The 72089-nt window shown below is 33.5% G+C and overlaps 3 protein-coding genes across 5 annotated transcripts in view; 2 read left to right on the forward strand and 1 right to left on the reverse strand.

Moving 5' to 3' along the window:
- Positions 1–5221: 5221 nt before the first annotated feature.
- Mmut (methylmalonyl-CoA mutase) lies at positions 5222–38709 on the reverse strand. Of its 2 annotated transcripts, none has more exons than XM_015487839.2 (13): positions 38560–38709; positions 34535–34958; positions 32922–33289; positions 29948–30105; positions 27831–28002; positions 24189–24437; positions 22681–22792; positions 21311–21426; positions 18381–18496; positions 16727–16858; positions 14639–14786; positions 9560–9727; positions 5222–5683 (listed from the first exon to the last, which is right to left on the reverse strand). In XM_015487839.2, the coding sequence occupies exons 2-13, from the start codon at positions 34917–34919 to the stop codon at positions 5555–5557; spliced, it is 2253 nt and encodes a 750-aa protein (XP_015343325.1). In that variant the 5' UTR covers positions 34920–34958; positions 38560–38709; the 3' UTR covers positions 5222–5554. The 2 variants fall into 2 exon arrangements, with proteins under 2 accessions (XP_015343325.1, XP_015343326.1); XM_015487840.2 differs by having other exon boundaries at positions 5639–9011.
- A 244-nt stretch (positions 38710–38953) lies between these two features.
- Cenpq (centromere protein Q) lies at positions 38954–57247 on the forward strand. The gene is made up of 10 exons (XM_048805731.1): positions 38954–39065; positions 45938–46042; positions 46781–46835; positions 48143–48263; positions 48848–48916; positions 51276–51405; positions 55075–55194; positions 55718–55795; positions 56602–56742; positions 57200–57247. The coding sequence occupies exons 1-10, from the start codon at positions 39027–39029 to the stop codon at positions 57245–57247; spliced, it is 906 nt and encodes a 301-aa protein (XP_048661688.1). The 5' UTR covers positions 38954–39026.
- Positions 57248–63793: 6546 nt separating this feature from the next.
- Positions 63794–72089, forward strand: part of Glyatl3 (glycine-N-acyltransferase like 3) — an 11922-nt gene continuing 3626 nt past the window's right edge. Inside the window, exons 1-4 of one of the 2 annotated variants that reach the window (XM_015487936.2) lie at positions 63794–63871; positions 67770–67877; positions 69609–69735; positions 71042–71168. In XM_015487936.2, the coding sequence (XP_015343422.2) occupies positions 63794–63871; positions 67770–67877; positions 69609–69735; positions 71042–71168 (440 nt within the window). Of the gene's footprint in view, positions 63872–66212; positions 66472–67769; positions 67878–69608; positions 69736–71041; positions 71169–72089 lie in introns of those variants that run through there. The other variant, XR_007348566.1, reaches the window with a different exon arrangement.

Below are 72089 nucleotides of genomic sequence, written 5' to 3' on the forward strand. Positions count from 1 at the left end.
AGAAGACCTCCCTTCCCTCATAGACATGGTGCTGTATTAGACTCAACTGTAACTGGTCTCATGGGAGGTCCCTACTGCAACAGTTACCTTCACTATCTGTGCAGAGAATTTCAGTTTTCAGTGCACAAATTCATAGCAGGTAACACACCTCTGTAAGATGGGGATATCAAGAATTATTTTCCAAATTTGCAGACAACTGCAACTCACAGACCTGGCACTGAGTGCCTTACTCTCCCTGATTCAGAGCTTATTCACCTGTGAATAGTGATGATTATACCCATCCCCAGGAGTTGCTGTGTGGATTAACTGAGATAACATATGCAGCTTGCTGAGTAAAATGTCTGGAACAGGACCACATTCAACAAACACCAGCTCCTGACTGTTAGGTCAGTGGGAAGCTCAAAGTCACATAGCTGGGAAGTGACAACACCAGGATTGGAATCCTGGCCTTTTCATGCCAAGTCTCGACTTTTTATACCTCATCCCCAACACTGGAAGAAAAACCTATAACAGATGACACCTATCAATGGGTAACATAGCAAAAAGACATAAGGACAGTGAACATTTTATAGTCAGAGGCAGAAATCATTTCAGGAAGATGAAAAGGCAAACGTGCATAGGTGCAGTCTGGACAAGAAACCATTCTGTCCCCTTGATATTCTTCACCATAATAATGGAATCCAGGATCTTCGACCCTAGGGAATATTATTTCTTTATAGCAACTTGACCTCATAAACTGGCAAAAAGAAGAGTTCAAAACTCTGTGGTAAAATGTTGAAGTTTCTTTATATAGAAGAGAATAACTGATTAATACACATGTGATCAATTCACACTTTGAAATGTTTTAATGTGCTGTGTGTTTTTATATCCCCAGCATATAATTCTTTCTAAGATAAACAGATGATACTCAACTAAAGGTTGGCCCTTATCAAAACTATAAAGTAGGAAAGTTTATCTTCCAAAGCACTCTACATTCCCTTCTTTCAAGTCCATTACCCTGGAAGCAAGGGTGGGGACCGTCATTCCGTGACCACCTTCAGGTGGTCAACTGTTGTGCCTAGTTTACATCAGTATCTGTTTCAATGCTCAGATACTGATATTATACATGTATATTAATTGCCCCATTTTTTCAGAGATGAGGAAATGCTCCCATAGTTTAAGTAACCTGTCTAAAGTAAAGGATGTGATCAATGATTATGCAGATTCCTCTACTTCAGTGCCCATGTAGGGTTCTCCCCTGAACTGTGTTCCATCAACATTAGGTATTTCTTTTAGCTCTGCACTATGGGCTCATTCACACCAGGATATTAAAGACAAGACACTATTTGAATTGATCCTCTTCAAAGATGTCTGTATTCTAAAAGAGACAAGTAGACACAATCTTAACTCAAAACAAAGGCTCTGATAGTAGAATTTGAGACAAGTTGGCAGGACTTCAGAGTACTGAGACAACTTGACTTCTCCTAGCCAAACAGTTCCCCTATTGTTGCACAAATTTAAGATAACTGAAGCCTGAGAGGAAGCTACATAGCAAATCAGACCCAGTTGGAATCCAGGCCTTCCAGAACTTTCAGCTCAGTTCAGTTCTCTTCTTTGTTATCAGTCACAAATACTCAAACACAGAGAGAAAAGCATTCTAAGCCAAATAAGCATTATTTCAAAATTATTATCATTATTATTGCCACTAGTGGTAGTTCAAATAACTGAGTTAAGGTTTTCATTCTTGAAGACAGGTAGAAACATCTCCTGCTATCAAGTTCATCTCCTCTTTGCCAAAGACAGCCCTAGATGATCTCAGGAAAGTAAGAACAGTAGAAGGTTAGCACCAGGAATGAAGAAGTTACCTTTGATAATTGAAGTGGCCATAGAAATCAAGTTCAATTTCTCTTCCCAATATCTTGTCAGTATATGAAAATAGCTATCATGTGTGACTCACTCCAGGCTTCCCTTTCTGGTTAAACCATCTTCAACCCTTTAAACAAAATTTCACTGCAGTAGTTCCTACAATCTTCATCAGCTTAACAACTTTCAACCAAACAGAGATTATTTTTTGTCCATAGATAGGTATAAAAATCTATACAAAATAAAATTTTCTGATTATGGAAGTAATATGTTCATTGTGGAAATTTTGAAAAGTTGGGAAAACAATATTTAAGGACATAAATGACATAATACATGTCAGTTACTTAGAAAAAAAAAAGCCTGGTACACAGTAAAGCTCAATATGTATTAGCTCAATGATTCATTGTGGGATAGGGAGAGGGAGCATGGGAGGAATAGACAAACTCTAGCTAGGGCAGAGGGGTTAGAGGGGAAGGGAGGGGGCACCAGGTTATAAATGATAGTAGAATGTTATGATCATTATTATCCAAAGTACAAGTATGAAGATATGAATTGATGTGAATATACTTTGTATACAAGCAGAGATATGAAAAATTGTGCTCTATATGTGTAAAAAGAATTGTAATGCATTCTGCTGTCATATATAAATAAAATGTTTTTAAAAAACCACTCAATATGTGTTAGCTGTTACAAATTGAACACAATTATTTTTCTATCACTCAGAAAGAGTTATTGTTACTTTTCTGGATGCTTTCTTTAAGTTTTCACAGCCACATAGGATTCTGTTTACTAAGAGAAATTCTGTGGGCTGGGGATGTGGCTCAAGCAGTAACACGCTCATCTGGCATGCATGCAGCCCGGGTTCGATCCTCAGCACGACATACAAACAAAGATGTTGTGTCTGCCAAAAACTAAAAAATAAATATTAAAAAAATTCTCTCTCTCTTTAAAAAAAATAAATTCTGTATCATCTTGTATGGAGAATGGAGGATAATAAATGAGATAAAGAAGGAAGAGGGGTCCAAACCAGCCTCATCTGGATTATCATGGGAAGAGTGAAACATTACCAGCAAAGCAAATGATAATGTCAAAAAGAGAGAAAAAAAATTCACAGGATCTATGTTTGGAGTGGGGTCTGGGAAGCAGGAGTGAGGTTAATGGGTGAGTTAGTATTAAGGTGATGGAATATGAATAGAAGTTTTGTTTGTTAACTTTTACTGAGCAATTACCATGAGCCAGGATCCCTGGGAAGCACTTCATGTATGTTAATTCATTTAACCCTTAAAGCAACCCTATTAGGTAGGTACTATAAAGAAAATCCAAAGTATGGGAAGCCGCTAATGAACTGTGGGAGTGTCTAAATCATCTCTAAGCAGGAAGTGTGTCCTTCTGAAAAAGGGAAATCAGTGCAGCAACTGAAGGAGATTGATGGGGAGGAAGGAGACATAGAAAAAGAGAGGAAGAGTAGAATAAAATTGACCAAATTACGATATGTACATATATGCATATACCACAGTGAATCTCACCTTTATATATATCTATAAAGCACTAATTAAAAAAAAAACATGAATAAGTGAAAAGACCAGTAGAGGAGAGGAAGGAAAAAAGGGGGAGGAAGGTGGGGAGGAAAAAAGGAAAGTATTGGGGACTGAAGTATAATCCATGCTTATATGATTATGTCAAAATGAACTCAAATATTATGTATAACAATAATGCACTAATAAAAACATAAAAAAATGAAGGAACTTAAAAAAAACATAATTAGCATCTATTAAAACTCACTTACTTGTAACATTGTTAGAAACATTTTGTTTGCCCTCTTTAAGTGACTTCATCTATTACAACTACATGTTCCATCCAAGTCCATTTACTCCTGAGCCAGTAGGGAAAAAGAGTTCAACAAACAGTGGCTATGATCATAGCAGTCTTTAGAATAAAGAAAAAGTTGTCTCCAACCTGTGTAAGAATGTAATCTGTGTAATGATGACTATCAGTTATGACTACCTCCAAAAAACCCACTCATGTATTGATTAACCCTAGGTGATACAGGGTTACTAATGACATAACATGAGATATTGTGAGAATGGGGAAAGAGAAAGGTCACAACAATTCATTCTGTAGTGTACACACACACACACACACACACACACACACACACACACACACACCCTTCTCCCAGCTAATCAATCAAACATGAATCTTAAAATGATGCTCAGAAGGAATTTTGTAGATGCAAGTAAAGTCCTTCCTGTGCTGACTTTAATCAAGAGATTAATTTGAGTGGGTCATTTGACTTTTATCAGATGATAAAAAGAGGGCAAGAACCTTTCCTGAACCCACACTGCAAACAGCAGATGGATTTACCTTTGCTCTCCTTTCCTGCCTACAGACAGCAAGCTTCAGCTTGTGCCCAGGATTCCAGCATGCTTCAGATCTTCCTTGTTTCCCTGCGAGTTTCAGGAAGCTCAGGCAGATTTCATATCTCCTAGCACACAACTGAACACAGAGAAACCAAATTATTCAATCAACTTACTGAGTAAACATGCATTTTTTATGAGAATTGATAAAATGGCATAGTGAGGATGTCACTGGACTTGAAGTATGATTGCTCATCTGTAAAAACGGAACAATAACCATGATTTAACACCTTTCTAATCACCAGGTTCTGAAAATTAAATAGTGTTACATAGTTTTTAATTTCCACAGAAATATAGCAATATTATAATACTTTCCAAAATACTGTTGAAATTGATTACAAAAATCTGCAGAAATTGATTACAAAACAATCACTGTTACTTTTCATCTTCACTTAATGTATAATGTTTCAACAACAAAAGATACCTTTCCTCCTTTAAAGAGTAAATCTTGTAATAGTGAACTACAGGTGTTTGGGGGCTATTTTTATTTTTTGCAATTTATCTTCAATGAGCAACTCTACACAGGTAGCATCATTAGGATCTGGAAAACTAATTTCTTTTTATATCATAGATCTACATTCACAGCTTACACCTCCATTCTTGAGAAACCACATTAACCACCCAAGCACTTTATCATTTAAGAATGTTCACAAACATCCAATCTCTTGGGACTTAAGTCACGCACAGCAAAAACAAAGTCATAAGTTCATGTTAAGGGAGAAGGTAACCCACCTTAAAGAAATATTCTGTCATTTGTTCCCTCTTTCAACCAGGGTCTAATATAATACTCAAATTGAGGTGATTCTAGTAGAATTTGGCTAAGGATTATCATAATCTATTTTCCAACATAAATAGTCTCCACTAATTTTTCTAAGATAAATGTGATTAATTTATTAATATGTGGGTTTTATTTTCTTATACTCAAGTAATATAATGATAAACTGAAGAAAAGGACTAGTCAGTTGTTTTCATAAGTTTAATTCTTAAAAGTAAAAAGCTACTAGATTAATAAAAAGCATTTCTAAATAATATATCACTACAATTTACTAAAATAATATCTCTGATAAAGTAGTATTACATACAATACTTGAAGGACAATACTTTTTTAAAAATTAATTTTTTTAATTTTTAAAGTGAAATTATACATACATACTTGTAGCATGACATCATGTTTATAAGTAAGATACTTTAACGCTTTCAAGGAAATTGGAATTAAATTGAAGACATGACTTTATTCTCTTCTTTGATCATAACTGAAAGAGTATTTTAGATAAAAGTTAAACAAGACCAAGATGTTACGCAGATTGTTGCTTCTTTTCCAAACATTTCTCAATATCATCAAGCACTTGAACGGCTGCCTTTGGAATTCGAGTTCCAGGACCAAATACATTGGAAACACCAATGTCATACAGAAATTCATAATCCTGTTGAAAGAATTTAATTAATAAAGAACGATTATTTACAATATGAAGGAAATAAAACAAAAAAATGACATGTTCCCTTTTTCTCTGTCCCCAGTGCCAAAAACTTTCTCAACTACTGCTGACATGTTGGGCTAAATAATTCTTTCTTGACTGGAGCTACTGCTAACAGCCAATAGCAACATCATCCAAACTCAACTCATGAAAAAAAAACAAAACACACTCTGCCTATGTACTGTTTGTGATCAGAAGTTGTATGGCTCCAACAAAGAACTTCTAAGCTTAAAACCATAATTTTCTCTCATCTAAATATTTATTATTTGGGTTAAATTTGTATATAGTTTTGAGTACCAAGACTGTTTATTTACTCCTAGGTATTTTGCAGCTAGTGAATGGTGGTAATTTGAACATGGTCTCAGGATGAAATCAGATTTTCCATAAATAAAGCTTTTCTATTTTGTTGCTTCAACTGTTTTTTACTTTAATGACAGTCAAAGTCTGGGTGTAAAGATTCCCAGGGCACATATGCTGCCCCAGATTTAAGGCTGTTTTAATATTATAACATTTATAACCATGATGTCAAGTTATGCTTTAAGGCACTGATCCTTATTTTATATGCAGGATGGTCTAGCTTGAGCTTATTGTTGTAGCCCTCCTTTTTAACAGCTCCCATTTCTACTCTTAAGTGATCAAAATTAGATAGTGAATTATGTGGTCCCCCAACTATTTTTCTGTCTTTATCGAATCAATATGAAATTCTTTTTTTTTTTTNCATGGTATATTTTATTTTTATTTTTGGGTACTGGAGATTGAACTCAGGGGCATTCAACCACTGAGCCACATCCCCAGCCCTATTTTGTATTTTATTTAGAGACAGGGTCTCAATGAGTTGCTTAGTACCTCACTGTTACTGAGGCTGGCTTTGAACTCGCAATCCTCCTTTCTCAGCCTCCTAGCTGCTGGGATTACAATGGGCGTGAGCCACCAGGCCTGGAATAATATTCTTGTAATATTATGATTTTCCAATGGCTTTTAACACATTCTGTTCAACCTGTGTCCTTCAAGTCTGTGAATTTCTGAGATCAGAGGTCATGTCCAATTATCTTTGTATCTCTAGCACTTGAGCAGGTGGTATAGTTTTAAGAACTCATAAGAAAAAAGAATGAAACCTGTTTAATAACAATCATCTCCAAATTGGGGACAGTCAAAAAATGGGTTATCTCCCTCTCTAGTTCATAACATTACTTCATGCCATTTGTCCTGACACCTGAATACTAGATTTGGAATGAAGTATTGAACTTGGAGAGACCCATGAAATGTTGCAACTGTAAGAGTTTCTAACTTACCAAAATCTTACATAAACCTTGTGAAATGTACCTTAATGAAGGAGCCAAATGGTAGCAACAAGCGAATGTAGATAAAGGGTATAGAGATGTTCTTTGTACCATTTTTATTTTTTGCCCCTTATCTGTTAGCTTTAAATTCTTTCTAAACAAATTTTTTTGCTTTGAAATACCCTCCACTTAGCTGGGACATGGGTTGTAAGTGAGCATGTTAGAATGCAAGTGAGCATCATGTGTTTGCTAAATTTGCCTAAAATACTTGTAGGCCACTACTCCTAAGATAGTTAGAAGATCTTGATTGTAGGAAACTACTAACAAGGAGAGGTCATATTTATTTAACTGCAAAAACTGGACACTCCACATTGACAGGGGATAACTGTTTGATCACCATAAATTAATAACCTTCTAATTTTAAAACTAAGTGATTTTAAACTTAATAATGGTACCATTTTATATATTCAATATGTTATATTTTGATAAGTGTTCTCCAAAGACCCATGTATTAAATCCAGTCCCTGGTACTGGTGGGAGACAGAGAAGCCTTTTAGGAGGAGGGGGCCTAGTGGAAGGTATTAGGTGGTGGTGGGGAGTGGGGGAATGTTTCTCTCCAAGATGTTTCTTCCTCTTTCTTTCATTTTACTGCCATGAGGGGAATGATTTCACTGCTCCATGTTCTCCCCAGCATGATGTTCAGCCTTGCCACAGACCTGAAACCAATAAAGCTAAGAGACTATGGACTGAAGCCTCCAAAATTTTGAGTCAAAATAAATCTTTTACTTTGCAAGTTGATTATCTCAGCTCTTTGTCACCATAATGGAAAAGTGACTAATATACTGTAAATATCTTATCTAAGAGCTTAATTATTATAGACTCCATAAATAAAAGCAAGATAAATAGAAATATAGAAATTGACCACGCAATATTCTTCTTTTATGTACGTGTACAAATATGCAACAAATCCCACTAAATGTATAATTATAATGCATAAGTAAAAATAAAAAAGAAAATTTAATTATTGTCTTCTATGTAAAAAACAATAGATGGAATTGTTCCATAAGTAGATAGCAATAAAGAATAAAAGCCCTTAGCTGGGCATGGTAGCACATGCCTATAATCCCAGCACTTTCACAGGCTAAGGAGGGAGGATCATTTGAGCCTACAAGTTTGAGACCAGTCTGGGCAACACAGTGAGAACTTGACTCAATAAAATAAGAAAAAGGAAAAAGAAAAAAAATGAATAATAGCACTTTATTTTCCCAAAAAGTATATTAGATTTATGAAAATAACAGGCAGGTGTGTTAATAGTTTTGTACTGACTATAACACCTTAAGAAATTTATTGTTAAAAATAAAATAAATAATATGTTGTTTCCTCCCTAGTCCCACATTATCACATACTCCACAACCTCATATATATATATGTACTTCTCATTTCATAAGTAGTATATGAATTCACTATTCTAAATTCTAAGTTGTAATGGAGGAAGAAAAATTGAGGAGCAGAAAACAAAGCCACATTCCACTGATAAAATTCTGCTTATAGTGGTGGGGCCTTTGTAGCATCTATAAATCATTTATTTAGAATAGCCTCATACAGTGTTTTTCTAACTTAATATTTTTTCCATTCTCAGTAACAAAGGAAAACCTGGCATAATCAGAAATTTGATTGAAAATAGAAGTTTTTTCTATCTTTTTTTTAAAAAAACATTTATTTTTTAGGTGTAGATGGAAAAAACATCTTAACTAATTATTTTAACCAATCAGAAATGTAATATGTGAAAGATGTCCTCCTACCCCATTAAAAATTAATTGATATACCTGATCATTACTTAACATCCATTTCTTCTTCCCTAAGGGGTCCCATTATTTTTTTTTTCCAAGTATCTAGTTCCTTCGCTATTCAGCCTATAATTTCCAGGACAAGCTGATTCCATATTTCTGTAGTAGGATCTTTTTGGCTCCAAGAAAACAGTACTTCAATCAAATCAGCTTAAATAATAAAAGAGATTTACAAGACAACATATTGAGATAGCTCTGAGGGAAGGCAACAATTAGGGTAGGAATATGGAGGAAATGGACAAAGTAGCTTTTCCACAATAGAAGCAAGTTAGCTACAGAACTCGCTCCATTAGGAAGAAATCCAAACTATGTCTCTGACTAGGGTTTGATATGTTCACCATGTATTTACCCTTCTTCTCCATTCCAGCGGTGATATTTGATTATTTTCATCAGCTCTTTCTCTATCACTGTTTATCAAATATGAAGCAGATATATGTCTATCCTAAATCATTGGTTTGCAAGGACATAGTTCTCTCACAGAATCTTTGTAAACTGTTGAATCACACACAAGGAGTTAAAAATATAGCTCAAAGAGAAAATAACATTACTCACTTTTTGGTCTTTGTAGAATTTACTTAGTGAAATTACCAGTAAATAATTTGGCTTTAAATCTACAAGAAATTTATCTTTAAAGCTACAAATAAGCTATCATTACTGAGGACTCTGATCATAGTACTAGAAAAATACACCAAAGATACCTGTGGTGGAATCACCCCTCCACACATGACAAGGATATCTGGCCGTCCAAGAGCATTAAGTTCTTTGATGAGTTCAGGAACTAGGGTTTTGTGACCAGCAGCCAGTGTGCTCACACCCACAGCATGTACATCTGCATCTACAGCCTGCTGGGCCACTTCACGGGGAGTCTAAACAATCAGAAAGTAAAGAGACAAGTCATCATTTATTCCTAGGCAATGACTAGAAAAAAAAACCTGTTGTAAAGGTGTTATGCTACTTAAGTCAATAAGTCAACATTCCAAGATTTCTATCATTAAAAATAGTAAAATGACTATCACTTCATATTTCATCATTCTCAAGTTACAAATACTGCTAAAGCTATTTAGGCAATAAACATCAATTCTGTATTTCCTTCTAGCATTAGAATTGATTAATTTTATCAAGTTATGCCAAAATACTGTTGCCCCCCAAAATCTTCAAGATAAAAAAGCTATAGCTCTCATTATAACTTTCATAACTGATCATTACTTAATATCCATTTCTTCTTCCCTAAGGGGTCCCATTATATATATATATATATGTGTGTGTGTATATATATATATATATATATATATATATATATATACATCTTTTTTTAATCTTTATTTTGTTTATTTTTATGTGATGCTGAGGATCAAACTCGGTGCCTCACATATGCTAGGCGACTGTTCTACCACTGAGCCCCAGCCCCAGCCCCTCATTATAACTTTTTAAAAGTATATAGGTGGTCTTAATTACCAATATTTATTGGGTTGCTATGCAACATAAGACAATATCTTGTGGCATCTATAAAGAAGTTAAAAACCAAACCAAAATGCTTTGTAAAAACAGGAACTTTGACCATTGAATGGGAAACAGTAACATTAGCAAGAGAAAAGACAGGAAACTCCAGACTTTTTTCTCCCATTGAGACACCAAATTAACAGTACTATATTGAATAATATAACACTTTTAGAAATTAAAGAAAAGGCTACAACACCTGGGTAAGTGCATAATGAAGAGAAGGGATGGCATCAACAAGGGTTTGTTTTTTGTGTCAATTAACTGTATTTAACCATTTTGGCATATGGGATTACAAAGATGGTTTTAAGTATTCAATTATGAATTGAGTTGCCCAAGCTCAGATCTTTCTCAGTACTAATCAGTTGATGACACTGCTTTGTTAATTCACATGTATTTAAATCATTTCATGTAAAAGGTAACTACAACTCTCACATTGGAAATGTACAAATTTGGAAATTCACAAATTACTGTACAATTATGGGACAAAAATATTCATCAGCCTGTGAATTTTCTGAGTTTGGCAAGATTTTTAGGCTCATAATTTTAGTGTAAAAACAAAAGATTCTAAACTCTCAGGTAATAGAGACACATGAGAGGACATTCCTAGGTAAATCACACAGCATGTAGGTAAAAAACTTGAGTCTGAGAAATATTAACAAGCAAAATTAAAACTTTTTTATTTTTCTTTTTGGTACTAGGGATTAAACCCCAGGGATGCTCTACCACTGAACTACACCACCAACCACCTTTATTATTATTATTATTATTTTGAAACAGGGTCTCGCTATGTTACCCAACCTGGTCTCAAACTTGCAATCCTCCTGCCTCACCCTTCTGAATCACTGGGATTACAGGCATGCCTAGAGTGAAATTATAATTCTTAAAAGAAAATGTACACATTCTTGCTATTCATTTCTTATAGGTATGAAATTTAATTAAGCATGATTACCATTGATATCATCCATATTACCAAAATACATTAGGTTAAAGTTCTATTTAAATAAATACAGTTCCATGCTTTCTGCTTATGTATATTAAACTGCATTTACATTTCCAGAAATTTAGATTTTTAATTCAAATAAAATATTGATTAAATCAGTCATCAGTGAACTATAGGTGACATATATGTTATATATGTTATGTTACCAAAATTTGTGATGTTAAAAGGCAAATTATGTTTTTATATATTAGAATAAAGGAAGAGTAAAAATGAAGTTTCTTCAAAATTTTCCTTTATATGTCAATAGCTGGCAACACCTGTTTTAAAAATATTTTAATCTTAGGGAAAAATATTTCCCCAAATGTAACTGCTAACTATTGAAAGTCTATTGTACTTGCTCAGTATTTAAAATAAATAAAAACCAAAGCAAAAGAGTAGGAAAATGTAAAGTTTAATCAAATAAAGCAAATATGTTTTAATTGAAAAGATCAGAATGGAAAAGAATTCAACTTTAAGAACAAACAAAAACAACTTATTTGAGGTCCTTAAGAAAAATCTGCATTGAATATATAAGATTAAACACATTTACATATTTATATAACAATACACTATAAGGATATATCTCTAGAAGTTTGGGCTAGTTCTTTACAGTTACAATTTCCTCTAGATTCTTGAGAGTGAAATTTAAGAATTCAAACAGAGAAAACTCTTCTTATGGGAGCTTATTCAAAGGCTGGGCCTCCTCAGGAAGGTTTACTTCTTTTAAATATTTATTTTTTAGTTGTAGTTGGACACCATACCTTTATTTTGTTTATTTGTTTTTATGTGGTGCTGAGGATCCATCCCAGGGCCTCACACGTGCTAGGTGAGCACTCTACCGCTGAGCCACAACCCCAGCCCAGGTTTACTTCTTTACTGAAGAAAATGTAAGGACTATTCTTCAGTCCTCAACTTAGATTACCTCACTGCAGTATGTAATAATGCTATATCCTTCCTCCTGAAACTGTTCTTTCTTAGTTTTTATTCCACTACTCATTCCATTTCCTTTCATTCCTTTGCTGACTTCTCCTCTACTTCCACTTAATGTCCTGGTTCTCCTTTCATATTGCTATACATACTCCTCATGAGACATTTCATCCATCACCATGGTTTTAAGCAGCATTTATACACTGATAAAAGTCTCAAAACCTTTGTTTCTAACAGGGGTCCCTCTATACTCTAGACATGTATATCTAACTTATATGGTCACTTTTATCTGAATAGTCCATAAATACTATAAACACAACATGTCCAAAATCAAATTTAGCCTCTATATTAGTTTCCTAAGGCTGCAGTAGGAAATTCACACAAATAGCATGAGTTAAAAACAATAGAAATCTCTCATAGTTCTGCAGACTAGGCCAAAATCAAGGTGTCAGCAAGACCATGTTCCCTACAAAAGGTTACAGAGAAGAATCCTTCCTTGCTTCTTCCTAACTTCTGTGGGCTGCCAGCAATCCTTAGATTTCTTGTTTTGTAGCTGCAGCATTCTAGTCTCTGTTTCTAATGTCTGTTTAAATCCCTAACAACTGTGATTTGGCAAAATCGGACTATAGATAAATGGTATTTATCATCTGATTTAGCAAAGAAGTCACATCATTGATCAACAAGAATAGTTCTAACATGAATTGACTAATTTTTTTTAACATTAGAGAGTAACAAATAAAACACAGACATGTATCAGAACTTCCCTTGTTTAAAAGTTATGTTAAATCATACTTTTTGAATACTAGAAGAATATTTCTCAAATTTGGGGGCTTTTCATAATAATAGCAAAAAATGATAAAACTTTAAATTAATTTGCATTTATTTACATTCCCTTCATCACGTTTATATAGCTAGATCATGAAGAAGACAATGAATTAATTCCTAATTTTTAATGTTTGCTGATTTCCATGATGTAAACATTCCAACCATAACCAGTTTTAGTCTATCAGCATGATGTTGCTGAATGCACAGCTCAGAAAAAATGCTCATTAGCTCACAATTATACAATATCTCCAATATGTGGACATGAGAGATTGAAATAGCCTCAAGAGCACATATAATAATAAAATATAGTAAGATAAATAGGAGGCAATATGTTTTGAGTACCTATCACCTTTACTTTTTTTATTTATTATTTTAGTTTTTGATACCTGGGATTGAGCCCAGGGGCACTTAACTACTGAGCTACACAACCAACCCTTTATTATATACTATTATTTAAAGACAGGGTTTCACAAAGTTGCTTAGGGCCTCACTAAGTTGCTTAGGCTGGCTTCAAACTCACAGTCCTCCTGCCTCAGCCTCTCGAGCCTGTGGGATTATAGGCATGCACCACCATGCCCCACTCACCTTTACTTTTAATATAATTTATTCAGCAATGTTAATGGCAATGTGAAACAACTGGTTTTCAAAATACCTACAAATTTAACTCCTGAATGCTTCACTAGTCAATGCTGGTTCTCTTAATACTGCCTATATATCTAAAAATACCCCATTATTACATTTTCTGCAAAATCTTTTAACTGTGACTTGATTTCTACTGTGATCCTGACATCACTTTAGTTAAGATTTCCATTGCTTCTCACTCATATTACTGGATATCTTAACTGGACTCCTTGTATCTTGCTGCAGCTCCTCTCATTCAACTTAAGAAAGTGATTTTACTAGAAAGTGAGCTTTCTAAAATACAAATTTGATTGTGCTCCTTACCCAAACATCTTTGAGATGAACCTTCTTACATTGCATAAAAGGATATTAATAATTTTCACCCCATCCCCAGAACTGCATTCTGATTTTACCTTTGCAGTTAGCTGAAGGTTTCATGCCTTCTTATTGCTCCCTCTCTCAGCTAAAGCTGACCCTCCTTTGTAGCATTGCCTTCCCTGCCTTGTTCTCTCAGCTTCTGAAAGGCCAGTGAGAGAGTAAGAAAGAAGAAAACCTTCTTATAGATTGAGCATACTCTTATGTTTTATGTCCTTTCAAAACACTTTCCACCATCCCTTGTTGGCTATCTTTCCAACAACATATAAGTCACCTCTCAAAGAGTACAATGAAATCTTTGAAAGTTATTTACAGTTTCCAAAGTCTAATAATAATTGTAATTCTGAACTGAAATTTAAGTATACAAAGTTAGAATTAATATGAATTTCATTTTAATTTTTCATAATTAGATTAAAGCATTCAATAATTAGAGGACTGGTTGAACAAGTTTTTTTATAACTTTAAAAACATCACATTGATCTATCATTTTCTACTTTTTAAATGAGACTTATAGCATACTATTTGAAACTGTCCCCACAATTTTTCATACCTGAAAAAGAGGGCCTATGTCCACATCAAAACCAAGATCAGCAAATCCTGTAGCAATAACTTTTGCTCCTCTGTCATGACCATCTTGTCCCATTTTTGCTACAAGAAGACGAGGTCTGCGACCTTCCCGTTCCATGAATTTATGAACTCTAACGAACATTTTAGAAGACAACAACAGTTAAGTATCAATTGACCAAAGGTGGGATATAGAAACTATAATTTATTCACAGTAAATGTTCATGAATCTTTGATCTCTTCACTTGTGTTTTCTTAATATCTTTATTTTACATTGAGATGGGTATTAAAGCCTGAAATGTTTACTATTTTCCTCTTAGAGGTGAAAGACAGCCTAGCCTGTAAGCCCATTACTCAGAGAATATCCAGTGAAGCCAGATGAAAAATGACAACTTTCGAATCTCTTCATCTGGTACCCTTCAGATTCCTTTACACAATAAGTGACCCACTAGTTTTAAATTATCTCTATCTTACCTCCCATTCACAACTATGAACTCTACAAAGCTGACTGCAATATAATTTTTTATAATAATGTTTCATCAAAATGACTGCTTTGTTAATATGACAAATTTAAGCAGAACATAAAAAATATTGCATTTATTCTGTTAATAGAAAAGAACTTTCCTTTTGATGACTTCCATATTGGTTGTTTTAATATCTTTGTAGTATATAAAAATTAATAGAAAGTTCCTAATAGGAAGCTTGTTACAAAGGTTCAGGACACCAATCCCTAAAAAATCCAGTTTTTACACTTGAGAAACATGATCACATTATTCCATATTTTCACTTCATGCTGTGACAGTGTCATTTACTGTCAGTTCAGTGAAGACTGATTTTAATTTATGCATAGATATTAACCAGATGTTTATTTTTAAATGGAAAAAATCAAGATTTTATAATTTTATTCTAGCAATTGAACAAATAACTTTAAGAAAACATGCAAGACTACTAAAGTAAACAGATTGAAAGCAAAATACCTGGAGAATATGAAGCAACATTAGTATTAATGATACAAACATCTGTTTGAAATGAGAACTCTTAAAGAAACTACAGTGAAAATTTAAGATATGATTAATTTTACTAAAACTAATATTAACAGTTTCAAAGTTCTTTTAATCTTTATTGATACTGAATATGTTATAAAATTACATATAATTATTCAAAATCATGCTCAGCTTAATGACCAGGACATATTCTGAGAAATGTATAGTTATGTGATTTTGTCACTGTGTGAACATCATAGAGCCTACTTAAAAAACTTAGATGGTGTAGCCTACTGCACACTTCGGCTCTATGGTAAATATAATGTATATTTACCATAGAGCCGAAGTGTGCAGTAGGCACATGTATGTATATTTACATACATAATGGAGAAAACATGATCTTAAATAAAGCACAAGAGAAAATGACATGATCAAGAGACTTTATAAATATAAGATATATGAGGCTTCTGCCAACATAACATAGCATATTCTTTTATAATAAACATATTTTATAAGTAGGAATACATTCTAAAATAACAATAAAAGCACAACAAACTAGTAACAGAGTTATTATCATCATTATTATGTATTGCTTATAACTATATGTTCTATACTTGTATTCAACTGTCAGCATATAGATTTATACCAGCATCACCACAAACATGAGTAATATGTTGTGCCTCATGTTACTATAGCTACGGCTACAACAAGATAAGGAGACAGAAATTTTTTAGCATCATTATGACCTTATGAAACTACCACTGCATATGTGGCCCACTGGCATTTTGCACTTTGGCACATGACTGTATAGTATATTTATAATTATATATTATGTATAATAAATTATATATCATATATAATTCATGAACTTTATATGGATTATATAATTATATCTTATATAATACATAAATATATATTTAATATTAATTAGTTTTATTAGAATTACAGTCTAATTACAGTCTAGTAGTAAAGTCAATTCAAACATTTTCCAAGTTGTATATGAAAAAACTAAGCTAAGGTCCCAGTAAATTCAAGGGAATTGGGTTAACAGAAAAGATGAACTTCTAGCTTAAAAAAATCTCACATTTTACCTATTGATAGCAGAAGTTATCTCTTTACTTTCTCCAAATTCTTGGCGATATGCTCCACTCACCATACGATCATTAGCTTTATGTTCACCAAATACCTTTTTCATAGCATCTGTGATTTCTCCAACTGTACATCTAAAATATTAAATGGAGGTTCCAGTAACATCATTACTTTGAAATAAATAGTTTACCTTAATACTATAATTAGACATATTCTATTTATCTAAGTAAAAATATGCTATCAAAAATTTAAACAAGAATGTTTTAAAGTATAATCAAAGCAGCTTTCCTGAGAATACATAGAAAAAGTGATTCTGAATGTCTATATGCATTGTAATCTCTTTTCAACATGTAACAAAAATTCACCTGAATGACTAAAAACTACAGACAAGTATCTGAAGATTACTGAATATATTACTACTTAAGAATACAAATGAACAAAAAGTAAGACTCCCCTCTTATTTTTTGATAAGTATATCTTTTTAAATATTTATTTTTTTAGTTATAATACCTTTATTTTCTTTTTATGTGCTGCTGAGGATCGAACCCAGTACCTCATGCATGCTCAGTGAGCGCTCTACCTCTGAGCCACAACCCCAGTCCTGATAAGTATATCTTTTAACATTTTTCAACAAAGAGAAGGTTGCTGGAGAATTTAGTAAGACCAGTTATACTATAGAAGAAACCAGAAAAAGTAGGCTAAGATGTTAACCTAAAATAAAGAGACCGGGAAATTTTAAAATGCACCTTACTGACTGCAGTGATGCATGCCTGCAATCCTAGAACTGAGGAGGCTGAGGCAGGAGGATTGCAAGTTTAAGTTCAGCCTCAGCAATTTATTGAGACCCTCAGAAACTTAGTGAGAATGAGGAAGTAGCTTAGTGCAAAGTACCCCTGGGTTAAATACCCAGTACCAAACAACAACAAAAACCAACTACTCTGTTTTTGAAACAATCCCTTTAGCAAGAAGAGAAAATGATTGGAATAGGGATTCAGGGAAAATGATTGGGACAGGGAAGATGGTTCTTCTGTTTCCTTCAGGATTAAGAATAATTCAAAATATATAGCATGACAATTGGTTTATTCAATTCTCAAAAAAATGTTACCCATATACCACCAAGGCCTGTCTAATGGGTTAAATATCAAGTTGGTTCACCTTGACAATATACTTGTAAGCATAGCAAATTTCAATCTACAAAGCTGTGAAATAGATTCTTTATAATAGCTTCAAATGTCCTGAGCCACAATGTAATATACAAGCATTAATATAACCAATTCACAGTATACTAATGTGGGACACAGTAACACTTACCTACAATCACAGCAACTCAGGAGGCTGAAGCAGGAGAATCACAAGTTCAAAGCTAGCCTGGGCAATTTAGCAAGAGTGTCTCAAAATACAAAATAAAAAGGGCTGGTGGTGTAGCTCAGAGGTACAGTGCCCCTGGGTTCAATCACCAGTATCACTACCCCAAAGTATATTAATGTTTCAAATGTACAGATATTTAAGGAAAAATAATAATTAAAGTTGTTATGTTTTCCATTATTTTCCTTTGAGCTTTCAGGTTTACAGGAAGAATATTTCACTTAAGTACATTCTGAAGAGGTAAAGTGATCAACTTTTAGTATTTCAAAAACTTGTAGTATATATCCTCACCTTGCACGAGCTGCATCCACTGCAAGAGCCAAAATATTTCCATCTCCGCTGGCTGCACACTGGGTTAGTGCAGCAAGACACCGTTCAGCCAAAGCTTGATCCCTGCTGGATTTGATCTTATAAAAAAGGTAAAAAAAAAAAAAAAGAGGAAAATTTACATCAACATGTAATAAAACAGATATTAGGGGCTGGGGTTGTGGCTCAAGTGGTAGCGCGCTCGTCTGGCATGCGCAAGGCACTGGGTTCGATCCTCAGCACCACATAAAAATAAAATAAAGATACTGTGTCCACCTAAAACTAAAAAATTAAAATTAAAAAAAAAACAGATATTAGGAGATTAGACCCTGACATATACAATATGAAATTTTCTGTAATCCTAACCTCAAAAATGAGAGAAGAAATAAAGAGAATAATATATAACCTAAGAAGTACATTCATTCATACAATTCATTCACTCAGGATCTCCTAAAATAGTACTAATTCAATACAATACTAACAAATCAGAAACAAACAGGGAAATACTACTGCTGATATAGCTACTTAGACTTTCCTAAAGTAGCAAGACATTGAAAACAAGTGCATCTTTTATAGAATTATTTCAACAGAATATTAAAGATTCATAGTAAGAAGGAAAGAAATAGATCAGAACTTAGAAAATATTTTAGTTAAATTTTAAGTTTCCTTTAGCTAATTAACAATATATTGGTAATAATACCTATACATATATTGCTGTTCTTTGTGTTTAAAATAATCCCAAGAGGTGACAGAAAGAGAGAGAAAGACAAACAATGTAAATTATGGTTAAAAACATTTCCAGTAGATCCTAGCTCTACTCTTCTCTGCCAACAATTTGCCAAAATGGTTACTCAAATTCAATGTTTTATAAGCTGTACCGTCTGAAAATAAGCCTAAAATATGATACTGTTCAAAACGCTGCCAAAAAATCATATAGAATCTATAATAAGAGGTGGGATGAAAAATTTACATTAGGGTATAGAAAAATTCCACTCCAAACTCTATGGAAATGCTCATTTTTCTATATATATTTTCATTTTATGTAATCTAATTTGCAAGCTTTTTCTATTATAAGGGAGGCAATATAGTAGTATGGTGTTTCTTGAATGGTGGTTTTAATCCATTGGATGATGATATAGAATTAGTGAACTATAATTAGAAAAGAAATAGAATAGAAAATATCTAAGTGGATGGCTCATAGTTTGAAAAAGTACTGTTTTGTAAAACTTTTATTTCAGTTATGAGCACATTCACATGAGTGTATGTAGACAGGCATGTAGGTGAAATGTACTTTCAACTGTGAGTCACGTTCCAAAAAGTTGGGATGACACTAGCATGGAGTTGAAAGCACAGGCATAGGAACAACATTTGGGTTCAAGTTCCAGTTCTGACATTTACTAGCTGATAGTATAAAAGAAAATTATTAACATCTCTTTATATCAATCTTCTGTCAAATTGGATTTATGAAAAAAAAAACAGTTCTGACAAGGATGAAATGAGAAAATGCATACCTAAAGCAATTCCTAGTATAGCACTGGCACTCAATAAATCTCAATTTTATGAAAGAAATTTAAGAATTAAGAATTTCATTAAGAATTAAGAATTTCATGGTTTTAGGAAACAAGAGCTTCTGCATTTACAGCCAGTATAACATATATATGAATTAACATCTTATCATTGGATCCCTGTAAAGTAATAAGTATAGTAAATACCTACAAAGCAAAATAATATAGAAAAACAACAGTCTAAGAAAAGAACTTAGCACAGTGTGTGGTACATATAAGGTGCTCAAAAAATGTTAACAATTATTGCACTATTGTCCTTACTGAATTTCTTTTTCTTACCAAAAATAAGGCTTATCATTGTTTATGATAAATGGAATCCCTCAAGCTTGAGGGTATAGAGTTAATAAGAACCTAAAGTACTGGGGAAGGAAAAAAGTTTTCTCTTAACAAAATAAATACTAAGACTTTGGAGATCACTGAAAATAAAATGGTACATGCTAAATAGGGTCTTTCTTAAAAATGATAAAATTATAAGAGTGAAAAATCATTGTTATTCCTGATTAGATTGAAAGTGTACGTGTAAACGATATCATTAAACACCTACCACTAACAATGAAAAAAATTTGACACCTACAATCATGCATTCAATATAACTGGGCAGTTTTAAATAACCAGAAGAAAAGGGAACAAAGAAAAATCATTGTGGGATTTTGTTTTGTGACTTAAAAATAGCAAGTAATTACAAATGCCAGAGATTAGGAGCTCCAGGTAGCTTGTTACAAGAGAAATACACAGGTTACAGCAGTAAAAATTAATGTTTTATCTATTTTGGTATTTTACATAATTTTACTTATCTCAATGAGGAACTGAAAATAAAAAGGATACGTAATCAAAATAAATATATAATACTCAAAATTAAGTTCATTATAAACTGTAGCATATCTATCGTTGGATTTTAATAATCAGAAAGCAAATCATTCTTTCATAGTAGTATCATAGTAGAAAGAAATTACAATGAAAAGCCCTAGATTCAAATATGGACTCTGAACTTTCTTTTCTTTTTTTTTTTACTTTTGAGTGATTTACATAATTATATAAGCCTCAGTTCTAATCAGTAAATTATGTAAGGTACAATTATTTTAGCGTGTTTTTAATACTAAAATATAAGTTTCACAGGGGCAAATATCATAGTTTAAAAATACTTGAGTTTCTGGTGTCAATAGACTTCAATTGAGTCTTGGCTGTTCATTTATCCCAATCAAGTTTCTTATCTTTAGTTTCTCTGTTGTTAAAAAGATAGGAGTAATACCCATCTCATGCAATTGTTGTGAAGATTAAAACAGGACAATGTAAGGAATTATCCAGCATCCAGAAAACAGAAAATACTTATAAAATAATAGCCATTCATACCTTTTTAAGTTTTTCAATCTGCGTCTTACGCACTGAAGTATTATCAATTGCCAGAACTTCTACAGATTCTTCTTTTTCCAACTGGTACTTATTTACTCCAACAATTACTTCAGAACCTATAAATTTCCAAAAGGAAAATAATATAGAGATTCTATTCACAAATAATTGCCTAACAATGATGCTGTAATTATCATGTATTTTCCATAACAATAAAAGTAATATTCCTAACTTTTAATGAAACTTCAGTATAGAACAGCAAATCTCAAATTTGGGGTGAAGGTGCACAGGGAAAGTACAGTTGCATATGAGAATTTCTATGAAGGAGGACTTTTATTTTCTCCCAAACTACATGCTTTTTCAGTGTTCCTGATAAGCCTTCTTACAACATTACAAAACATAAGTAATCAGAGCAGTTACCATGCAAGATTTAGAAGCTAGAGAATCAACACCCAACAGCTTTTCTAAATTTTCTTGGATTTTCTTACAGTAAATCACTTTCAAACATAAAATACAGCTGGGCATGGTGGCACACACCTGTAATCCCAGCAGCTCAGAAGGCTGAGTCAGCAGGAGGATCATGAGTTCAAAGACAGCTTCAGCAAAATGAGAGGCGCTAAGCAACTCAGTGAGACTCTGTCTCAATAAAATGTAAAATAGGGCTGGGGATGTGGCTCAGTGGTCAAGTGCCCTTGAGTTCAATCCCCAGTACCAAAACAGACAAACAAAATAAATAAATAAATAAAATACAAACACTTTTTACTATCTATAAGTGATTAATCAGAATTAAAAAGGCACCTCCTTACATGATAAAAAATATATTTTGCCTCAAATTAACAGATTATTATTCTTATCTAAACACATCTTAACATTCCTACCCTAGCTTATATTCTTTATTTCCTTCATAGCAATTAACACAATCTGTAATTACTGTTTTTACTTATTCATTTTCTCTTTCCCCAGAATGTAAGTTCTCTGGCACAGAGTTTAGATCTGGCCTGATCATAGTTGTATGCCCAGACACAGCAAATGCTTCAAACTTAACATGGTAAAAAGGATTCATAGATTGAATGAATGAATGAATATGCCAATATAGAACACAATAATCACTGATAGTGTAATCTTCAAAATGTTACACTCATCTATGTGTGTGTATATATATATATATATGGGTATACATTCATGGATACATATATATGCTTGCCTACATACATCTATGCAGGCACAAATACAAAAATATAAACATATATGGATATATAGAGAGATTTTTCTCAAAAATTATTTTTGTTTTATTAACTATATGTTATCATCAAACAAAAATTGGTATTTCTTGATACTGGATTTCATACACATACTCTTCCATTGTTTCTTACCAGAATCTATTCTAGCTTGTCTTCGGGCAGCACATTCTTCAATTCGAAGTTTAGGTAATCCCTCAGCTACAGCTTTGGCCATTCCACCCATTTCTTCAATTTCATTAATGAGCTAACAATAAGAAAAACAGAGTAATAAAACTAGAACACAATAAGAAAAATTTAAAGAACACAAATTAGCTCTGAGTGTTATTATATAATTACTAACAATACAATAAAATTATAAGCTGAAAGTCAATATCTCATAAGAAAGGAATTAAATAGCTAGCAAGGGAATTAATTAGAACTTGTGAGTTTAAAGTTTTCTGTTGAAAAGACAATAACAAAATAACAAGTATATTCTAAAGACAGAAAACTTCACTTTAATCTTGGGAGAAGACTAAAGTTTTCTGAGGAATCTCCATACTGCTTTCCATAGTTGTTGCACCAATTTGCAGTCCCACTGGCAATGTATAAGTGTACCTTTTTTCCCACATCCTTGCCAACATTATGAAGGGAAGGGAGGGAGAATGGGATTAGGAAAGATAGTAGAATGAATCAGACATAACTCTCCTATGTTCGTATATGAATACATGACCAGTGGAACTCCATATCATGTACAATCACAAGGATGGGATCCTAATTAGAGTAAGTTATACTTCATGTATGTATAATATGTCAAATGTACTGTCAAATTTTAAAACTTTTTTAAAAAATATTTATTTTTTAGTTTTAGGTAGACACAATATCTTTATTTTATATTTATGTTGTGCTGAGGATCGAACCCAGTGCCTCATGTGTGCTAGACGAGCACTCTACCACTGAGCCACAAATAGCCTCTAAAACTTTTTTAAAAAAGAAGTGCTTTAGAAAAACAGAAGCATGAGATTCAGGATTCAGAATACAACATAGAAGAAGTGAAAAAGTATTCTTAGCATAAAAGCAAGGAGAAGCCAAAGGACAACAATGATCAACATCTTAGAGAGAAACCACTTTAAATCAAATGAGAACATCAGAACACTTGGGAAGGAATTCGATAAGAGACAGGGAAAGTACTACAAATGAGCTAAAATACTAAACTATCATACTAAGAAAAGAATAAATGCTGTCTAATGTTTAAACATGACAAAATTAGAAGAAAGAGTCATGTATGACTTTAAAGTAGATAAAAACAAAAAGGACAACAAACAAAAGTATGAAGCATATGCCAAGAAATAGAAAAAAAATAAGTGAAAAGCTAATGACTGCTTTTTTTTTGGTAAAAGTTCTTTAACTTTAGCAGTCTTTTTAACTCTTTGAGTGAAATACTTTAACATAAAAACAAACATTTTTAAATTGTTTCAATTTTGAAAACTACAAAACAAAATCTGAATTTCCCCTTTTCTCACATTTTCTAAATCTTGATATAAGTTTAAAAATGATTAGATTTATAAGGCAAACAAAACTCCCAAGAACTTTGATACATAAATGTATCAGTCATTATAAATTTATAAATCTTGACAGCAAAGCTGCAAAGAGGAGAAACTGACCTTTAAGGCAGCATCATAAACATCATTTGTGAGAGATTCCATCATATATGAACCCCCCCAAGGATCAGCCACTTTAGGAATGCCAGATTCTTCTTGAATGATGATCTGTGTGTTTCTGGCAATTCGAGCACTTTTCACAGTTGGCAAACCCAAAGCTTCATCAAAAGAATTTGTGTGCAAAGACTGAGTCCCTCCAAACACAGCTGCCATTGCTTCTACTGCAGTTCGGATAATGTTATTGTAGGGATCCTAAAACATTTGGTAAGAAATAGAAACAACAAAATAAGGAAACAGTTGATAGATGTTGTGATTATAAAAGGATATAATTAAGCAGATATAATTAAGCTGCCCACTTTCTATGCCAATGTCCACATTAGGCTTCAAAATATCAAATAAACTTAAGACAAATTAGTGATTATTAGTGGAATTAGAATTAAAAACCAACTGTACAGTATACGCTCAGGAACTAAAGCATTGTGAAATATCAAACATTTGTTGTGCCCACTTTTATACTTCATAAATATTTGATAACAATATCATGTCTTTTCTCCTTAGATTTTATGAGCCCTCATCTCCTAATTCTCTGTCTTCCAATTATATTTTAAAAATCAAAGTATGGACCTCCTCGATACGCACAAAATAGACACTCAATACATGAATAACTAATTAAAACAAATAAAAAATGAATAATAAAATGAACAATGGACTATGGGGTATGAAATCTGGGTTAGAACTTACTATGTTCCTAATTATAATTTGAGAAACTCATTTTATTTCCCTGAACTTTAGTTTCCTTAGCTTATAAAGTAAGCAAATTGAGATAAAAAAGTATTGTTAAAATTTCTCCCAAACTCAAAATCTCTTTCTCCATTTTTATAAGGACCTGAAGTTATATTTCATATGGAACATATAAGCTGTAATTCATTTTTAAATTTATAAAAGCAATGGAACTTTAAAATTATAAATTACTTTTAAACGTATCAAAACACTTTATGTAAAATGAACATGTATAAAGACAAGATTATCTTTCAACTTTGTTTTCTAAATCCACTGTGGTTCACTTAATACCTACTTTAATGTTAATAATTCATTTTCCACTGTTTATAATTTTGTATCCTACTTTATTTCCCTGTTCCAAAATTTGAACTTCATTCAATTTTGGGGCAGGGGGGAGAGTGAGTGCCAGGGATTGAACCCATGAGCACTTAACCACTGAGCCTCATCTTCACCCCTTTTTAAATTTTTCATTTTGAGACAGGGTCTTACTAAGCTGCTTACGGTCTTGCTAAGTTTCTGAGACTAGCTTTGAACCCATGATCCTCTTGACTTAGCCTCCCTGAGCTGCTGAGATTACAAGTGTGCACCATTGAGCCTGGCTCCAAAATTTGTTCCTTAGTAGAACATTACATATTACATTTTCACTAAATTACTTAGTTTTCATTCTTCATATGAAAACTGCAATTTTACAGAATTTTTGTTTTTCATTACAATTATTGTTGTATGAAGTATTCACAATGAATTTATTTTCCTGGTTTTTTATTTTACTTCTAGGCTATTGTGTTTTATATTGTATGCTGTGCTTCATTTTTCACTTATTATTCTAGACTAAATTTGCACACTGTCAAGTTCCTATGTAATTTCAGTAATTTTAATTTTTTTTATATATGACAGTGGAATGCATATATTCTTATTACACATATAGAGCACAATTTTTCATATCTCTGGTTGTATACAACATACATTCACAACAATTCATGTCTTCATAGATGTATTTTGAATAATAATGATCATCATATTCCACCATCATTTCTAACCCCATGCCAAAAGGCATTTGAAAAAATACAGATATATGTAAATAGTACAAGTTTAAATAATATATAATTTATTATGGGAAAATAGGTATTCTCATATATTGTTGATGGAACTATATTTTGAATCTTTGGAGGGTAATTTGGTAATATTATGAAATAGTTGATAGATTTTAGTCATATTGTGCAAAAAAAATGCATTTTTACAAATACATGCATGCAACATTATTTGTGCAAAAAATTGCCAATTAAATGGCACTGTTTTTAAAAACATAACCACAACTACAGAACACTATACAATTATTTTGGAGAGAGGAATATTTTTACATATAGGTGTGAAGTAATACTTAGGAATATTGAATTTTACTTCAATCCCCATTTCCCCTCCCTTTTTGTCCCCTCTTCCCTCCTCTACTCTATTGATATTTTTTCTTTTGATTTTGAAAAATGATAAAATCTGATACCATATTACATTATGAATAATTATTTGAGGTTTTGAAATGTAGCCAAGGTTCCAAACTTGGCCCTTTTTGTACTCCTTATAAAAAATTGCAAATGTATGCATCTTAGAAGAGTCCATCCTGTAAATTTTTGGAATATATATGTCTCCATCAATGATATAAAGAATAGTTTTGTATTGTTTTTGTTTGTTTGTTTTGAGAGAGCGAGAGAGAGAGAGAGAGAAAGAGAGAGAATTTTATTTATTTTTTAGTTTTTCAGCAGACACAACATCTTTGTTTGTATGTGGTGCTGAGGATGGAACCCGGGCCGCATGCATGCCAGGCGAGCGCACTAACACTTGAGCCACATCCCCAGCCCAAAGAATAGTTTTAATAATAGTATTTAAGAAATGAATAATCTTTATAAATTACTTGCTCTTTATGTAATCATTAAACATTTATTCTCTGAGAGAAAAAAAGAGACAAGATTATGACCATAAAATTTTAGTGTAATAAAATAGAATTAAAATAAATAACCCCAGAGATAATAGTATTTAAATGGTCTGCTTGCTCTAATGCTTGCTTGAACACAGAGCTTTTATAAACAAAATGCATATATATAATATCAACTTTTAATTACTCAGTTTTATATTAAGACTCCTATTAAAACTATGATAGTAGTAATTAAATTATGATTTTAGATTTTTCTCATCATCAAATATTTTTTACTTTTTAAAAAATTTATTTTTATTACAGCATTATAATTATACATAGTATTTTACTTCAATCCCCATTCCCCCTCCCTTTTTGTCCCCTCTTCCCTCCCACTTTTCTCCCTTCTCTACTCTATTGATCTTCCTTTCACTCCTTTGTTTATTTTATTTTATTTTATTATTCATTTATTTTTGGTATCAAAATTTATTTATTTTGGTACCAAGGATTAAACTCAGGGGCACTCAACCACTGAGCCACATCTCTAACCCTATTTTCTATTTTTTTCAGAGACAGGGTCTCATTAAGTTGTTTAGTACCTCACTTTTGCTGAGGCTTGCTTTCGCTCCTATCTCAGCCTCTCAAGCCACTGGGATTAAAGGCATAAGTCGCCATGCCAAGCTATTTTTGATTGCTACCTTCTACATATACCTAAAGGAGAAATTCCCTTAAAAACGTAAAACAGCACTGTAAGATTTAAATGATATTATATTGTTAACCACTAGATGGAGCAAATTTTATTTATGCAATATGATAAATACAAATTTAAGTGTGTTTTATGCTTCTGAATATTTATGATTTTTCAAATGTTAACAGATAAATTCTACATGCTTGTACCACGCTGGTATAAGGAAATATTCATTTTCTTCATTAAAATTCTCTATTTTGAATTATATACATACCTGTTCAGTAAGTGACCATCCTGATGTCTGACAATGTGCTCTTAGAAGAAGAGATTTAGAATTTTTAGGCTGAAACATTTGCTCTATTAAATGAGCCCACAGTCTTCTCCCAGCTCTCATCTTTGCTATTTCCATATAGAAGTTCATCCCAATTCCCCAGAAGAAAGACAACCTAAAACAATAATGTTAAATCCAGAATTTGCTTAAATTTAACAATATAAAACAGAAAATTAATTGTATCACACACTAGAAAATCAATATCCAGATTTTAATATCAAACATCTTAATTTGAATTAAAAAATACACACATATATAAGTATGTGCAAACCTTAACATATAAAAGTATAATTTTATGCATGTAGAAGAAATAGCTTAGAAGTAGCCTAAAAACTATTCAATTTGCAATTGTTTTTCCTTAGGAAATAATCTCCTAATGTGTCCTTGATTAAATATTCATTTTCTAAAAAATAAAAAATATTTTAGCAATATTCAGTATGTAAGGCAGGGTTTTTTTATGGAGGGAATAAATGTCAAACTTGTTTTGAATGGGTAGCAAAAATACATTTTTTGGCGGGGTGGGGGTAGTGCACACCTGAAATTATAGCACTGGAAAGGCAGGAGGATTCCAAGTTTCTGGCCAGTGTTAGCAACTTAGTGAGACCCTGTATCACAATTTTTTAAAAAATTAAAAGAGCTGGGAGTGCAGCTCAGGGGTAAAGCACCCCTGGTTTCAATATCCAGTACCACACACAAAAAAAAAGTTTGGAATTTTTTTTCATACTATTTATGATTTGGTCTGAGCAGATTTTTCTCCAATTTGTCTCTAATTTTACCATTCTCTGCTATCTTATATTCTGTAGTTGATACAGGTTACTTAATCACTTCTAAAACCACAAAGGTTATGCTATCTTAAATAAAACAAGGTGAACTTTAAGAAACCAAAACTTAATTAAAAAAATACTTCATGTATATTTGGAAGAAGTTCCTAATATAGTATTTTTCAAATATTTTGGTCCCACAAACTTTTTTTTTAATTTTTTATTTGTAGGTGGACACAGTACCTTTATTTTATTTTTATGTGGTGCTGAGGATCGAACCCAGTGCCCCATGCATGCCAGGCAAGCACACCACCTCTGAGCCACAACCCCAGCTCCCCCCCAAACTCTTTAAACTCTTAAAAATTAATGAAGATCCTAAGGAATATTTCTTCATTTGGGTAATATCTATCAATATTTTATTTACTAGTTCATTTAAAAACAACAATAAACTTACAACATGTTAACATTAAGTAATATTTTTATGAAAAATAGGTATACTTCTCTAACACAAAAATTGTAATAAAAAATCATTATTTTTACATTTTTTGCAAATCTCTGTAACAATTTTTGTAGTCTTAGATCTGCTGCTGCATTCAATCTGTTGCAACATTGCATCTCATGTGAGTTCTGAAAAACTCCACTATAATCTTGGGAGAATTAAAGTGAAAAAGGCAAATAAAGTTGTAAGTTAGTCATGAAAACAGCTTTGACCTTGAAGGCCCCATTAAAGGTCTAGCAATCCCCATGAGTCCTTGGACCACATTTTGAGAACTGCTATCATAAAAAATATGCAACATCCTGGTATATAGGAACATTCACTGATCTCTAAAAGGCAGAAGTCATGTTTTCCAAGTGCTGTACTGCCAGCATACAGGTTAGTGCTTGGCTCAAAGCAAAGCTTAACAAGTAAATACTTTATAAACCATATTTTTCCTTTTACTTTTCCATACAACTTTATTAACAAGATTTTTTGAAACACGTTTCATACAACTGTGCATACAATATTTATATTACATAAGTACAACAGAAAAAAGTAACAGATGATTTCCATATTTTCAAATGGAAAAATTAATAAAAGTAAAATTGCTTAATCTTATGTTTACATTTTAATATAATTTGTCAATAAACAGTATTCAATTATTCTCTCATTAACATATAGATAAAACATAAGACAATCCAAAACTAGCATGACATTTATATTTGTAAATCCATTTTGTCAACATATTTTGCTGCACAGTAATAAAATGGTTTTAAGAATCTTCTTAATTTTGAGACAATATCTAAATTTAATTTACTTACCTTGGTGCAAATTCATCAATTGTTAGGCCAGCTTGGAGTCCAGTTCTACAGTACTCCAATCCATCTGCTATAGTATAGGCCAGTTCCAGAATGGCATCGGCTCCTGCTTCCTGCATATGGTATCCACTTATTGAAATTGAATTAAATTTTGGCATGTGCTATATAAAATAAAAATCACAAGTGAACAAAAATATTAGGAGATTGTATTAAAACCATTTTCTAAGAGCAATTATTAAAAAATGATGTTCAAGTCAGATATACTTGATAATTCATACTATTTACTGAATACATTTAAGGATTGCTATACTAAATTCCATCTCAAATTTAAAAGATCTATCCATAAATCATCAAAAAGACTGAACCTGTTTTATTTTTCTAATGGAAAGAATCTGCATTAACCATTCTTTAGATTAAATAAAAGAAAATATCATTGATTCCAAACCAATACTCTGGCCTCAGAAGAAGATGTATTGATTTGATATTATTTACTAGTTATTCATTTACTCTTTGGAATGAAGGCATCAAACATGAATAAGCACACAGTGGAAAAATTATTTTCAAATGAAACAAGATAAAAGGAAGGCTAAAAAATAAAAAATGGGGGTTGGGGTTGTGGCTCAGTGGTAGAGCAGTTGTCTAACATGTGTGAGGCACTGAGTTCGATTCTCAGCACCACATATAAATAAATGAATAAAATAAAGGTCTATTGATAAGTAAAAAAAAATTTTAAATATAAAAATTGGTTTGATTTATTGTTAGATTTAATGCTAAGCATATCTCAGTTGGGTTCTTTTTACCACAATCACTAAAAGAACTGCATTTCCACTCTTACCCTAAAATTTCATGTTAGATAAAGTATATAATCACAAGTGTTCTACAGAGTTCAAAAATTATTATCCTTCCAGAATTAACTAAATATCAAATAATAAAAACTCAATCACAAAGAAATTGTACAGTGTTTAAAAGGACACACTCTCGAATCAGAGAGCTCAGATTCTGTGCCACTCAACTAGCTGAGACTGTACGCATGTCTCTCAGTCTGTCTATTCCTTAGTTTCCTAAACTACAAAATAGAGGCAATAACTATAACTTTCTCAGTGAATTGTTTTAGGATTAAATGAAATGACTCATCTAAAAAATTTAGTATTATTCCAGTATATAGTACACACTCAAAAATCTTCCAGATACTACACTAAATAAAATAAGGCAGCTACACAAAGGCATTAGTCTATGATTCCTCTTATAAAAGCACTTAGAATATCAAATTCACAGAGATAGAAAGTAAAATGGTGGTTTCCAAGAGTAGTAGGGAGGGCAGAATGGGTACTTATTGATTAATAGATATAACAGAGTTTCAGTTTTGCTAGAAAGTTCTGGAAATAAATGATAGTTACGGTTACCCAACAATGTGAACGTACTCAATGCTACTGAACTGTATACTTAAAATGGTTAGGATGGTAATTTTATGACCTATTATTTTGCCAAAATTTAAAATTCTTTAAAAAATACAAAAATTCACATTCACAAAGTCCTTCAAAGTAACATTATTTGATCAGTATCTGAAGTTGGCATTATATCACTTATATGAGGGATTGTTATCAAGAGATTTTGAACTTGTGGATGGCATTAGAATCTTTCACAAGATGAAATACCCAACTATAAAACAGCACAGACTACTATTATCTATACAATAACCATTCTCCCCCTTCCTCTATTAGTGGAACCATAAATTCAGAATAGCAAAATACGAAGCCCTACATTTCCACTGCTCTTTTACTAGTATTTGCATCCACTGAATTACAAGTGGGAGTTTGATGTGTTCCCTATGGAAGTTCATTTTTAACTGGAGGAGCTTGGTCTCTCTTCCTCTGACACATACCTGGTCCACTTCCTTCCTTAACCAGAGCTGACACACTAACAGTAAAAGAGAAGCAAGATAAAAGGAGCCTGGAACCCTGATGAATACTGAGATTCCATTTAAGCAGTCCCCTGATTGTCCATCTTCTGACTTTTTTAGATGCAACTGACTTCCATTTAGTTTAAGTTACTGATATTTGTGTGTTTGCTATATGCTGCTAAACGCGATCCTCCCATGTACATGTTCTTGAAATCTAAAAGTGACAGAAATGCATAAGTATATGCAATACACTTCATTTGGGCAGATGCTGTTCATGAAAAGAAGTAAAATTATAAAGTGTAAAACCTAATATCAAATGGGAAGCAGTATACCAATGCTTGTGGAGATAGCCATAATTATACAGGGGTGAATGAAATAAGTATCTTTTTTCTTTTCTTTCTTTTTTTTTTTTTTGTAGTCCTGTGTGTGAATTAATAAGATTTAAAAACATTAGATGGAGAAGAGATTTTCCCCTTGCCATTAAATAATGGACTAATGTTAAGGTAGGTAAGGAGAAGCAGAGCAATTCTAGCAAGAAGTAAAATTTGAGAAACAGGTGGAAATATATATGAACTGCTCAAAGGAAAATGAAGGAGGAGGAGGAAAATGTTTTCCTATGCTATTTCTATAGCTAATACTGAGTAGGGAAGATGAATCTAATTCAGGGATGAATATTAGGGACCCCATTGATGTTGAAGATATAATTCAGATCTTTCAATCCTGCATTTAGCATAAATACACTGATATTCTGAGCCCATCTGTCTTGACAACAGTGTCTATTTCAACTATATCTGAATTCTGGAGAAAAATAAAAATTATAAATTATGAGACTTCCCTGACTCTACCAATTATCATAAAATTAAATTTAAACAATAAAGATAATACAGTAAATGTACATTGTGCAGGTTAATGTCAGACCATAAAACATACATCAAAGACAAAAACTAATAACAATAAAACACAATGACTTTGTACTCTATTACTCAGACCTTTCCTATATTCAAGTGAAGTCACAGAATTCTGTAAAAACTCCTATATTCAAACAAGTACAGCAAAACATATAATGATGAAGTATACCTTAGCTGTATATTGGAAGATGTCGGCAATAATTTTCATGGATGGTTCTGGAGGGAAAATATAAGTATTTCTGACCATAAACTCCTTTAGTATGTCATTTTGAATTGTTCCGGTAAGTTTCTCTTTGGGTACACCTTGTTCTTCTCCAGTTACTATAAAAGTTGCAAGAACTGGAATAACTGCTCCATTCATGGTCATGGAAACTGACATTTTTTCTAAAGGAATTCCATCAAAAAGAATTTTGGTATCTTCCACAGTATCAATAGCAACTCCAGCCATTCCAACATCACCACGAACTCGAGGGTTGTCTGAATCATAACCACGATGCGTTGCTAGATCAAAGGCAACTGATAACCCTTGTTGACCAGCTAAATATATAAGGAAATATTATGTAAGATTAGTATGGCATCAAAATGAACTGATTTACTTTAACACTACACAAAACACTGATTTGTCTCATTACTGTATATTTTACAACATTTTTAAAATTTTTGTTGTTGTTGTTGTTGTTGTAGTTGGACACATACCTTTATATTATTTATTTGGGTTTTTTTTTTTTTTTGGTTCTGAGGATCAAACCCAAGACCTCGCGTATGCTAGACAAGCACTCTACCGCAGAGCCACAGTCCTAGCCCTATTTTACAACATTTTAATGCTTAGATATCTTTAAGTAAAGATATTAGATGTTGTTTCTGATGTGCTAAAAATGTAAAAACTGAGTTCCAAATCAATGAGAAAGAAGAGAACGATCATAGTATCTCATATACTCATGTCTATCTGAGATTTGTTGCTTAAGCTCAAGCGGCAAATCACCTGGTTTGTTCTTGACAGTTTTTGACTGAAATATTTCTAAAACTCATGAAAAGATTGGGCTGTTCAAATATAGTTAAGACAAGAGCATTTGTTTACTCACTTTTTTGTTCTTTAACATGGTCAGAAGAAGATGTTTTAGCTAACAGAATTATGAAAGACACCCCATCCCCGTTTTTTGGTGTAATTCTGGAGATTGAATCCACTACCTTTTACATGCTAGACAGGAGCTCTACTACTGAGCTACATCCCCAGACCACATCTAGAATTTTTAAATAAATATATAGTCTACACTAAACATATGTTCAGTCCTCCATTAACAATACACACTTAGGAATGCTCAAGTTTAACATGTAACCAACATGATTTAATTATAGATCAGAAAAAGAAATTATAAACATAATTTTCAGAGAATGAATACAAGATTGCACTGAATCTACCATATATTATCATTTTCTTTTTACTTTCTTTGGTCATAATTTAAACTATCTTCCCCTCCAATACTTATTCCAACAATAGTAATTAAAAGCTTTTCAAAGGTAAAGCAAAAGTCTTTTCTTCATACAACTTCACCTCACCTAATTGCTTTTATACATAAAGGTATAAGCACTTTGTTCTAACTCACTTATCCTTTTAATCACAGAAGTTGAAAAACATTCATTTTTTTCAGGATAGTCTCTAATCACAAAATTATAAAGTGAATATCTTAAAGGAGATTATTAGTGTCTCCTCAAAAAAACCAAAAAGCCAAGATTAGGAGTTATGTGTAATTAGAAATATAATGTCTCATGTTAAAATCTCACCTTTAATATTGTCTTTATAGAATTTGTTGCTTTCTTCCACAGTACTAAAACCTGCATATTGGCGGATGGTCCAGGGCCTAAAAGTATACATGGTAGGATAAGGTCCACGTGTGAATGGCTTCACTCCTGGAAGTTCTCCAGGTAAGTCCTTAGTATCCTCCTTGGAATACAAGGGCTTTATAGAGATCCCTTCTGGGGTGTGCCATATTAGGTCTTCTGGGTTTTTGCCTTTCAGCTGTTTTTTGGCCAGGGCAGCCCATTCTGGATGAAGAGGTTTCTGCTGATGTAGACACCGTATCCATCGGAGCCTGGAGGATGATGGTTCTTTTAACTGCTTCAGGTAATGGGGTGAAAATGAAAAAAGCTGATTCTTTGCCCTCAACATGATGAAGCATGAAAATACTCAAGGAAATTGAGAACTGATCTAGAAAAATAAAAAAAAAATAGTTTGCATATATTTTAAAATATCCCTTTTGCTACTTTCTGCACCTAATATTGGCTCCTTTTCTCCACGTTTACAATTGTTCTAGTTATTCTTCTTCTTCTTTAGACCCTTAGTTGGCTTTACTGACCAGCCTTAGCACCATCTAATCCATACACCAGTGCAAATTTTGTCACATCCTCACAAAATTTTTCAAAGGTTCTGCATCATATTGAAGATAAAATATAAATTCCTATTTTTTTCATTTAAGAGTTTTAATTAATATTTACTTCATGAAAGGCATTACTGTAGCTGGTAAAGAAAAAAAAGTGGTAAAAAAAATCAAACAGGCATCTAAGACTTCCATAACCAGTTTCTGCTAACCTGTCAAACTCACATCTGACTTTGTCCACTCCACATTCTGTGTCAAACTCACATCTTCCTTTGTACTCTACATATTATATTCTTGAAATACTGGATTCCCTACAGTTCACTGCAGATGCCAAAGATTTATGAGTTTGTTCTGTTCTCCCTTCAGCCTAAAATATCCTGTTTTTATTTAGCTAATTCAGCTAAGGCATTATCTCTTAACATGCATTTTCTATATGCCAGGCACACAGAAGGCCCTGAGGACTTCACAGAGAGCAGAAATTTTAATTCTGAAAATACCAACAGGTAGGTATCAATATTGTCCTAATTTTAGAGACTTGAATGTAGAGAGCCTAATTTATTTCTTTCTTCTACTTTTTTTTTTTTTTTTAAAGAAAACAGGGTCTAACAAATTTGCTAAGGGCCTAACAAAATTGGTGAGGCTGGCCTTGAACTTTCGGTTCTCCTGTCTCAACCTTCCCACAGCTGAGATTACACATGAAAACCACTATACCCAACTGACAGCCTAATTTCAAAGAACTTCCCTTTAATTAATATTTTTCCAGACTCCCTGAATCCAGAAGTTGGGCCAAATAGCCACATCAGTAATCTTGCTCCTTCCAGTTTACGAATTGCTCAAACATTAGGGCTATGTATTCTATGTATTTTTTTTTTTTTTTTTGGTACTGGGGAATGAATTCAGGGATTCTCTTTCACTGAGTCACATCCCCAGCCCTAATTTGTATTTTATTTAAAGACAGGCTCTCACTGAGTTGCTTAGTACCTTGCTTTTTCTGAGGCTAGCTTTCAACTCATGATTCTCTTGTCTCAGTCTCCCGAATCGCTGGGATCACAGGTGTGCACCACTGAGCCCAGCTCTATGTATTTTTTTTAATATTTATTTTTTAGCTAAAGGTGGACACAATATCTTTTTTTTTTAGAGAGAGAGAGAGAGAGAAAATTTTTTTAATATTTATTTTTCAGTTTTTGGTGGACACAACATCTTTATTTTATGTGGTGCTGAGGATCAACCCAGTGCCCCACGTATGCCAGGCGAGCGTGTTACCGCTTGAGCCACATACCCAGCCCCTGGACACAATATCTTTATTTTATTTTTATGTGGTGCTGAAGATCGAACCCAGGGCCTCACACAGTCCAGGTGAGCACGCTACTACTTGAGCCATATACCCAGCCACTCTATGTATTCTTAATAACTAGCATAGAGTCTTACATTAAGTGATGGAGCCAATTTCATCACTTTACAGATACAGAAATTGAAGTTCAGAAAAATAAAGAAATAAAGTGGCTTGATCAAAATCCCATAGAGGAAAAGAGTAAACTGTTTATCTGAATTACTGAATAACTTTAGAGTTATCCAGCCTCAGTATACAGAGATTATCATTTTAAACTATTTTATATGCAAACATGATTAATAAATTTATCATACCATATTATTTTATACTGGTGAACCCACAAGATAAATGAATTTTAAATTCTATATTCCATACCATTTCTTAGATTTAATGAAGCATAAAAGACTAACACCATAGGGTCATGAAATAACAAACAATTCACTAGTGGAAGTATTAGCTATAACTGAATTGCAGCATATGCAAATACAGAATTTTTTATGTAGCTATTTAAATATTTAGGAAACAATAAAAATTAATTTTTATATCAAAAGTGGCTACTTATGGTAGCTAGTACAGAAAGGGAGCTAGAGGGAACCCATTGAGGTGATAGTCTTGAACTGAATGCCAATTACTTAGACGTATTGCATTTGTGGAAATTTATTAAACTGTGAAACTATAAAGTATGTGCTTTCTGTAAGTATATAAAAATAAATAAAACTAGGTTATGTATAGATTCTTTTTTTTTTTTTTGAAAAAAAAAATAGACAAGCTCATAAAGAATCAGGGTACATCTTTGTAAATGCAATACACTCAAATAGGTAAAAAGTCCTTAGGACAAAGTCTAAACATAAATAACATAAAAACAACTCTCATAAGTTTTAAAGGTATTATGGTTTTTATTTTATTAAACCTGGGGGTCCTTGTCATCCATCTTTTTGCAAGCTACCCTTGTATTTACTAGCTTAAAAGATTAATGAGAAAAATTAAGAAGCTATAACTGAACCATTCCTGTAGCAATAATATAAAAGGTAATTTGATAACTGAGACTAAATTGAAGATGGAAAGTACCACATCTATTTCACACAAAATACTCTGAACCTTTCTTCAACCTGGACAAATGACAGGAGAGAGCCCTGTAAAACAGAAACTTCCTGGAAACCAAATGGCAAATTGGGAAGGTTGGAAATTTTTTAAAATAAGAACATAACCACTATTGATGGCAATAGGACTTCTGAATTTTCTTAGAAGATGCATCAGGAAAGGCTTCAAGCATTCAGAGAAGCAACATGCAAAACAAATATGATGATTAGAATGGGTTAAATAGAGGTGATAAAATTCTTCCTCTCACCTTCAGAAAATATACGTAGGAAAAAAACTCTGAACCAAACCATTTTCAAGTTTGACTGTTCATGTGGGTACCTAAAGAAAGGCTAGCTACCTCCCAAGTTCAGGCATTTCGGATTAGAGATGTAAGTTAATATTACCAACTAAGGACGTACAAATTAATATTAGCATAAAGAATTCATTAAATACAAATTATACTGTGTTAAATCAAGTGGCTTAAAACCTTGCACGCTTCAAGCTTCTAAAAGACCTCTTTCTAGACAAAGCCAAGAGCAAGTAAATATTTTACACTTTGCCGATTTAGACCTGTTTTTCCTATTCCATCTCTCACTCCTAACCCAACTACGTTTTGTCTCATCGCCTTTTTGGAAAAACTCTAATAACATGAGCCGGAGACTAGAAGGAAGGCTGCCATGGAGCCGGGGGGGGGGGGGGGTGGGGGGCACCCTCTGGAATCATAGGAAAAATGAGCTCTGCTTAATAGGTACTCCTGTGGCCCGAGATGACAGCGACATTGTTCCTGAACTGAAGAGCACCTTTGCAGTGGTGCCTCCAAATACCCAAGGACCTGAATGAACATTTAACCCTGAGAAGAAAGAAAGTCGAGGAAAGTGCTATCCTTTCCAGTAGGAAGGAAAACAAAAAGAAGGACAGGACAGAGTAGAAGAGAAAAAGGGGTACAGCAGAGACGAGCTAGAAAAATGAAAATGGAAGTATCTGAAAGCCTGACGGGCTCCCAGGTGCAGAGCTCTACTCACTGGAGGACTTGTTGCTGACAGCTCTGTGGGAAAGGGCCGCAGACCCCACGCACACCGCCCCCGCCCCTCACTTGCCAAGAGGTCAACACATCTGTAAGTCCCGGCAACAGTGCAAGCGCGAACGCCTCCTAGGCCAATCAGGGAGCCGAGGCTGACACCGCCCTCTGCCAGACCAATCAAATCACACGTTCTGCGAGCGCGCTTCTGATGACGTCAGGAGCAGGCCTGGACGACCGCCTTCTACTGCAAGCATTTCCGCTTTCTTCTCACGTTATTCCGGGTCTCCGGCTTTTGATTATTTGGGCGCGAAATAGTCTGAGCACAAGTTCCAGAGAGACTGAAGAAGAATCAGTCAGTGGTGAGTCGTGAATCCAGGTTAAGAGATGAGTTTTGTAGCCAACGCGTTTATAGCAAACTCCGAGATTTCTGTTTGACGAGCGAGGCGGTTTTTCAAGGGGAAATGTCCGATGTCCCAAAAGGTCTGCACTCAGGAGCCGAAGGCTGAGGTATTTGTTTTTTCTCCAGGGCGCGAAGCTGCGCACCGTCCTCACTGTGGTCATCCTCCTTGGCCACATTCCTGAAGCTCTGCGCAGTCGGTGGTGAACGAAGTGCAGCTTTAGAGAGCAGTGTCCGTGTTTCTTCAGGGGTCGTGCACCCTCTTGTGCCCTCTGGGTTGAGCACCCTGATTTGAGCTTCAGCAAGGTGATGGAGAAACCAGACTACGTGGGATACCTCCCTCTTTGGTGTACAGTCCGACTGCAAACTCTCCTTGGTGCCTTGTTTCTTTCTACTCCTACCTTACACTGTGAAAGCCTCGCTGAAGGTTTCCTGCCGTCGACACCAGTTACATTCCCTCTGACCTGCCATTGCTTTTGCCGATTTCTCTTAAATACTTCATTCATTCATTCTTCTTCTGGCTAAATATTTCAAAGTGTAATTCAAATAATGGTTTCTTTAAATACTGTGTATTCCTACATGTACACGGAATCAAATTTGAGGTATTCATTCAGTCATATCTCTTTCATAGCAGTTACCACATGATAGATAGGAATTGCCATATCTGTTTCTAGTCACTATGACAAGGCTATGGTTTCCTGTGGATCCAGAAACAGGACAAAATTTCTGTTTCTTTTTATATACACCACAGTTATCCCAATATGATAGAAATGACGACTTTTGTTTATTGAGTTCTTACTGTGACCCAAGTATTGTTCTATACACTTTATATGTTCTGTAATAAATCATTTTAGCCCCTCAGACACCTCTGATGTTAGTACTCTTATTAAACTATTTTACTAATACAGTAACTGAATTAATTATTTCAAAGCTATATAGCTTGTTAAGTGGCAGAGCTAGGATTTGCAGCCTGGACAATTTATTTATCCTCATCCCTGGCTTACTCTTAACCACCATAGCAGTGGTTATCAACATAGGGCAGTTTTGCACCAGGGGAAATTTCACAATGTATGGAGACATTTTTGGTTTTCACTCTTTGTGAGTGGGTGGATTCTAGCTTCTGAAGCATGATGACAAGGAATACTTCTAAATATCTACAGTGCACAGGATAGCCTCCTACAACAACAACTCCAAAAATTATCCCATACAAAATATTAATAATGCTGAGGTTTAGAAACCTTTTATGCTGTGTTTTATGACCTCAAGTAAGTATTAAAACAATTATTTCTAAAATCTTGACAAAGGACTGATTTTTTTTTTTAAAAAATCTTGTCATGCACAACTGATACTTTTTTGTAAAATACAATTTAAAATTAATTATTATTCAAACCCATAGACTGTACAACATCAGTAATGGACTGTAATCTAAATTATGGATTTGGGTTCATATGACAAGGTAGGTTTGTTGTAGCAGCTCCAGTACTATGGTGTTAGATGTTGATGGGGGAAATTGGAGTGGATTGGCATAGGCAGAGGCTATATGGGAACTCCCTATATTTACTGCTCAGTTTCACTGTAAAACTATAATTGGTCTAAAAATAAAGTCCACTCTTTAAATATTACACCAGAAAAATGAGATTCAAAAAACAAGGTCAATTATTTTATGATTAGACTTGACATACATAAAATTACTTTTTCATATTGTTATGGAAACTTTTATTATGCTCAATTTCTTTTTGTAGTTTTTATTAGAGCATTATAACTTATACATAATGGTGGGACTCATTGTGACATATTCATAAATGCACATAACATACTTCGATCAATCTCATTTCCCTGTACCTCCCCTTTCCCTACTGCCTCTACTCTACTTGTCTCCATTGTATTTTTTTAATTAGGGCATTATAAGTATACATAAAAGTGAGGATGATTGTGTATATTCATATATGGACAGAGTGTAATTTGGTCAGTTTCATTCTACAGTACCTCCTCTTTCCCTCCTCCCTTTGAATCTCCTTTCTTACTCTATTAGTCTCCCTTTTATTGTCATGGGATCACTTTTTTTTCCATCTGTTTTCCACATATAAGAAAAAGAATTCAATCCTTGACTTTCTGAGTCTGGCTTACTTCACTTAATATAATATTTTCCAGTTCCATCCATTTACCAACAAAGGGTATAGTTTCATTCTTTATGGCTGAGTAAAACTCTATTGTGTGTGTATATATATATATATACCACATTTTCTTGAACTATTCATCTTTTGACAGACATCTAGGCTAGTTCCATAAGTTGGCTATTGTGAAATACGCTGCTATAAACATATGCATGTGTGTATCACCATAGTATACTGATTTTAATTATTTTGCATAAATACCAAGTAACGGAATAGCTGTGTCATAGGATCATTCCACTGCTAGTTTTTTGAAGAATCTATACTGATTTCCACAGTGGATGTTCTAAATTTTAGTCCCATTAACAATATGAGGCTTTTTCCTTACACTCTTACAAGAATTTATTATTTGTATTCTTTCTCTCTCTCTCTCTTTTTTTTTTTTTGGCACTAGGGATTGAACTTAGTGTCACTAAACCACTGAGCCACATCCCCATCCCTATTGTATTTTATTTAGAGATAGGGTCTCACTGAGTTGCTTAGCACCTCGTCATTGCTAAAGCTGGGTTTGAACTCACAATCCTCCTGTCTCTGAACTCACAATCCTGTCTCAGCCTACTGAGCTGCTGGGATTACAGGCATATGCCACTGCACCCCACTATTATTGTATTGTTGATGTTTGTTGTTCTATCTGAGGTGAAACAAAATTGCAGTATAGTTTTGTTTGCATTTCCTTAATTGCTAAGCATATTGAACATTTTTTTTCATATATTTCTTGGCCATTTGTATTTCTTCTTTTGAGAAATGTCTATATAGATTGTTTGCCCATTTGTTGATAGGGTTATTCTGTTTTGTTTTTGTTTTTTTAATGTTAAGTGGTTTTTGTTCGGTGTATATTCTGGATATTAATCTGTTGAAAGAATAGTTGGTAAAGATTTTTCTCCCATTCAGTAGACTCTCTCTACGCTCTTGGTTTCCTTTTCTATGCAGAAGCTTTAATGTGATACCATCCCACTTGTCCATTCTTGGTTTCATTTCTTGAGCTTTAGGAGTCTCATTAAGGAAGTCTGTGCCTGTGCCTATATGCTGGAGTGCTGGAGTATTGACCTTTTGTTTTCTTCTATCAGTTGTAAAATATATGGTCTAATATTCAGGTCTTTCACCCACTTTCAGTTGTTTGTTGTGCAGGGTGAGAGGGATCTAGTTTTATTCTTTGCCAATGAATATCCTATTTTCCCAGCACCATTTGTTTAAATGACTATCCTTACTCTCACATATGTTTTTGACTCCCTTGCCAAAGATCAGATAAGTGTATCTATGTGGATTTGTCTCTGTGTTTTCTGTTCTATTCTATTGATTTACATGTCTGTTTTTATGCCAGTACCATACCTTTTTTGTTACTCTAGCTGTGTAGTATAATATGAGATCAGGTGTTTTGATGTTTCCAGCCTTATTCTTATTGTTCATAATTGCTTTGACTATTATTAATCTTTTATTCTTTCATGTAAATTTTAGGACTTTTTTCTAGTTGTGTGAAAAATGTATTTGATATTTTGATGGTATAACACAGGGTCATGTGAGTGCTGGAGGGTTCTTGTCTCATGCACCCAAAGAATGAAGTACACAATGATGAGGGTGAGAATTCAGTAGCAGATTTATTAGAAGCAAGCAAGGAAAGCTCCTACAGCATGGGAGGGGTCCCAAAGAGGGACTGCCTAGGAGTATTTATACTGCTTTGATGAAGAACCAACCTTTCAATGGAAAGTTCCCCTTTGGTTGTTCTCTTTCTCTGTCTCAATTGAAGGTGCACAACTTTAATTTCTTATTCCCATAATGGGATTATTTAATGTGTTTGTTTACCTGAATTTATCTGTACTTGTTCCTTAAAACAAAAGAATTGCTTGGGTTCAAAACAACTTAATGAGGTTAACTAATGTTAGGGTAGTCAAGGAAACTTGGGGCAACAACAGAATGTATGGGTATCTAAGCATGAGTGGGGTCTTCTACTCAGACAACCAAAAATAAAAACAAAAAAATCAAGCTTTAACCTAGGGTTTTAATCTGGGGTTATGGTCCTGCCTCAGTGGGAATGCATTGAATATGTAGATTGCTTTTATAATATGACCATTTTAAAAATGTTAATTCTGCCTATCCAAGAACATGGATGGTCTTTCCATATTCTAATGTCTTCTTCAATTTCTTCCTTTAACGTGCATGCAGTGGTGCATGCCTGTAATCCTAGCAAAGCAGGAGACTAAGGCAGGAGACTAAGGCAGTAGGATCCAGGTTCCATGCTGGCCTGAGCAACCTAGTGAGAGTAAAATCAACAAGAACAACAAAAACTGGGGAGCTAGGGATGTGGCTCAGAGGTAGAATGATTCAGGGTTTGATTCTCAGTTGCCCTAGGGGAATGTACGGGGGAGTGGCCTATAATTTTCATTATAGAGGTCTTTTAACCAAATCTAAATTTGGTTAGATTTGCGGGGGGCAGGTAAGTTCATTATTGCTGTATAGAAAAGCTATTGATTTTTGTATATTGCTACTTTGCTCAATTCAGCTCTGGAAGTCTGGTGGAGTTTTTTGGATCTTCTATGTGTAGTATCATATCATCTACAAATAGATAAGCTGATTTCTTCTTTTCCTATTTATATCCCTTTAATTTCCTTCTTGGTCTTAATTATTCATTACTAAAATTTCAAGTACTATATTGAATAGGAGTGGTAAGAGTACATTATACTTAAAAAAATCCCAAATAAACAATCAGTTGTTACATTTCAAGGCCCTAGGAAAAAAAACTAATTCCAACTGGAAATAATTAAGATCAGACCCAAAATTAATGAAATAAAGAATAGAAAACAATAGAAAGGATAAGTGTAACATATAGTTGGTTCTTTGAAAAGACATATAAGATGTATATACCCTGGTGAATTAACCAAGAGAGACAGAACACCCAAATCAATTAAAGATGAAAAAGGAGATATCACCATAGACATAGCTGAAATCCAGAAGATCTTCAGAGACTAATTTGAACATAAACATTTCAATAATTTGGAAAATTTAGAAGATACTGACAAATTTCTAGTCTCATGACTTACCCATATTGAGCTAGGAAGATAGAGAAAACCTCAACAGACCAAAACACAAGCAGCAAAATTGAAGTGGTAATAAAAAGCCTTCCAACAAGAAAAACTCAGGACCAAATGGATTCTCAGCTGGATTCTACAATATCTTTAAAGAACTTGTGCCAGTACACTCCAAAGTATTTCCATGAAATAGAAAGGAAGGGAACCCTCCCAAATCCATTCTATGAACACAGTATCACGCTGATAACAAAATCAGATAAGGATACATCAAGGAAGGAAAACTAGACCAAAATCCCTGATGAATGTAGATGCATATATCCTTAGTAAAGATTAGCTGTCCACATTTAAAAGCACATTAAGAATATTGTACAACATGATTAAGTTGTTTTCATTCAGATATGCAAGGTTGGGTCAATATATGTAAACCAATAAATATAATCTATAACATAAATGTAATTGAGGACTGAAGTTGCATACATGATCATTTTAATAGATGCAGAAAAAGCCTTTGATGGTATTCATCACCAATTCGTGTTAAAAAACGGTGTAGAACTAGAACAAGAAGGAACTTCATCAAAAGTGCTGTGTATATGATAAACCCAAAGCCAGCATCATAATGAATGGAGAAAAACAAAGCATTACCTCTGAAGTTATTCTCAATTTCTGTATTTAAAGGAATTGCACCAATTTGAGAATCAAATTTAGAATAGTGCTGAATTACATATTATTGGGTAAAGAATGTTAAGAGAAAGTGAATAACATCCAAACTGTAAGTGTAAAATGAGAGAGGACATAAGAGCCCATAAACTTTGGAATAAATGAAGTAGCATTTTTAGGTAGGTTTTGGGAAGAAGATGGCTCATAATCTGAGAGGATAGGTAAGATAGGGGAGAGAGCAGCTCAGGCAAAGGGACAGTGTGTACATGAATGGCAGAATTACCAGTAGGAGAGAAGTATGTTTAGAAAAGGAATGGTGAGTACTTTATATATCCAGTATATGTACCTATAAACAATATATGCATATATATATATATATGTGTGTGTGTGTGTGTGTGTATACATATTTCCTTGTGTACTATACCTAACTTGTAACCTATTTACTCCTGTGGTCTAGCATAAGAATACATAACTCATTCCTCTATCAGAAATGACTTTGGTGATAAAGGGCTATTAGGGAAAAGGAATTGTTCTGAGTATTCTCATTGACATCACCATTCCCATGTGTATTTTGTAGTTGGTATACTTTTGTACTCTTGTTAAAATGTACATAGTGTATTTAAATGTGACTTAAATCCTTATAAGTGTCAGGCTGTCACATTAATATCCACAAATATTCATTGATAATATAATCGTAAAAATTATCTCCTCCCATCTTTTCCATAAATTGAACAATGGGAAAACCCATTACTTAAAATCAGAAGATATTATTCTTTGATCTGACATTTTCTGTCTCTTTATAATTTTTTGATATTAACATGGAGATAACGTATGGAGGATAGGAGGTGAAAGATGCAAAAGCATTTTTAAATTATTTTTAAAGCCATAAAAATTGAAACAATTTCAAAAAATGAAATTGAATTAGCTCTCCTGATACAAAAATGCCAAATTATTTGTTTTAAAATGTTTAAATGTATTAAAAACATATAATACTCTTCCTAAAACTTATTTAAATTATTATTTTTAAAGAAGGAAAAATTATAACAAAACTTTGTGTAGGCTTTAGCATTTTTCAGTGTTCTTTTCATTTTTACACACTTTTTAAAACATTGTTACTCTTTTACTATGTAGATCGAGATGCCTGGTAAAGCAAATGCTTCTAAGAAGTCTCAACAGTTGAAAAGAAGTTCAAAAAGAAAAATCAATAATGAGGAACTGGAATTGTCTGAGAAACAGGTAATGAAAATATCAGGTCTCACCATTTAGTACTCTTTTGATTAGGAACATCATCTCTTGTATTTGAGAAAAATGTTTGAAGTCTGAGGATCAGACTTCGTACAAATTATAAAATTCATCTCATAGTCTGGAAACTTTTCTAACATTTAGGAAGTTGTCAAATAAAAATTGTTACTTACTTCCAAATCTAAAAATAAACATTGACCATAGAATTCTTGGAGGAAGAAGGGTCCCTGGGGGTATTGCTAAGATGTTTAAATGCAAAGGTTAGGAATAAAGTCTATGCATTCTTATCACATTTCTATGTTAAAAGACAAGAGTCTGTCTTTTAGTGTAGATTTTTATTAGCATAGAGAGAAAATAGTTTGGGGGGAAATTTATAATTCTAACGAAATTTGCCCCCCCCCCCTTTTTTTTTGTACCAGGGATTGAATACAGTGGTGCTTAGCTACTTAGCCACAGCCTTTTTTTTTTTTTTTTTTTTTTTTTATGAGACAGTGTCTCACTAACTAGCCATCCTCCTATCTCAGCCTGCCTGGAATTACAGGCATATATCTAGCAGCCCTTCCCTATTAAAGAATACATGAATTGATCAAATTTTTTTTTTCTGTGGAAACAATACCAGCAACTTTTTTTCTACCCACAAGAGGGTATATGAATCCTCTTCAATATATATGACAAATCTATTGTTACGATGATGTTTATCTGTTGTTTAATTCTGTGTGTGTTTCCTTTTAGGTTAGAAACACAGGAAAAAGAAATAAAAATCATCCAAAGAATTTGTCTTCTGAAGGTATTCCTTGCCTATATCTTATCTACTGTGTGACTTTTTCAAGCCGTGAACAAATTTTCAGCGTCTTGTTTATAGATTCTGCAAAAGCTAAAGATAATAATAAATCCTGAAATTCAGATTTTTGTAAGATATGTTTATTATTTTGGTCAACTGAAATTTTACTGTATATCTCCAACAAAATACCATCTAGGCTTCTATGCAACTAAGTTGATAGGACTAGAGAAAAATCATATCACAATCTGAATTATTACTGATCTATGAATAGAGACAAACCTACTTATTTCTCTTCAAGACAAATATGCTTTATGTTCTATCACTACTGTATAACTGTATAGATTAGTTTTGAACCACTAAGTTTGTTTGGAATAATTAGTTTGAAGTTGTTGTTTTCTTAAACATTGCGTCTTTTTTTCCTTGTGTGTGTGTTGGGGGGTGGTGGTAGGGATCGAACCCAGGGCCTCACATATGCCAGGCAAGTGCTGTAGCACTGAGGCACATCCTCAGCCCCATTGAACATCATTTCTTCATTGGTATGATTTGTGTCTTTCCTCCCCAAAGATGAGGTTCTGGTTTTATACTTCCATAGGGCACAGTCCTTTTTTCTTTTGTAATGCTCTGCACATCTGTAATTTTTTAACATTGTTTTTCTTCAAACGGATATTTACGGGAGCCAATACTATGTATTCTTGTTTATTCCTTATAAGTACAATGTAATCCATACTGAACATCTATTTGTGGTTCCATTAGTCTGTTTTGTTCCAGTTCCCATCCAGTATTTGGTAGAAATCATTTTCTTGTCTTAGTGAAGTTCTTAAGGAATTCAAGTCATTTCTGAGTACCAAGCTGTAATAATTATAGCTTAGTTCTTCAATTAAAATTATTTGAGCTGGGCACGGTGGTGCACGCCTGTAATCCCAGTGGCTCAGGAGGCTGAGACAAGGAGGACCGTGGGTTCAAAGCCAGTCTCTGCAATGGTGAGGCACTTAGCAACTCAGTGAGACCCTGTCTCTGAATAAAATACAAAATAGGCCTGGGGATGTGGTTCAGTGGTTAAGTGCTCCTGAGTTCAATCCCTAGTATATTTGAAGTTTGTATTCCAATATTAGTGTTTCAGTTAACATAATAGTAGGCAAAAAAAAAAAAACCCTCATATTTAACACCTTGCACATTATAGCTATGTAATAAAAGTGAATTTTTTTGTTTTCATAATTCCCTTAACGTTTTTAGATTTTAGAAAAAGTAATTTTTAAGTAAAAACAAGCAAGCTTTCTGAATTGATCAAAGTCTTCTTCTATTATCAATAACAGAACAAATAAAACATACTAATCTAAAACAGATAAAGATAGCATCCAACAAGAGAAAAACCTGGCAACTTCTTTCAAACAGTACCAGAGAGCATTTGCAAACTATGATAGAATCAGTAATAATGTGAGTATACAATTTTTCCTTTTAACTCATTTGGTTCCTACTTATTTGTTTCCTATAGACATTTTTAAAAATATCACTATATGTTAAAGTGATGGATTCCTTTTCTGTTTCAGAAGAAGATAAATTTAATACCTTATGAGCGCATTAACCTTCTGCAAAAAGTCTTCTTTAATTTTTGAAACTTAGGATTCTGTCAGTAAAATAAAAGTCTAGTCTTTGTGGCCTTATCTGCTTTCTGTAAAAATTTTAATTTGTTCTGTCAATAAGGATGCTGGAAGAAATTGAGTTCAAAGTGATTCTTTCTATGGAAGCTACAATGCTACTGGGGATACAAAGAAATCAAGACAGAATTCTGCTATTGTAGAGCTAAATTCTATCAGAAGAGTGAGACACAAAAATTCTTATAATACAATGATTTTTAAAATTGCATTATACTTTGGTTTAAAACATATTTAATATAAAAGGAAAAGTGATTGATTCTGCCTGTCTAGTGAAGAGGAGCACTAGAGAGGATTCAGAGAGAAAAAGTACACATATTCATTTGTGTTTTAAATAAATATTTATTTAAAATATTTTTTTCCTAGAGCAATTTTGAGTAACAAAATTAAAGAAAAGGAACAAATACAATGTCATCTCAACTACCTGAAGATAAGGTAATATAGTTATGCAACTAAAAAATGACTAATTTTTTAAAGTCTGATTTTGTTTCTGTTGCTAAAATTGACATTTATGAAATGTAAGTTGTTTTGTTTTTTTTTATTAAAGTACACAACTTGGAAATATGTGTTCTCACCTAAACTGCTGCTGCATGTGTTACTGAAATAATTTCAGTTTCAGAGAATTTATATAAAATACCAGAGAATCACAAAACTCTTATTGCCATGTTTCATTGTCCTGTGTCAAAATTTGAAAAATATTTCAACTTTAACTTCTTTAGACTTCATTTTTAACAATTTGAAGTTAACAATTCACTATTGTATTTTTAACCGTTTTCTGTGGTTTTTCCTCTACTTCATATTGTGTTACCCTATTTGCACAAGGAGCAGGTATAATTTTCCAAGTTATTTTTGCTCTTTATGTTATGACAAGTCATTAACAGGTTTCTTTTCAAGTGTTCTTAAAAACCACACCACTGCCCATGATTTTCAGTGATTACTTTTTTCTAGTATTAGCACAACTATTCTTTTCATAAAATCATGTTTTATATCTCAGTTTCAGGTTAGCCCAGAAATGTCTGTGAACTAGTTTTTTATCTTCTATGAGTCCTTTGAGCACAAATTCTATTTCCTTTTCTTTAGTTTTCAATCCATAGTAGCAAAATAGAGTGGGATAGAATGGGGTAGGTGAGGGTAGGAGTTTGTTAAAAGAAATTGAACAGATTAAAGAAGGACTACTAGAAGCAAGCTTATAAGCTTCATAAAGATATAATGGCCACTATTAAAGAACAAGGAGGATACCAAAAAAAATTAATGAATAGAAGTATAATAAAACCAGCTATATAAACTCATAAGACAGTGACAACCGTGATGACGCATACCTATAATCCCTGCAGCTTGGGAGGCTGAAGTAGGAGGATCACGAGTTCTAGACCCAGCCTCAGCAGTTTAGTTAGACCTTAAACAACTTAGTGAGACCACGTCTCAAAATAAAAAAAAATTTTTAAAGGGCTGGGGATGTGGCTTAGTGGTTGAGTTCCCCTGGGTTTAACCTCTAGTACCAAAAAAAAAAAATTTTTTTTAACTATGTAAGACAAACAGTGTTGCTTAGCATATGAATGACAATATCATAGTACATAATAATTGATGTCAGAGTATCAGAAAAGATGAAATTATATTCAACAGATAGGCAGTTCTCTTCATGTAGCTATGGAGATATATATTTCAAAGCCTGCCTATTTTCTTTACATTTTTACTTTCACAACTCACTTTCTTTAGTTACCAAAGTAATCATCCCATGATATTCTTACTTCTGACACAACAGAGTGCAGCATTAGAATCTAAACCAGGTCCTAATTAGAAATCTGAATAAATATTTTTATAGCAGCATTTCTCAAAGCGTATTTGAAACACTTGTTTTTAAAGATATTCTATGAATAAAAATAATCTGTGACAAATTATATTTGGGTATATTAACATAATAATCTCTACAGTAAATAAATGTATTTCATTTTGTTTAACTTAGCATCTGCCAAATTGATATTTACTACAGGAACCTATTTTCACATATTAGTCTTGTTTCTGCTTTTCTCTGCATGCTATCTCCATTCTTTTAGTTCTTTTTAGCTATCAGTTGTTCTCTCTAGATTAAAAACGTAAACATACAGCTCCCTATAGTATACATCTTTCAGCTTTATTTAAAAAAAAAAAAAAAAACAGGAGAAAAAATACTTTTATCCCCTTACTTCAGTTAGAAAATTCTGGGATATAGTCTCAGACTCAGCTTAGGTAATGCGCTTCTTGGTGTTCAATTAACTTTGTGGTAAAAACTCTCATGCATGATTAATGTAAATTGACTAGTAGACTCTCTTAACCCAATAATTCACAATTAGTAATAGACGTATGTGCCATCATAGTTTAAAAAACATATATAAGGGCTGGGGCTGTGGTTCAGCGCAGAGTGCTCGTGTAGGACGTGCGAGGCACTGGGTTCGATCCTCAGCACCACATAAAAATAAATAAATAAAGATATTGTGTCCAACTTCAACTAAAAAAAAAAATTTTTAAAGAAACATATATAGGTAATAAAAGGAAAATTTGATTTTAAAATACATGTAAGTTGTTAAGTGTGTAAAATAAAAAGTGTTCTTTTGGTGAACAGCCATGATCTGAGATAATTCTTCATAAATTTTACCAGAACTTTTTTGGGGAAGGAGGGACAGGAGTTTCTACCATAGTTTAGCCATTGTTGGTAGAAGAATGTTATAGCCTTTATGAATATCAGGACAGAAAAAAAGAGAGAGAGAGAACTGTTTGAAAACAAAAATAAACAATAATATTTTATTCTATTCTTAAGATTACTACAGTTGTGTGAAACCATGAAAGTCCCTCCCAGAAAGCTGAAATATTTAACTAATGTTTCAAATCTACTGAAAATGGAAAAGGCACAAGAAACAGCTAATGAAGAAGGTCTGGAATTATTGCAGGTATGGAATTTGAATAGAGAATCCATAATTAGAAGGTTAGGGGGAAGAGAAAGAGACTTTAAAAAATATTTTTAAGAATTACCATAATATTTTTCCAGTAATAAATACTGGATTTGGGGTCTCTGAAGTTGAAATGTTTCTGATATAATTGTGGTGAAGTAATAGTCCTATTTTTGTTGTTGTTGTTTTCTATCAAACTGTTTTAATATAACTGTCTTAATATTTTTAATTATAAAGTTATAGGAATTCATCACTAGATGCCATAGAATCTCAAACATTAGTTTCATCCTGTATATGGCAAGAAGATATAATCATTATATTATTGTTATCATAGCTTAAGTGTATTGAGGGCTTTCTATATAGTTATATCTCTTAATCCTCACAGTAAGTTAGAGTCTAACCTTAATTATCTCATTTTACAAATGGGAAATAAAATACATACATTATTATTTCTAATGGAACCTTAAAACAAACTGCTTCAAGTTGAGATGCTAATCTCATCGGTCTGACTTTAGAGCTTGATGCTTAATCATTATGCTATATTGCTTCTTAATAGGAAATAACCTTAGCCATCTTGGTGAACTTTAAGAATTTTAATTTGTGGATATATGAACAAATAAGAACCTTAAAGAAGTTTATCAATTAATTATAAAAACTAAAACAATTTGGACCAAGTATTCTTAAACATTTTTTTAGTTTTAGTTTTTTTTTTTTTTTTTTTTGTAGTTGTGGATGGACCGAATGCCTTTATTGTATTTGTTTATTTTTATGTGGTGCTGAGGATGGAACTCAGTCCCTCATGCATGGTAGGCAAGCGCTCTGCCACTAAGCTACAGTCCCAGTCCTCCTCAAACATTTGAAGTAGTTTGTAGATGTGGTGATTAGGTCTTTGTTAGCAATTCTGATTGCAAGGTAGTAGAGGTAGTAGTGCTTTATGCAAACAATATATCCCCAAGAATTTCTAGCATTTTTCACAATTCTCAAGTAATTCATTCCAGCCTTCCATAGTTTTAAGAATTTAGTGGAAGAGATAGGAGCCACAGATCTAAATATATTATAAATAAATAGGGGTTTTTTTTGTTTTTGTTTTGGTGGTTGCCTCATTTATTCCTAGTGTAATACTACCTTTAGTTTCTACCCCCAGTGTTACTACTTTATCAGGGTGTCTTTTTAGTATTGGCACCACCTCCACCACTTAATAAACACTGAGATGATATCAGTTAGGTTATCTTTTTAAGATTCTAGTGAGGGCTGGGATTGTGGCTCAGTGGTACAGCGCTTGCCTAGCACGGGCGGGACCCGGGTTTGATCCTCAGCACCACATAAAAATAAAAACATGTTGTGTCCACCGAAAAACTAAAAATAAAAATATTAAAAAAAAAGATTCTAGTGAATAATAGTGGTGAATGTTATTTTAATATTTAATATATCCACAAATCAATTAAAAATATTCAGAAGTAGTAAGCAATAGTGTGATTTTTATAATACGAGGAAACATTTCTGTTTTACAGTTAAAATAATACATCCATGTGACAGAAACAAATACCATCTAAGACTTGTGGTAGTCAGTTACTCAATGAAAGCACTACTGGTGTTTTGGGCAGAGTTTATTTACATAAGATGGTCTTCAAATTAGTAGTTTTTAAACTGTTTGTATACATTAGTTTTCTCTTGTGTTTCTTACTTGGAAACATTGCTTTTTCCCTCTACAGCCTAGAGTTATTGTTAGTAATTTTCTGAAACCTGTTAATAGTAACACAAGTTTTACTCCTATATAACATGATTGATTATTGTGCTCTTAATGATGATGCTAAGGAAAAGGAAACTCTGAACAAAGTCTCATATTCTGGGAAGATAACATTAAAACTGCTGAGGCATTGTTTTTTTAATCTCCAGATCTTTCATAACAATGGATCGATAGGGTTTCAAAATCAGCATAAACAAATGTTGAAAATGAGGAACAAAAATAGCATTCCTATAGACAATTTTTAAAAAGCATGCCAAAAGGACAAGGGCACAAAACAGAAGAACACTAACCTAATATCTCAACTGAGTTGAAAGAAATTGAAAAAATGATAGAAGGTGTGGGAAAAAAATATCGTAAATCAGTGTTAAAACTACCAATAAATGAAGTTACAGAATTCAGGAAAGAATTAGATATTTAGGTAAATAGTTTGCATTTGCAAGTTAAATTAGCAGAAACACTAAAGCAAATAGACTGAACAGATCATGTGTATGATTAAAAAGAAGATAAACTGAGAAAACAATTTAAATCATAAAAAAAATGTTTTTTAAAGGAATTGAAAAAGAATGACAAAATTTTGATGAAGAAACAGCATGAGAATGATAATAATACTCAAAGAAGATAGGCAAAACAATGCTACAAAAAAAATTTTAAAAATTTTAATGAAAACTTTTAATCCTTATTATAGGTAACTTTTTTCTTTGTGAGACCCTATCTTAAAAAAGGGGATGGGCATGGGCTAGGAATGTTGCTTAGTGGTTAAGCACCTCTGAGTTCAATCCCTGGTGCAAAAAAAAACCAAGAATTAAAGTCTTCCTCTGTGGAGTTTGCATTCTAGTGAGTTAAATTCAGTCTCAACATTTTAGACACTCAAGGATTGGCACACTTGTCCTGTAACAGGCCAGGCAATAAACAAGTTAGATTTTGTGGAACACATATTTTCCCTGTTGCATATTCTTTTGGTTTGGTTTTTAACTCTCATTTAAAAATGTAAAAGCCATTTATAATTCTTGAAGTTTATTAAAGCTGTAATTGGCAGTTACCAATACCTGCAGGTGCACTTTTAAGAAAATAGCCATTTAGAATTTATATTTTACATAAATATTATATTTCTTGAAGAATACTGCTATAATTGCCAGCAACAATTCTGCTTCCAGTATTTGCAGAATAATATTGATGTAGCATTGGCTATATTACTGAACAGTATTAAGAGTTATTACCTCTGAATATTTTCTTTAAGATCTATTTAATTGTTCTCTAACTCCCAGAAGCATTGCTGTCATTAACTCTTGCTAGGAATTTCAGTACAGTACTTAATACTCTTTAGAATTCTGGAAGCTAACTAATTCTATACTTGGCCTACAACCAGCACATTCCTTTGTTTTTTCCCATACTCATTTTATTCATGTCTGTGGGAAACTGTCACTATTTTTTATTACTATCCCAGCTCTAATGACTAGTATTGCCTTCTTTGACAAACTGAAATAGCAGACATGCAAATGTTCCTAACTAAATGAAAAAACTTTAAAATTAGTTTCTCTGTTACTTGAAGTTATATCATACGCAAGGAAGGCTGCTGTATGTGCTCATTATCAGTCCTTGGACTCACATTTGGGTCTTCAAGGATCTCTGATACTAGCAGCTTTGGTAAGTTTTTAAAGAAGCATTCATGGACATAGAGTATATCTCCTTATTCCAGTGAAATTCATTTTCCTTATAAGGCATTATTACATTGGCAAAACAGCTTTCTAGGAAGTCAGTTTTTTGAAAGAAACAGAAAAATTCAGTATTTTCTTCCCAAACTGTCTTAATATATGAGGTATTTAAGACTATCTATATATGTATATGCATATATAAACATAGATAATGGAGTTAATTTGATAACATTTAATTTAAATATTAATTGTTTTTTCTTTCTTATTCAGGAAGAAATAGATAAAATGGTAGAGACCACAGAATCAATGACTGAAAATATTCATAGACTAAAGAACAAAATTCAAATTGTGGCACATGAAGTAGAAGAAGAGGAGGAGAAGGTAAAACAGGTAATTGCTTAAAAATATGTTGCTGAAAAAGAATGAAATTATGATATTTGCTGGTAAATAGATGGAAATGGAGAAGAATATCATGCTAAGTGAAATAAGCCAAACTCAGAAACTAAAAGATCAAATATTTCCTCTAATATGTGAAAGCTAGAGTAAAATAAAGGAAAGGGGGGAGGAGAGGATAGGATAACATAAAGAACCAATTGAATATAAATTAATAGATGAGTAAAAGGAAGTCTAGTAGAGTAAAGGAAGAAAAATGGGAGAGAAGAGGGTGGAGTAGAGGAAAAGGGGGAGAGAAAAGGGGGCTCATGAACTGAGATTAGTTCCCATGTGTGTATGTCAGGGTGAACCCAACTACTTCATGTAACTGTAAAGTTCTAATAAAAAAAGAAAAAATTATATTGCTGGAATTTAGATATAATTTTTAATGCTTAAATTTTAATAAGATAACTTTGGAGAATAATAAGATGGTCAATATCTATATTTTCAAATAATGTCTAGTTTTCTGTTTCTATGTTAGATGCTTCAAATGGATTGTAGTGGGGTACTCTCTCTTCCAGAACTTTCTCAGAACAGTCTTAAAGCACCCACACTTCACGTAAGTACCCATTTACCCTATTGACTGTACCACCAATTATGCATTCCATATATGTAAAATTATATCCTATTCCTTCCTTTAAACAAATCTAATCCTGAGAAAAATGGGCAAATCACTTATCTCATTTGACTGTATAGTTTGAACATATCTCCTTGTTGGTTCATATACTTCTGTCATTCTTTTGGGGGGTGGGAGGTACTGGGGATTGAACTCAAGGGTACTTGACCACTGAGCTACATCCCCATCCCTATTTTGTATTTTATTTAGAGACAAGGTCTCACTGAGGTGCTTAGCACCTCGCCTTTGCTAAGTTGGCTTTGAACTCGCAATCCTCCTGCCTCAGCCTCCAAGCTGCTGGGATTACAGGCATGATCCACCATGCCTTGCTAGATCTCTCATTCTTGTCCATAGCTTGTTGGTAACATTTCATTGCATGGCTATACCAAGATATAATTGTGATGAAAATAAATAACTTTTGTGTTACAGATGATGCTATACACACGCGAGCGTACACACACACACACACACACACACACACACACTATTATAACTGTAGAATACATTTTGAGAAATAAATTTTAACAGTTGTTTTTATTTTATTTTGTTGTTTTCCTATCCATAATCCACCAATGGTGAGAGGAGCAGGAATAGGGAAAGGGAAAGATAGATTTGAAAGATGAATAGTCATGAGTTGACAAGTGGTGATTTGGGTGGTGGGTACTTGACAGTATTATACTGTTCTCTCTAAATAACAGGCATTTTTCATAAGAAAATATTAAGAACTGATTACACCATTTTACCTACAGAAAGAAATTTTGATGCTAATTCCNTTTTTTTTTTTTTTTTTTTTTTTTTTTTGTCTAGTCACCTGGAACTTGAGAAATTCCCAAATGCCTTCACTTTTATCTAACTCACAAACTTTTTGTGGAGTGATTAAGATTTGCCAGGTATCTTTAACTTTAAAAGTAACATCAAATTTTATTTCTTTGGTTGATTAAGGAGTAGATGTTGAATATTTATTTTCTGCCTTCATCAAAGCATACTTTTATTTTTAAAAATTATTATTAAACAGGAACCTAAGCACATTTAGACCTTAAAACAAAAATCAACCAAAAAACTGTTTTGGGAAAGCTGAGTGTATAAGAACTGACTGCCAAAGGTAAACTATACTGAAACCTAAGAAGGCAGTAGACAAATTCAGGATTATATAAAATGCAGTTTATTAAAGACTGTGGAGAATCCCTTCACCCTACGGCAGGAGGAAGGTATCTCACAGTCAACCAAAATGCACCTTGGCTTTCTCAAATACTGTTAACATGTCAAAAGTCAGTTAAGAGACAGTTCAGGTGTTAGTGTCCCACACAAATGCTTAGCTGACTAACAATGAATTTGCTTATTGTACAGAGTTTGGAATACATGGTCACCATGGTGACCACCAGAGTCTCCTGGTGACCAGATGATGCTTACTACTAAGGTGGCTATTGTCATTTCAAACTGGACCCCCACAAATCCCTTTCTTATAAACTTGTCCTTATTATGTAGTAAGCTTATTTGTGTCAATAAGTGATTACTATAAATATATGAAAAAACTTTCCTAAGCCATACTGTATATTGTCTCAGTTCTTTTATCTGTTTGTAAAATAAATTAACTACCATTTGTTTTTCTGTCTGAGAATCTTTTTCTTAGTTTATTTAGAAGATGCCATAATTCTGTTAATATCTTCCAGGCAGAGACCACCAGGAACACATCTGTAGTTAAGCAGGTTGAGGTTAATGTTAATTGTAATGAGCACAACCACACATCTTTGGGATCCTGAAACACCTTGTTAAAGGATCAAACACAATTTCCTCTTAGGAAGTAATGGTAAGGAGGATCAGTAATGGATTTTAAAGGGGAAGAAAGACTTCAGGAAAGGAAGCTGGCAAAGCAACTAAAAGTAAAATTCTGCCGAAGGAAGAAAATTTGGTTTAAATTTTTTGAGAGAGACGATGGATGTGTTACAGACTTTAGTGTAATGTAATCATTTAAAATTCTTTATATGAGCCCTTGGATTTGCCCAACTCTTAGTTGTGCATATCTAGCAAATAGGCTTTGTTTAATACGAGGCACCTGTGCTGGAACCTAAAATTAAGGGATTTACTTTTATTTGGTTGGATAGAATTTCTTGGCATTCTCTGTTTACCAAAAAACGCAGTTGCACCTGTCAAAATTAATTAGTATTTGAATGGTTTGCATTGGCTTAGTTTCTAAGCATAAGACTAAATCCACTCGTGTTTCATTTATCAAGAAATATTCAGAGAAAGGAAAAAATGAAAGCAAGAACAAACACATTTCTCAATTGGGCTTTAGCATGTCTAAAGGGACTGAGCCTGTTTTGTGTTCTAACTAGCTTTTCTTATTAAAAGTTGCTTCTATTGAATGTATTTCTTTACTTCTAAACCATGGCAGAACCGCTTTCTCTTGGTTGGTCTAAGTATTTGTTTCCCTTGTTAACTTCTGTTATAGGGCTATGAATGTGTTGTAACAACCATAAACAAAGATGGTTATATGTTTTAAAATTGTACAGAGAGAAAGATAATGTTTTTTAAATTCATAAAACCACTATAGAGTGGTTCATTTCATTTAAAAACAAATGTGCTTTGGCCTATTTCATCCCATTTTTGCTCCCAAAGAGATTTTTTAAATTAATAATGCAAATTTCAAGTGGGACAAGAGGGCTATATAATAAAAACAATGATAAAAATGGCTGGTGTTTATTGAGTGCCTGCTGAATGCCAGGAATTGTTCTAAGTCCATTACATGTATACATGTATTTATACCAATGTTAATTACAATCTTTAATCCCCTATGGGATTAAACCTCAGTAGTCACTATTTTCTCCAGCAGATGAAGAAACTGAGGCACAGAAAGGTTAATTAACTGTTTTTAAGATCACACAATTAGTAAGAGATTGAACTAGGAAGTGAAAAAAAATAATTGACACTTAAGAATTTTCTACTAAGCTACACATAGAAGGGGCTACTGAATCTAATGAGTAAATTCTATTAAAGAAAAAAAATCATGTATTTTGGGAGTATAATGATAATTTGTTATTACTGGGTTTATTGTTACTTGAGTTTACCTAAGAAAATACCTTTAAATTTATCTCACATTGGCAACCTTCATTTACCTCCTTTGTTTTTTTTCCTTTTAATCTCAGAATTAAAAATTCAATTTATCCCAGTTAGTCTATCTCAAATTTAATTTCCTTCAACCAAAGCAGTTTTCCTGGGAAAGTACATTTTGTCTTTTTTATTATTTTTCCTTCAAGCAAAGAGGAGCTATTCTTATTATTTTTGATGTTTAATAGAGAACAAAGAACTTTCAAAAAGATTGGAAGTTTGTTTTGGATGCACGTGGAATCAGGATGTAATCTAAACTTAGAGAAATTATTTTATGTTTCAGAGTCCATAAATAATCCTACCCTCCCTAAATTTATTAGTTTTCCCTAGGATATTGTACTTCATACCATAACATTTCTTTTCTGTAAATAACAGCTTCTATTCAAATTTTAAATCTATTTTACTATTAACATTTAGGAAAAAAATAAGTTCTCTAGGAGTACAAACAGGAAAATGTGTTGCCCTCAGTAACATGTTTTTTTAAAAATTAAAAATTGTGAATACACCAAGGTTAAAAAACACTTATTTTGATCCATAATTGATATTTAAAACAATTTTTCCAGTCACTTTTAACTACCAACTGCCCAATGTATTACTAGTGTCTTCTAGTAGAGAATGTCTATTAATTTTATGAAACATAAAGATAGTGAAGAACATCCTCCCATGTGACCACATTCAAATTGAACCACTCTCCATATGCTGAAGAGACATTTGTATGACTTACCATTCCAAAACTTAGGTATTGCCATGTGTGCTGAGATATCCAAGCAAATACCTGTGCTGGGTTTAAGATTGCAGCCATTTTAGGAAAAGTAAACTTTCTGAAAGAATAAGGTGAAGGAATTAAAATTTACAAAATTACTCAATTCCACAAGTATCCTGTCCAGAGATTTTTTCCCTTGCAGCTTTGAAAGTTTAGGGCAGCAAAATCATTTTGTCAGGTAAAAATACCTCAAAGATCAGTACCTCTATATCACTTTCTTATTCCTCATTTGCTTGTATCACATTCCATATTTATCCTCTTCCATGAGATCCTGATGAATAGATAGTTGTATGGTGTCTTAAAAATATTCATCTCCAAATCAAGATTACTGTTCCCTTGCTTTTAAACCGTTAAGATTAAATGGGATAGAAAGAGGTAGAACAAAAGTACTTACATTCTGTTTGAGATGATTGTCACCTTACGAAGATCATAAGCCCTCCCCTTCTACAGGTGAGGGTTTTTTTTCCCTCCCTCTTTCCACTAATTAGGGAAATAGCCTTAAGTATAAATTTACCATTTATACAGGAGGAGCTACTGCACTGATACACAGCTAAGAGATTTCAGTTTCAGACTGAACTCTCAATAGCAGGTAAGCTTTTTTCCCCCCGCTACTAAAATAGTAAAATCATTAGGTTATAATTTGTAGCGAAGAACGGGAGAAATAGAGATGAAGTCCACCTTATGCAGAAAGAATAAGTACATTTTGTTTTGTTGGTTTGTATTTTCTTTTTAAATTTCTTGATATGAAGACAATGAGTGTTATGAAATATGAAACTGCATTGTGATTTGGGCACAACTAGAGTAATAGAGAGTAATCTCTCAGAATCAAAAGCCTTTATAATATAAAAAAATAATTACGAACATTGAATTGTGAGTGATTAAAAAGAAAAGTTTTTCCTAAAAGACCCACCATTGTATTGTAAATGCTGTATCATACCATAAAAACAGATCTAATGTTTATGATTAATATTAATCAAAAGCATTTCAGGTACTTGCTCTAATGAACACTTCAAATGCTCCAAAGAATCTTCAGTTCCTAAAACTGATATGCATATGACCATTTTTCTTGACAAAGACTTTCAATTCATGAGTCTGTTTTTGGTAAGCATTAGGTTAAAGGAGTTACAAACATTGACCTTTCAATTCTAGAACACATACTGATTATGGGGAGCCTGTGTTGAGCGGGAGGGTATGACATGGTGATCTTGTCGGTTTCAGAGTTCATAATTGTCATTATGACTTTTTAATATAATTCAAAAATGTGTAAAAATGTTTTCTCCATCTGTGAAGATTTCTGCATTCTGTTTGTGTCATTAAAAAAAAAAAGATCTTTGTATTTAGTGACATAATCCCATAAATGTGTCACTGTTTACTGAAGGCATATTTTCAAATGTTAACTGTAGTGTCTTTTATGTGAACCCATGGGAGAAATGTCTCTTGTTTTAATTTGTCACCCTGAGTAATTTGTTTGTGAGTTGCAAGAGCTTAGTCTAGGGGGGTAGATTAATGCCTGATCAAGGAGGGTTTTGATTATTAAAAATTTGGAGAACTGGACTTTAGAGATAGCATAAGTGAAAAAATAAGCAAATGCTAAGAAATAGAGCGTATGATATTTTTATGAGCATCTGAATCATATAATTGAGCATGATCATTTCTCTGTGTGATATATAATAAAACAGCTCAGAATCAAATGTGGGCTCTCACTTCCTGCAAGTACAGTTGATTCCTGATTGTATATGAAAGTCCTTTTGTTTCATGATAGTCATGTCGAACACAGACCTAGCCAATATTGAAACAACAACCTAATAATAAGTTATGTTCCTCTAAGCCTCTGGTTTCATTAAGTAGGTAATACAAAACCTTATTTTACATGTACTTTTGTTCAAAGATACATCATTTCATATTTACTGTTGATTCATTATTGTTGATTCATTGTCATTGAACTCATGGTTGAGAACATTATAACTGATGTGTTAGTGAAACTTGTCTGTTACATGTGTTTTGTCTTTAAGGCCCATTATAGCCATTTTGAACTTAGAAATGTCAAATTAGCCCTTATACACTATTTTAAACAGCAAAATCAACAGAAAGCATTATTTTTTTTTTTTTTAATGGTACTAGAGGGACCATGAAAAGAACACTTGTTTACAGTAATTGATGGCAGAAACAAGAAAGCAGAGTATGCCCTGAACAACCTTAGTGGGAAGTGTATTGGAAGAAAAAACTCTACTGCTCTATGCATGTCTTAAAATTACTGTAAAAGCACTACAAGTATTAATTTGTGGGTTAGAAATAAATTTTAGTGAGTAGGAACATTCTCAAATAATGGAATCTATGAATAAGGAAGATCAGTTGTATATGTAGGACTATATTCCATGTTTTGTGAACTAACCTCACTCTTGAATCTATATTCTTTTTGTAACTATATTTTCCCTTTGAGCTTTCAACTTAATTTTTCTTCATGTATTTTACTTATTCCATAAGTGGTCTTACATTCTTTGGGAAACAAGCCAGGTAATAAGTCAGTAAATCATCAACAAATACTTGTTATTCCTACTCTTTGCATTAACTACTTTGCTAAGTATTAGGGCATAAAAAGATCTCTAGGCATCAAAGTAAATTAAGAAATTTATGAGCAACTGACCTTTGAAATAATTTCATTTTCTATCAAAAGATTTTGAATTAGAATAAATGTGTTTAGTGCAAATATCCACCAAAAAAAAGTTTTATTTAGAGATGACACAAGTGAGTGAAAACTTGAGTTGATGCCAGGGTAAAGAGAGGAGGGGTACATTTCTCCTTTTATTTGCTCATCTTAAAAAATCTAGAAACTTGATCTTTTCAAAGACTCTAATACTGGCCCAGACTATAAATACGTGGGTTCAAAAGCCTCCTGATTTTCTGGTGCTTCGCTGGCCCTTTGTACATCTTTGATTCCTGTAGAAAACAAGACACCTTAAGTGCACCACTCAGTGAACTCTAGAGCAACAGGGCTATCTGAATGCTGCCTAGAAGTTCATACCCATATAAACCTCATGGAAGAGTTTTACAGGGGATTTTAGGTAGCTCATAGCCAAACATTCTGGGTGTCCTATAGTTGCAGAGGCATGCCACATAAGGAAATCAAATCAATTTATCCAGCAAATGTGTCATGAAGGAACAATTCTAGCTCTCCCCCAAATCCCAGAAGCATTAGGTTCTGGTGTCTACCTGAATCATCTTTGTCGTCCTAGTGCCTGACTGCCAGGAGTGTAAGTGGATAAACTCTTACATTGACTGTAGGGAGAAAAGTTGTTTTGTTTTGTTTTGTTTTTAAATGAAGTCAAGCTCTCATAATGTTGGGGGAAAGGTTTCTTGGGAACAAATCAGGGGAGGTAGAGCTCCCAAATCTGGAAAGTGTAATTGCCTTAGAAAAGATGAAGTTATATGCATTACATTTAGGTCCTTTTCTTTCCAGAATTTTATCTGATTAAATGAGCCACAGCTTCTGCCCACATCTGATTCTTTCCAACTTGTTCTTTAAAACCACTCAAGTCTTTCTCTAGCCTTTGCCCCACATTGTTAAGAAGTTTCTCTACTTAACCCCAGAAATCTTACCCTGAGTTTCATATTATCCATGCAGTAACTATTTTTAGAAGGTCCCTGCTCTGCAAGGCCTTGTGGCATGAGCTCTAGATACAGTGGAACACAATCAGGGACCCTGAATTCATGAAATTGACAGGCTACTTTAGGCAGACCTATGTCAAAGAAAACACAATTAAACATAAAATTACGATTGTAATTCAGTGCCCTGAAGGAAGAGTTCAGAGTACATTGAATGTATATAATAGAGAGATTTAGCCCAGTTTACAGTTAGCCTCATCTGTCTAGGATTAGGTCAGAAGCAATCTCCATTTTCATGTGTTCTCTAGTTTACTCATCCCAGCGCTTGCCCACCTTCTTCCTTCTTCCCTCTTCAGAGTCAGAAATATACCCAAGGAAAACGGCTACCAGCATATTCCTAAGTAGGTTCAAAAATTAAATTGTAACTTCAAGTTTCAAATTAGGTGTGGAATTGCAAAGTTCTGGAGAAGATGTTGGTGCTAAACTGTTCTACCAAATTACTGATGCTAGAGAAAATATTGAAGAATCACTTTCCTGAATCACTCAAGGTATTATAAACTTTATTGTACTAATTTATTATTGTATTAGTTGTTTTCTTTTAATTGCATGAATCTGTAAAATAATGTAAGCCTCATGGCTGTCCCCCAACTGTAGGTAGTCACAATGAATGACCACACCTTCCAGTCCTGATGCCTTAGATTCTGACCAACCACTACATTAGCTGTAGCTTGGGCGGGGTCTAGCTCACATAGTAAGGGGTCTTCTTTGTGGGTATGTGCCCCTAGGATTGAGTTACACTCACCTGTCCCTGTAGTCCTGTCACTTCTGCCCTTTTTTTGGACAGAACTTTATAAGAACAAGAGTCCCCCCAATAAAAGCTCACTTCCAACCGTGTCCCCTCTTTCATCAGCCTCTTGTGACTTTAATCTTGCTCTCCTTTTTGGGGAGCCTGAGGCCGAGAGCCAGGATGTATAAAGGTAAATTGTGTCTGTGTTTTATTTGGTGTCCCTGCAAATTCACACAAGTGATCTTAAGTTCAGCTGCCCATGCTGGTCAGGAGTGGCACCCCACCACACACACATCATTTTCCCCCCTGATGTTAAGATCTCTGGGCACGCTTTATAAACATAGTTTCCAAGCTGTCTTCTGCCAAATAGTGATATAATGGTTTGTGGATAAGGCCCAGAGGATTTTTGGCAGTCACTCTAGAGGACTTCTAGGGATATTTAATAATTCTTGGATACATTATTTCTAAAGTAAATTTGAGTTTTAAAATGTTTTAAATGGTGGCTCGGGAGGCTGAGACAGAGGATCGTGAGTTCAAAGCCAGCCTCAGCAATAGTAAGGTGCTAAGCAACTCAGTGAGACCTTTCTCTAAATAAAAATACAAAATAGGGCTGGGGATATGGTTCAGTAGTTGAGTGTCCTGGAGTTCAATCCCTGTTACCCCCCCAAAATTAACTTAATAAAATGTTTTAAAAGGCACTGAAATAAAGAACATAAACTTAGTAAACAATAGAACTGAAATTTAGGCATTGATAATTTTTTAAGCAATTCCGTTGGCCATCAAACCTGTGGTTTAAAATCCAGGAGGGCCAACAGATAACTCAGTGCCACTTTGGAAGATGTCATTAATCAAAAGATTATGATAAGTGGCTAGGCACAGTGGCACACACCTGTAACCCCCGCAACTGGAAAGGTAAGGCAGGAGAATTGCAAATTTGTGGCCAGACTCAGTATCTTAAACTCTGTCTAATACAAGAACTGGGGATGGCACTCAGTGGTAAAGTATCCCTGGGTTCAATCCCCAGTACTTAAAAAAAATTACAATAAGTGTAACTAGAACTGCTATAAGCATTTACAATGAAATTGCCTTTGAATGGCTGAGTTTCTTGAGCAAAAAGACAGTTGTACAACCTGTTTTCAAATGGGAATGAAATGAAAATCACTCAGGAAACAAATAATAAATCTGAATTTTTGAAGATGGAGACCAGAGTCCTGAAATTTTAATACCCTGGATAATTCTTATGTTCATTAAAATCTAAAACAAAGGGGTCTAACTGGAGTCCCCTGGTGCATGGTACTGTGTTAATTAAATCTGGTCATCTTGCCTTATTGATAGTTCTTAAAATGCATGTGGTAGGAAATATCCAATAATAATTTGAGATTACATGGCTGCCAAATCAGAAAAAGTACTATAAAAAGCATTCAGCATCACTCATCCTTTGAATATGCAGCTACTGGAAGAATGTTTTTTACCAATGCCTAATCTTTCAATTGGTTCCAAATCTTACACAAAGAAGTTTTGCTTTTTAAATTTTACTTTTAGAATCTGAATATTAAAAGATTTTCCTCTTTCAATCAGATCTATATTTTCCTATTTTTAATACTGACACTGAAGTTAATTAATGCAATAAGCTAGTAGGCTTTTTTGCTCTAATAATATATCTGGCTAGCTCTTCTTCCAGAGATAATTAAAAAGGCCTCAGTGACCTTCATGGAGTCCTAAAAGATGTTTGAGAATTAAAAAGTTGAAGTAAATGTAGTTTTATTTGTTCACCCTTCCTCAATTCTACAGAGATTATGGCTATGTGTATTATGACCTCAGCTTAGTGTTTGATTAAATTTCCTTCTAAGCTCTAACTGCTGATTGCCCAACAACTTTACTTCCTCCTAGGCAACCCCCACACTCAACACTCACCCTTTAAATCACCAGCTATTAGAAGAGCTTGTTTGCTTTTTACCAATGCCAGATTTTTCAGTTATTTCCAAATCATATACAAACAAATTTTTTTTCTTTCAGAATTTGAATACTAAAAGAGTTTTTCCCTTTTAGCCTTTTGAACATTCCAATCATAATTAGGTTACATTCTTCAATAAGGATATATAGTCTCCTTACATGACATCATTTTAGTAAACATCATTGTGTACATGTAAGACAGGTATTTGCAGAATTTAATGATTAACTGAATAAGAATTACCCTTCCAGGTTACTTTGGTTCTTTGATTTGCACTCCGAATGATCCAAGTTACACATTCATATAAACCACACTCAATACGGAAAGACACACTCTGTGAGCATATTCAAGGGAGATTCCAGATTAGGTAAAACAGAAGAAAGTTGTATAATGTTCTAGACTGAGAAAAGGTGAGTGAATTAGGTGTGTGGTTTGGGTTCAGGTCATGATAATGGAAGTAAAATGTAGGTTCCAAACCCCTTACAATTTAAATATTTTTCACTAATTTAAATATGTTTCACTGAAGTCCAATACATTCTACAAATTGCACACAATGTAATTACGCAACTCAGTGAATATTGGTGAAGCAAATACCTATGTAACATCCACTCTGGTAGAGAAAGAACATTTACTTCAGAGGCTGCTTCTCAACTCCCACTGCTCCATTTGACCACCACCTCTCCCTGCTCCCTAAAATTGGACAACTTCCAAAGCCATGATTTAGTTTTCACTGTTTGGGGATGTAAATAAATTAAATCACACAAAAAGTGGTTTTTGTTAATTTTTTTAAATACTCAGCTCTTTTGCACAACTTTTTTTGTGTGAGATTCAGAGTGATTCCATGTAGCTATGGTCTATTCACTTTTATTACTGTTTTGTAATCTATAGCATAAATATGTCAAAATGTATTTCTTCATTTCCTCATTGATGGATATTTAGTTTCTCATTTTTATTTTTTAATGAAAGTGCTAGGAACCTCTTCCCATAACTCAGCAGTCCTTGTTACCTACCACTATCTTTTCCCCTCCTTTATAAACACACATGTTTCTTGGGACAGATATTTTTCTTAGCGGAGAAAAAAAAATGTGAAAGGCACATTCTAATATTGCTCCAGTACTGTTCAGTCACCAAACATTCCATCAGTAACTTCAGGTTCCATCAATAAAATACTGAATGAGACCCAGATATGTCTCTCAAGGAATGTTTACAAAGCCTTGCTCCATCAAATCTGAAATAAATGCAAATTTTTATTTTTAATTTGGGTTTGTTTTGCCTGTTATTCAGGCTTGAATGAGTAGTTGCATTTTACAAGTTATTTTTGGATAGAATAGTATGTTCAAAATCAGCTAAATATTAAGAATATCTGTGGGACTTTTAAAATATGTATAGGCCATAAGATTCTGGTTTATTCAGCAATCTGTGGCAAGTCTCACCTAGTAAGTCTATCAACTTAAGACCCTTTCACTGTTGCACTGTAAAAGCTAGGTTTAGGGAGAGTTTTCATAGGCTTTAGTAGACTTTTTACCAGTTTTCATGTGCCCTGATAACAGTAAAGAAGTTTATATGTGTATATAATGTATTTGTCTGTGAATATATTTTTAATTTCCCCTCTAATGGCCATGATTATATACTGGAACAAAAGAGTGTAATATGCAATTGAAACAGATGGTATTGAGATTGGTTTGTCCGTCTTGGTTCTCTGGCTCAGGTTTATGGAGCGGTGATGAACATAAATCGTGGGAATCCCTTTCAAAAGGAAGTGGTACTAGATTCATGGCCAGACTTCAAAGCTGTTATCACCCGAAGACAGAGAGAGGTAAAATTTTGAAAGGCAAATAAATGAAAACAAGAATTGGTATCAATTGGAAAAAAATAGATTAGGTAAAGGGACTAGCATGACCTTAGTAGTCATATATATTATCTTGATATACTACATAGTTCACCGTTAGTTTTTTTTTTTTTTTGGGGGGGGGAGGCAGGGGGTACTGGGGATTGAACTCAGGGGCACTTGTCTAATGAGCCACATCCCCAGCCCTATTTTGTATTTTATTTAGAGACAGGATCTCACTGAGTTACTTAGTGCCTCGCCATTGCTGAGGTTGGCTTGAAACTTGAGATCCTTCGGCCTCAGACTCACAAGGTGCTGGGATTATAGGTGTTCACTATAATACTGTGCCAGGTTCACCATTCCTTTTTTTTTTAATTTTTAGTTGTAGATGGACACAACAATACCTTATTTATTTGTTTATTTATTTATTTATTTATTTATTATGCAGTGCTGAGAATTGAACCCAGTGCCTCACACTTGCTAGCCAAGTGCTCTAACACTGAACCACAACCCCAGCCCATTTTTTTTTCCACCATAACTTTTTTTTTTTTATTGGTTGTTCAAAACAGCACCATAACTTTTTAATGTGACTGGTTTGAGTGTCAGGCTTATGGAAGACCTCTAGTCCAAAAGTGTTTCCTTAGTGCTTCTTCATCTCTAGAAGCATGAAGCACACATGGCCACATACATACTGGCTTCTTCTGTATGGATGATTCCTTATGATGGATGACTTTGGTCATGGGGATAAATACGGAAGAAGACTAAACACTTGGCCCCATTCTGCCTCTGAGACCCAGTGAAGCTAAAGTGATTAAATCCATGCTGTCCTCCAAATTAGGAAGATTCATGAACTTTGACTCTTAGAGATGTATTCACTGAGTTTTGCCCTTTATATATATAATATATAGCTATATATTATATATTTCATATATTAAATATATGTATATACTATATATTATGTATATAATTATGTATTATATATTATGCAATAATATATTATGTAATAATATACATTATGTAGTAATATGTTATGTAATAATATACATGATATAATATTTTATATAAAAATATATTAAATATATATTGCATATACAATATATAATTTTTTCTCAGAAAAACCTTGGACTTTCTTAGATGTAATTCACTTTTATAATTTGGGATGCCAGCCATAGCATCTATAACCTTAATAGCATTAATTTGAGACTCTTTACTTTTTCTGAGGTTGAACTCCCTGAGCAAGAAGTCAAGACTCAGATAATACACACACACACACACACACACACACACACACATCACACAAAATTGTGATACTGTTCCTATGTTGTGCAACCTAAACTCAAACTCAAGACCTTAGGTAATCCTCCTGCCTTAGCCTCCCGACAGCTTCCATCAGCTGGTATTATAGGTGTATATCACTATACCTGACCCCTATTTACTTTCAAAAATAAATAAAATCTGAGAAAAAATGTAAAATAAATGTCTTGAAACCTCTCTAATCCCCCCACAAAAGAATCAAGAAAAAGAAATCAAGAATCAAGAAAACTATTTCTCTTTACATTGCAGCACATTAGCCTCATTCTCATTTTAGTGTTTTTAGGTGATTAATTTTTGTAACAGAAAATTAGATAGGCATGCCTAGCTAATGATACCAAAGCTCTCTAGGATTTAGGTTATCCAGATGATATGTTCATGTTTTCATGATTATGTCTTTTGTCCTAGGCTGAGACAGATAACCTTGACCATTATACTAATGCCTATGCTGTGTTCTATAAGGATGTCAGGGCTTACCAACAGCTATTGGAAGAACATGATGTCATTAACTGGAACCAAGTTTTTCAAATACAAGGTGAGGTCATATGCAAGACATATGTTATGCAGTCATTTCCTTTCCCACTTTTATCATATATATCAGAGATATATAAATAGGTATTTTGTATGTATGTGTGTGTGTGTGTGTGTATGTATGACACAGATGTGGGTGGGTGTGTATATTTTATATATATATAATATATATATATATGATACAGACATACGCACATAGGAACAAACCTATATCCATACATTTTCTATCTTTACCATTTCTATGCTAGATTATTTTAAGAACACCTTTGATTGGTGCTGCCTATTTTTTTTCTCATAGGAAACCCTTCAAATTATTTAGATGTAACTTGAGTTTTAAAATATTAAATGCTACCATAGCATTTGTAATTTTAATGGCATCAACTTGAAACCTTCTTATCTTCTCTGAGGCTAAACTCTCTAGTGTGGAACCAAGGCTCAGATACCACACTGTGTTGGATATAGCTTCCCACTTATGTATTTTTCAAGAAGTTTCAAGGCCACACTGAGAAGTGGCTCACAAGAGGGGAGGGAACAAGCCATTAGGAAATGAAGGATGAAGGATTTCCAGAGAATATAGTTAATCAGGATTCAGAATGGAAAGAATGGAGTACTGGGGAGTTGGAGAGGTGGAGAGAGGACTCATTATAAGCTATATAAGAACAAAGAAGGACCATACAATTTTCTCTACCGCTGTGAAGCAGTGCCTGAGCACAGTGCTTTAAATCTAAAAAGTACAGAATAAAGGTTTATAAATACTACAGTATAGCTATAATAAATAAGTGGGATCTGAGAAAGTTCAGGATAAATCTCACCAACACTCAGTTTACACCTTAAATACCATAATGGAGAATTTGGCAACAGGCTGGAAGAGAAACTTTAAAGTTAACTTGTCAAACAAATCTAAACTCTTACAATTCTAGTTTAATAGTCAATTGTAGATTTTTAGAGCTACAAGACATTGTACCTTATTTCAAGGAGTTTAGATCTGTCCAAGTAATAAAAAACAAATAAAAATTTGTACAACAAAATTCCAAATTCTCATGGGATATTTCCAACAGAACTTTCTATGAAAGGTTATGGTGGGTGGCAATGTGATGAGAATTCAAAAATTCTCCAAAAAATAATCAAAAATGAGATAGAGAATAGCCATAATAAGTGTGTGTGTGTGTGTGTGTGTGTGTGTGTGTGTAGTAAGCTTAGGATAATACAAGGTAGCAAACTGGTGGTATTGATGATGTTCAGTATACAAACACTGGAGCAATTTGCTTTTTCAAATAAAATGCTCACCTTTTTTGTTTGTCTTTCCACAGGGCTACAGAGTGAGTTATATGATGCTTCTAAAGCTGTTGCCAATTCAAAGCAATTGGATATAAAGCTGACTTCCTTCAAGGCTGTTCATTTTTCTCCTGTTTCATCTCTGCCAGATACCAGTTTCCTGTATGTAAACCAAAGTTCTGCATTTGGGGTAGCATTTAACTGCTGTGAACGACCAGATAGTAAAAACTGGAGCTCTTGGTATCATTTAGGAATATTTAAACATTTGGTTTTGGACCATTATACTAAAAGTGTGTGTGTGTGTGTGTGTGTGTGTGTGTGTGTGTATACACACATATGAACAAACCTATATCCATACATTTTATATCTTTACCATTTCTGTATTAGATTATTGTATGAACACCTTTGATTGGTGTGTGTGTGTGTGTGTGTGTATGTGCGTGTGTGTGTGTTTTACTCTTTCCCTCTCCCTCATGCTTCAGTGTTCATAATTTCTTTGAAAATATATAAGGGTCTCTGTCCATAGTTGTAAATGAACTCAAAAGACTTGCACCCCCTCCCCCTGCCTTTTTTCAGTACCAGGGATTGAACCCAGGGACACTTTAACACTGAGCCACATCCCCAGTCTTTTTTCATCTTTTATTTAGACACAGTCTCACTAAGTTGCTTAGGGCCTTCCTAAGTTGCAAGACTGGCTTTAAATTTGTAGTCCTCCTGCCTCAGCCTCCTAAACCACTGGGATTACAGGTATGTGCCACTGTGCCTGCAGAATACCTGCATTTTCATAGTGCACATAGAAAACTCAATCCTTGGTGTTCTCCTCCCCAACATAATTCTAAATAATCTCTCTTGTCTGAATCCAAAAACATGTGATTGTTTTTGTTGTTTTAGGAAAGGGGTATATAATGAACTTTGTTGAGATTTTAAGTATATAGCATTAAAGTTTTAAAATATATCTCCCCTTAATCCTTTCCACAGGCCTATAAAGTAGTAGTAGTAGGAGGAGGAGTATTCCATTTTTAATAGATTTTAAGTAATATATAGAAGTAAATTTTAGAACCAGGAAATAATCCAAAGAAATCT

Source organism: Marmota marmota, unplaced genomic scaffold, assembly GCF_001458135.2.
Source record: "Marmota marmota marmota unplaced genomic scaffold, marMar, whole genome shotgun sequence".
Lineage (NCBI taxonomy): Eukaryota > Metazoa > Chordata > Mammalia > Rodentia > Sciuridae > Marmota > Marmota marmota.

Coding starts and splice junctions, on each gene's coding strand:
- Mmut (XM_015487839.2), bottom strand. CDS start 34,919: ATGTTGAGGGCAAAGAATCAGCTTTTTTCATTTTCACCCCATTACCTG. Junction 30,106..32,921: donor TCTTCCAATATACAGCTAAG/GTATACTTCATC, acceptor TATTTTATATAG/CACATGCCAAAATTTAATTC. Junction 9,728..14,638: donor ACATAGGCCCTCTTTTTCAG/GTATGAAAAATT, acceptor CTGATTGTTTAG/ACTCCCCGTGAAGTGGCCCA.